The sequence below is a fragment of the Oncorhynchus keta genome, unplaced genomic scaffold (assembly GCF_023373465.1).
Source record: "Oncorhynchus keta strain PuntledgeMale-10-30-2019 unplaced genomic scaffold, Oket_V2 Un_contig_2019_pilon_pilon, whole genome shotgun sequence".
NCBI classification, from domain to species: Eukaryota; Metazoa; Chordata; class Actinopteri; order Salmoniformes; family Salmonidae; genus Oncorhynchus; species Oncorhynchus keta.
In genome coordinates, this window is record NW_026281867.1 from 39,212 (window position 1) to 111,300 (window position 72,089).

Consider the following 72,089-nt stretch of genomic DNA (forward strand, 5'->3'; position numbering starts at 1 on the left):
ACACAGTGGGTTAGTTATCCAGTTGTGATTCAGTGGGTTAGTCATCTACAGACTACAGTCCAGTGGGTTGTGATACAGATCTACAGATCAGTGGTTGGTGATACAGATCAGTGGGTTGGTGATAGATCCAGTGGGTTGTTTCTAGTGATACACTACAGATCAGTGGGTTAGTGATACAGATCAGTGGGTTGTTTCAGTGGGTTAGTGTCACAGTGGGTTGGTGATACAGATCAGTGGGTTGGTGATACAGATCCAGTCAGTGGGTTGGTGATACAGATCAGTGGGTTAGTGATACAGATCAGTGGATTAGATATACAGATCAGTGGGTTGTGATACAGATCAGTGGGTTGGTGATACAGATCAGTGGGTTAGTGATACAGATCAGTGGGTTAGTGATACAGATCAGTTAGTGATACAGATCAGTGGGTTAGTGATACAGACAGTGGGTTGGTGATACACTGGATTGGTGATACAGATCAGTGGGTTGTTATACAGATCAGTGGGTTGGTGATACAGATCAGTGGGTTGGTGATACAGATCAGTGGATTAGATATACAGATCAGTGGGTTGTGATTCAGTGGGTTGGTGATACAGATCAGTGGGTTAGTTATACAGATCAGTGGGTTGGTGATACAGATCAGTGGGTTGTGATTCAGTGGATTAGATATACAGATCTACACTAGTCCAGTTAGTGATACAGATCAGTGGGGTTGGTGATACAGATCAGTGATACAGACTAGTGATCAGATCAGTGGGTTAGTTTCTAGATACAGACTACATCTGGGTTCAGTGGGTGTATACAGATCAGTTTTTGTCTGTTATCAGATCAGTTAGTTACAGTGGGTTAGTTACAGATTATGCGATACAGATATGGGTTAGTGACAGATCAGTTTTGATACAGATCAGTGGGTTGGTGATACAGATCAGTGGATTAGATATACAGATCAGTGGGTTGGTTACAGATCAGCAGATCAGTGGGTTAGTGATACAGAATGAGTGATACAGATCAGTGGGTTAGTGATACAGATCAGTGGGTTTGATACAGATCAGTGGGTTGGTGATACAGATCAGTGGATTGGTGATACAGATCAGTGGGTTAATAGATCAGTGGGTTGGTGATACAGATCAGTGGATTAGATATACAGATCAGTGGGTTAGTGATACAGATCAGTGGGTTAGTGATACAGATCAGTGGGTTAGTGATACAGATCAGTGGGTTAGTGATACAGATCAGTGGGTTGTTATACAGATCAGTGGGTTGGTGATACAGATCAGTGGATTAGTGATACAGATCAGTGGGTTGGTGATACAGATCAGTGGGTTGGTGATACAGATCAGTGGGTTGGTGATACAGATCAGTGGGTTAGTGATACAGATCAGTGGGTTGGTGATACAGATCAGTGGGTTAGTGATACAGATCAGTGGGTTAGTGATACAGATCAGTGGGTTGGTGATACAGATCAGTGGGTTGGTGATACAGATCAGTGGGTTAGTGATACAGATCAGTGGGTTAGTGATACAGATCAGTGGGTTAGTGATACAGATCAGTGGGTTGGTGATACAGATCAGTGGGTTGGTGATACAGATCAGTGGGTTGGTGATACAGATCAGTGGGTTAGTGATACAGATCAGTGGGTTAGTGATACAGATCAGTGGGTTAGTGATACAGATCAGTGGGTTAGTGATACAGATCAGTGGGTTAGTGATACAGATCAGTGGGTTGGTGATACAGATCAGTGGGTTGGTGATACAGATCAGTGGGTTGGTGATACAGATCAGTGGGTTAGTGATACAGATCAGTGGGTTAGTGATACAGATCAGTGGGTTAGTGATACAGATCAGTGGGTGATACAGATCAGTGATACAGATCAGTGGGTTGGTGATACAGATCAGTGGGTTGGTGATACAGTCAGTGGGGTGATACAGATCAGTGGGTTGGTGATACAGATCAGTGGGTTGGGTGATACAGATCAGTGGGTTAGTGATACAGATCAGTGGGTTAGTGATACAGATCAGTGGGTTGGTGATACAGATCAGTGGGTTAGTGATACAGATCAGTGGGTTAGTTATACAGATCAGTGGGTTAGTGATACAGATCAGATCAGTGGGTTAGTGATACAGATCAGTGGGTTAGTGATACAGATCAGTGGGTTGGTGATACAGATCAGTGGGTTAGTGATACAGATCAGTGGGTTAGTGATACAGATCAGTGGGTTAGTTATACAGATCAGTGGGTTAGTGATACAGATCAGTGGGTTAGTGATACAGATCAGTGGGTTAGTGATACAGATCAGTGGGTTGGTGATACAGATCAGTGGGTTAGTGATACAGATCAGTGGGTTAGTGATACAGATCAGTGGGTTAGTGATACAGATCAGTGGGTTAGTGATACAGATCAGTGGGTTAGTTTGATATACAGATCAGTGGGTTAGTGATACAGATCAGTGGGTTAGTGATACAAATACAGATCAGTGGGTTGGTGATACAGATCAGTGGGTTAGTGATACAGATCAGTGGGTTAGTGATACGTGAGATCAGTGGTTAGTGATACAGATCAGTGGGTTTGTGAGACAAATCAGTGGGTTAGTGATACAGATCAGTGGGTTAGTATACAGATCACAGACAAATCAGTGGGTTAGTGATACAGATCAGTGGGTTAGTGATGATCAGTGGGTTACAGATCAGTGGGTTAGTGATACAGATCAGTGGGTTAGTGATACAGATCAGTGGGTTAGTGATACAGATCAGTGGGTTAGTGATACAGATCAGTGGGTTAGTGATACAGATCAGTGGGTGATACAGATCAGTGGGTTAGTGATACAGATCAGTGGGTTAGTGATACAGATCAGTGGGTTAGTGATACAGATCAGTAATAATAAACTTAAATAGAGGTATTTTGCGTTGTTTATTATGACATTAACAATGCTCTACATCAGACTTTATATAACTTATCAATGCTTATAAAACCACGAGTCCCAAATAATATTCCTTATGTAGTGCACTACTTTTGGCCCCGTGGTCAAAAAGTATCACACGATAAAGGGAGTAGGGTGCACTCTGGAACCAGTATAGTGCCTTTAGGTTGTTTTTGCTGCCAGTTGAAATCTAAATGTAATAAAACGGAGGCACTAAACCATGATATCCCATCCAACTACCTCATCTCATTACTGTTATTTTTTATTTTTTGCTCCTTTGCCACCCCAGTATCTCTACCTGCACATTAATCTTCTGCACATCTATCACTCCAGTGTTTAGCTGCTAAATTGTAATTATTTCGCCATTATGGCCTATTTATTGCCTTACATCCCTCATCTTACCTCATTTGCACACACGGTATATAGACTTTTCTGTTGTGTTATTGACTGTATGTTTGTTTACTCCATGTGTAACTCTGTGTCGTTGTTTGTGTCAAACTCCTTTGCTTTATCTTGGCCAGGTCGCAGTTGTAAAATGAGAACTTGTTCTCAAGTGGCCTACCCGGTTAAATAAAGGTGAAATAAAATAAATGTATAAAATATCATTCAGTCTTTGGCAGATGGTTGACTGGGAATGCATCCCAAAGGGCACCCTAATTCCCTAGTGCACTATATATATACAGAATAGGGTTCCATTTGGAACACAACCCAGGACAAACAAAAGTAAAAGAACAAAATGGCCGTTGTTGCATCATGCTTATCTGTAGCCTGTAGACCCTCGATGTCTGTGTTTCTGACGAGGAGATTAGATTAAATAGCACATGCTGCATGTTGGAAATGCTAAATTGATCAGGTTTGAAGAAGAAGAAAAAGTAATAGTTTTCTTATTGATGGAAAAGTAGACCTTACTGACCATTCCCATATAACGCTTATAACATATAACACATATTATTAAATATAACACATATTATTAAATATAACACATATTATTAAATATAACACATATCATTAAATATAACACACGTCATTAAATATAACACACGTCATTAAATATAACACACGTCATTAAATATAACACACGTCATTAAATATAACCCCTTGGACCATAAAGGAAAGAAGCCTTCAGGCATTATTGTGTTTTAATCCTCATTCTTTTATTTATTTATTTAAGGTATGTAAATGTTGACGTTAAAAATCCACGGACGAACATAACGATTCAATGAGTGATTAGTAGTAATTGACCAATGGAATGGCTCCAATCTGACCCAGAGAACCCATTTATATCACACTGTAAACCGGTTCTGTCATGTGATCAGTCAGCTGATCTCTGTACTGGCTCATAAAACAAGGCAGTCATCGGGCCATTCGTCTGTGTTTGTTTGTTGTTCAGCAGTTGTGGGGTGTTAGACCCGAAGGTTGCGCTCTCGATTCAGCAGCACTCGAGTTTGTCACTTATCGTTTCTATTTATTGCAGCGCTGTAGGCTTTTATAAAGAGGGAAACAAAGCTGTCATCACAGCGCTTCCTGTTTTTTTTTATTACATCGGTGTCGCAACCAAACAGAACACAACAGCTGCGAATGCAAACTTGGTTATTGCGTGATAGCTGACTAGTTAACTAAGCAACTAGAGTTTTTAGAAAAAAGCAATTTGGATGGTTTATTTTTGTAATTTATTTTTCAACTATTGGATTGAAACATTGTTTTGAATCCCTTTCGGCGAGCTGACTCCGCTGTTGAGCAGAACAATGCGCTTCGCACCTATCCCCTGCGCGGTGGGGTTGCTGTGTTGTGTTCTGGTGTTGTGCTCGGTACCGTTGGGGACCTCGTTCCCCGTGCAGGACGAGGGGAAACCGGGCATAACGTTTCTGGAAGAGGTCGGGCGTCTCCGGGTCGGGTTCAACTGGCGGAACCTGACCTGTCCGGTGTGCAAAGTCCTCTTCACCATCCTGGATGTCGCTCTGCTGGTAAGATGGAACCCTATTCCCTATATAGTGCACTACTTTAGACCAGAGCCCTATGGCACCCTATTCCCTATATAGTGCACTACTTTAGACCAGAGCCCTATGGCACCCTATTCCCTATATAGTGCACTACTTTAGACCAGAGCCCTATGGCACCCTATTCCCTATATAGTGCACTACTTTAGACCAGAGCCCTATGGCACCCTATTCCCTATATAGTACACTACTTTAGACCAGAGCCCTATGGCACCCTATTCCCTATATAGTGCACTACTTTAGACCAGAGCCCTATGGCACCCTATTCCCTATATAGTACACTACTTTAGACCAGAGCCCTATGGCACCCTATTCCCTATATAGTACACTACTTTAGACCAGAGCCCTATGGCACCCTATTCCCTATATGGCCCTTGCACCCTATTCTCTCAACGCAATCTTAGGGCTCTTGAACTAATAACCTGCGCTAACACGATTAGTACACTGTAAACGCCTGGAGCGATTGGTGCATGTAGGGCAGGGAGAATGACTGCATGTCGGTACTAACACGTGGGGCAGCTGATCACTTGACTTAGTGCAGCTGATCACTTGACTTAGTGCAGCGGATCACTTGACTTAGTGCAGCGGATCACTTGACTTAGTGCAGCGGATCACGTGACTTAGTAGCGGATCACTTGACTTAGTGCAGCGGATCACGTGACTTAGTGCAGCGGATCACTTGACTTAGGGCAGCTGATCACGTGACTTAGTGCAGCGGATCACGTGACTTAGTGCAGCTGATCACGTGACTTAGTGCAGCGGATCACGTGACTTAGTGCAGCGGATCACGTGACTTAGGGCAGCGGATCACGTGACTTAGTGCAGCGGATCACTTGACTTAGTGCAGCGGATCACTTGACTTAGTGCAGCGGATAACTTGACTTAGTGCAGCGGATCACTTGACTTAGTGCAGCGGATCACTTGACTTAGTGCAGCGGATCACGTGACTTAGTGCAGCGGATCACTTGACTTAGTGCAGCGGATCACTTGACTTAGTGCAGCGGATCACTTGACTTAGTGCAGCGGATCACTTGACTTAGTGCAGCGGATCACGTGACTTAGTGCAGCGGATCACGTGACTTAGTGCAGCGGATCACGTGACTTAGTGCAGCGGATCACGTGACTTAGTGCAGCGGATCACGTGACTTAGTGCAGCGGATCACGTGACTTAGTGCAGCGGATCACGTGACTTAGTGCAGCGGATCACGTGACTTAGTGCAGCGGATCACGTGACTTAGTGCAGCGGATCACGTGACTTAGTGCAGCGGATCACGTGACTTAGTGCAGCGGATCACGTGACTTAGTGCAGCGGATCACGTGACTTAGTGCAGCGGATCACGTGACTTAGTGCAGCGGATCACGTGACTTAGTGCAGCGGATCACGTGACTTAGTGCAGCACCTAGCCGTGACCCGGTTCTGTGAACTAAAACGGTTTATCTATGTGACCTTGAGTTGGCAGAGCTTTATCAAACTGGCAATGCCAATGGGCAAGCAATATTGGCCTACCAAGCAAAAAGACAGTAACTAACACATGTTTGACCAAATGAGCAATGTAATTTGTTTTTACTACATTTCAATATACCTAATCATGTGGGCAAGTATCCTGCCTCTATTGTGTTTAGGAGACAATGGGGTCATGTTAGCCAGTAACTGGATAAAGTTACTGTGAAACCAAGGTAAATTTAAAAGCAATTTTTCTCAGTTCCACTCTGAGCAGTTACTACCTTTTTGCTTGGTCGGGCAGAATAGATGGGTTGGTTGTTGAGCAACACAACTGATACAGGCGCGATGAGGTTAAACAGACAGGGTTGTTTAGCAACACAACTGATACGGGGCTAGATGAGGGTAAACAGACAGGGTTGGTGGTTTAGCAACAACTGATACAGGGGCTAGATGAGGTTAAACAGACAGGGTTGGTGGTTTAGCAACACAACTGATACGGGGGGCTAGATGAGGGTAAACAGACAGGGTTGGTGGTTTAGCAACACAACTGATACAGGGGCTAGATGAGGGTAAACAGACAGGGTTGGTGGTTTAGCAACACAACTGATACAGGGGCTAGATGAGGGTAAACAGACAGGGTGGTTTAGCAACACAACTGATAGGGGCTAGATGAGGTTAAACAGACAGGGTTGGTGGTTTAGCAACACAACTGATACGGGGGCTAGATGAGGGTAAACAGACAGGGTTGTTTAGCAACACAACTGATACAGGGGCTAGATGAGGGTAAACAGACAGGGTTGGTGGTTTAGCAACACAACTGATACAGGGGCTAGATGAGGTTAAACAGACAGGGTTGGTGGTTTAGCAACACAACTGATAGGGGGCTAGATGAGGTTAAACAGACAGGGTTGGTGGTTTAGCAACACAACTGATACGGGGCTAGATGAGGGTAAACAGACAGGGTTGTTTAGCAACAACTGATACAGGGGCTAGATGAGGGTAAACAGACAGGGTTGTTTAGCAAACAACTGATACAGGGGCTAGATGAGGTTAAACAGACAGGGTTGTTTAGCAACACAACTGATACAGGGGCTAGATGAGGGTAAACAGACAGGGTTGTTTAGCAACACAACTGATACAGGGGCTAGATGAGGCTAAACAGACAGGGTTGGTGGTTTAGCAACACAACTGATACAGGGGCTAGATGAGGGTAAACAGACAGGGTTGTTTAGCAACACAACTGATACGGGGGCTAGATGAGGGTAAACAGACAGGGTTGTTTAGCAACAACTGATACAGGGGCTAGATGAGGGTAAACAGACAGGGTTGTTTAGCAACACAACTGATACAGGGGCTAGATGAGGTTAAACAGACAGGGTTGTTTAGCAACACAACTGATACAGGGGCTAGATGAGGGTAAACAGACAGGGTTGTTTAGCAACACAACTGATACGGGGGCTAGATGAGGGTAAACAGACAGGGTTGTTTAGCAACACAACTGATACAGGGGCTAGATGAGGCTAAACAGACAGGGTTGGTGGTTTAGCAACACAACTGATACAGGGGCTAGATGAGGGTAAACAGACAGGGTTGGTGGTTTAGCAACAACTGATACAGGGGCTAGATGAGGGTAAACAGACAGGGTTGTTGAGCAACACAACTGATACGGGGGCTAGATGAGGGTAAACAGACAGGGTTGGTGGTTTAGCAACAACTGATACAGGGGCTAGATGAGGGTAAACAGACAGGGTTGTTGAGCAACACAACTGATACGAGGGCTAGATGAGGGTAAACAGACAGGGTTGGTTGTTGAGCAACACAACTGATACAGGGGCTAGATGAGGGTAAACAGACAGGGTTGGTGGTTTAGCAACACAACTGATACAGGGGCTAGATGAGGGTAAACAGACAGGGTTGGTGGTTTAGCAACACAACTGATACAGGGGCTAGATGAGGGTAAACAGACAGGGTTGGTTGTTGAGCAACACAACTGATACAGGGGCTAGATGAGGGTAAACAGACAGGGTTGTTTAGCAGCACAACTGATACAGGGGCTAGATGAGGGTAAACAGACAGGGTTGGTGGTTTAGCAACACAACTGATACGGGGGCTAGATGAGGTTAAACAGACAGGGTTGTTTAGCAACACAACTGATACAGGGGCTAGATGAGGGTAAACAGACGGTTGTTTAGCAAACACAACTGATACAGGGGCTAGATGAGGGTAAACAGACAGGGTTGGTGGTTGAGCAACACAACTGATACAGGGGCTAGATGAGGGTAAACAGACAGGGATGGTGGTTTAGCAACAACTGATACAGGGGCTAGATGAGGGTAGACAGACAGGGTTGGTGGTTTAGCAACACAACTGATACAGGGGCTAGATGAGGGTAAACAGACAGGGTTGTTGAGCAACACAACTGACACAGGGGCTAGATGAGGGTAAACAGACAGGGGTGGTTTAGCAACACAACTGATACAGGGGCTAGATGAGGGTAAACAGACAGGGTTGGTGGTTTAGCAAAACACAACTGATACAGGGGCTAGATGAGGGTAAACAGACAGGGTGGTTTAGCAACACAACTGATACGGGGCTAGACGAGGGTAAACGGACAGGGTTGGTTGTTGAGCAACACAACTGATAATGGGGCTAGATGAGGGTAAACAGACAGGGTTGTTTAGCAACACAACTGATACCGGGCTAGATGAGGGTAAACAGACAGGGTTGGTGGTTTAGCAACACAACTGATACAGGGGCTAGATGAGGTTAAACAGACAGGGTTGGTGGTTTAGCAACACAACTGATACAGGGGCTAGATGAGGGTAAACAGACAGGGTTGTTTAGCAGCACAACTGATACAGGGGCTAGATGAGGGTAAACAGACAGGGTTGTTGAGCAACACAACTGATACGGGGGCTAGATGAGGGTAAACAGACAGGGTTGGTGGTTTAGCAACAACTGATACAGGGGCTAGATGAGGGTAAACAGACAGGGTTGTTGAGCAACACAACTGATACGGGGGCTAGATGAGGGTAAACAGACAGGGTTGGTGGTTTAGCAACAACTGATACAGGGGCTAGATGAGGGTAAACAGACAGGGTTGGTTGTTGAGCAACACAACTGATACGGGGGCTAGATGAGGGTAAACAGACAGGGTGGTTTAGCAACACAACTGATAGGGGCTAGATGAGGTTAAACAGACAGGGTTGGTGGTTTAGCAACACAACTGATACAGGGGCTAGATGAGGGTAAACAGACAGGGTTGTTTAGCAACACAACTGATACAGGGGCTAGATGAGGGTAAACAGACAGGGTTGGTGGTTTAGCAACACAACTGATACAGGGGCTAGATGAGGGTAAACAGACAGGGTTGTTGAGCAACACAACTGATACAGGGGCTAGATGAGGGTAAACAGACAGGGTGGTTTAGCAACACAACTGATACAGGGGCTAGATGAGGGTAAACAGACAGGGTGGTTTAGCAACACAACTGATACAGGGGCTAGATGAGGGTAAACAGACAGGGTTGGTGGTTTAGCAACACAACTGATACAGGGGCTAGATGAGGGTAAACAGACAGGGTTGGTTGTTGAGCAACACAACTGATACAGGGGCTAGATGAGGGTAAACAGACAGGGTTGTTTAGCAACACAACTGATACAGGGGCTAGATGAGGGTAAACAGACAGGGTTGTTTAGCAACATAACTGATACAGGGGCTAGATGAGGGTAAACAGACAGGGTGGTTTAGCAACACAACTGATACAGGGGCTAGATGAGGGTAAACAGACAGGGTTGGTTGTTGAGCAACAACTGATACAGGGGCTAGATGAGGGTAAACAGACAGGGTGGTTTAGCAACACAACTGATACAGGGGCTAGATGAGGGTAAACAGACAGGGTTGGTGGTTTAGCAACACAACTGATACAGGGGCTAGATGAGGGTAAACAGACAGGGTTGGTGGTTTAGCAAACAACTGATACAGGGGCTAGATGAGGGTAGACAGACAGGGTTGGTGGTTTAGCAACACAACTGATATGGGGCTAGATGAGGGTAAACAGACAGGGTGGTTTAGCAACACAACTGATACAGGGGCCAGATGAGGGTAAACAGACAGGGTTGGTGGTTTAGCAACACAACTGATACAGGGCTAGATGAGGGTAAACAGACAGGGTTGGTTGTTGAGCAACACAACTGATACAGGGGCTAGATGAGGGTAAACAGACAGGGTTGTTTAGCAACACAACTGATACAGGGCTAGATGAGGGTAAACAGACAGGGTTGGTGGTTTTAGCAACACAATTGATACAGGGGCTAGATGAGGGTAAACAGACAGGGTTGGTTGTTGAGCAACACAACTGATACAGGGCTAGATGAGGGTAAACAGACAGGGTTGTTTAGCAACACAACTGATACAGGGGCTAGATGAGGGTAAACAGACAGGGTTGTTTAGCAACACAACTGATACAGGGGCTAGATGAGGGTAAACAGACAGCGTGGTTTAGCAACACAACTGATACAGGGGCTAGATGAGGGTAAACAGACAGGGTTGGTGGTTTAGCAACACAACTGATACAGGGGCTAGATGAGGGTAAACAGACAGGGTTGGTTGTTGAGCAACACATCTGATACAGGGCTTGATGAGGGTAAACAGACAGGGTTGGTGGTTTAGCAACACAACTGATACAGGGGCTAGATGAGGGTAAACAGACAGGGTTGGTGGTTTAGCAACACAACTGATACAGGGGCTAGATGAGGGTAAACGGACAGGGTTGGTGGTTTAGCAACACAACTGATACAGGGGCTAGATGAGGGTAAACAGACAGGGTTGTTGAGCAACACAACTGATACGGGGCTAGATGAGGGTAAACAGACAGGGTTGGATGTTCCATGATACTTCTTCTAGTAGCAAGCACTCCAGGCCTGTTCATCTGTCTGTCAACAAACTAAGGTAGCTGAAATGACGAGCAACCAAGATCACACTTTATTTTTATTTTTTTAAACTAGGGTGTAACGCGATCTGTTGTCTGAAGACAACTGAAAGTAAAACAGATTAGAGGCCTGACGAGAAGACTGCTCTGTGGTTTGGCCTGGTGGTGAGTGAACGTCACTGAGGCTAACGGTGTGCTTTTGGTTGACACTGCAGATAGTCAGATCTCAACGTCGTGCTTCATCCCCTAACAACCAAGAAGGGTTGTGATAGGGTAACGTTCCCGGTCTGCTTAGACACCAATGAGATGGCAGCGGGGTCTGGTCTGATTAGTTCATTGACTGTATAATATGAACCAGGTACCAGCTGGGTCTGGTCTGATTAGTTCATTGACTGTGTAATATGAACCAGGTACCAGCTGGGTCTGGTCTGATTAGTTCATTGACTGTGTAATAGGAACCAGGTACCAGCTGGGTCTGGTCTAATTAGTTCATTGACTGTATAATATGAACCAGGTACCAGCTGGGTCTGATTAGTTCACTTGCTGTGGATGAACCAGAAAGAAGCCAATGAAATCTCTTTGTCGTTTGTCAACCAATAGGGTTGAGAACCTGGTTAGTAGATTCACAAAATCAGGAGGGAATAAGCAGAGAATCTGGACTCATCCCATCAGGATTTTGATTATTATATAAATTGACTGTGTAATAAAAATATATCCAGGTATCTGAGGAAATTGGGTTCTCTCCTCTCCCATGTACAGTGATGTTAGGCCTGTATCAGTTTGACCCTCTCTCCTCTCCCATGTACAGTGAGGAACCAGTTTAACCTCTCTCCTCTCCCATGTACTGATGTGATCTGGTCAGTGATGTGATGAGGCCTGTTCATTAACCTCTCTCCTCTCCCATGTACAGTGATGATGAGGCCCAGTTTAACCATGTACAGTGATGTGAACCAGTCTAACTCTCTCCCTCTCCTGGTCAGTGATGTGATGAGGCCTGTATCATTGACTCCCATGTACAGTGATGGATGAGGCCCAGGTTTACCTTGTACTGATGGATGAGAGGCCTGGTCTAACCTCTCCTCTCCCATGTGATTGACTGTATCAGTCTAACCTCCTCTCCCATGTACAGTGATGTGAAGGCCCAGTCTAACCTCTCTCCTCTCCCATGCTGGGTCTGTATCAGTCTAACCTCTCTCCTTCATTGACTGATGTGATGAGGGAACCTAACCTCTCCTCCAGCAGTGGGTGATGAGGCCTGTATTTAACTCTTCTCTTGACTGATGTGATGAGGCCTGTACCAGGTACCTCTCTCCTCTCCCATGTACAGTGGGTGAGGCCTGTATCAGTTTAACCTCTCTCCTCTCCCATGTACAGTGATGATGAGGCCTGTATCAGTCTAACCTCTCTCCTCTCCCATGTACAGTGATGTGATGAGGCCTGTATCAGCTCTCCTCTCCCATGTACAGTGATGTGATGAGGCCTGTATCAGTCTAACCTCTCTCCTCTCCCATGTACAGTGATGTGATGAGGCCTGTATCAGTCTAACCTCTCTCCTCTCCCATGTACAGTGATGTGATGAGGCCTGTATCAGTCTAACCTCTCTCCTCTCCCATGTACAGTGATGTGATGAGGCCTGTATCAGTCTAACCTCTCTCCTCTCCCATGTACAGTGATGTGATGAGGCCTGTATCAGGTAACCTCTCTCCTCTCCCATGTACAGTGATGTGATGAGGCCTGTATCAGTTTAACTCTCTCTCTCCCATGTACAGTGATGTGATGAGAGGCCTGTATCAGTCTAACCTCTCTCCTCTCCCATGTACAGTGATGTGATGAGCCTGTATCATGAACCTCTCTCCTCTCCCATGTACAGTTGATGAGGCCTGTATCAGTCACCTCTCTCCTCTCCCATGTACAGTGATGTGATGAGAGGCCTGGTTAGTAACCTTCTCCTCTCCCATACAGTGATGTGATGAAGGCCTGTATCAGTCTAACTCTCTCCCATGTACAGTGATTTGAGGCCTGTATTATCTCTCCTCTCCCATGTGATGTGATGAGGCCTGTATCAGTCTAAGCCTCTCTCCTCTCCCATGTGATGTGATGAAAATCTAACCTCTCTCCTCTCCCATGTGTATGAGGCCTGTATCAGTCTAACCTCTCTCCTCTCCCATGTGATGTGATGAGGCCTGTAATCAGTCTCTCTCTCTCCCATGTACAGTGATGTGATGAGGCCTGTATCAGTTTAACCTCTCTCCTCTCCCATGTGATGTGATGTGATGAGGCCTGTATCAGTCTAACCTCTCGCCTCTCCCATGTCCAGTGATGAGCAGGCTGTGGGAGAGGCCTGTATATCAGTTTAACCTCTCTCCTCACTACTTCCTGTCCCATGTAGAGTGACGTTAATGAGGAACGTGTTGCGCGGGCTGTGGGTGAGGCCTGTATCCGTCTCCACCTGGCTGAAGAGCGGGTCTGTCGTCAAATCACAGAGCTGTTCAGAGATGACTTCATCAGGTAGGCTTGGGATTGGTCTTGATTATCTGATATCTGGTGTTCTAGAAGTTTGCTGCAGTGCATGGTGGGACAGTGAGTGAATACACCTAGCCTCTGAAGAGATGCTGTCCTCCGCATTTATTTAAAGAGGTGATGTGCTTCGCTGCACCTGGACCACATGCCTGTGTTTCCATGGAGACGGGCAGGTGTAAATAATGGTTATGTCCTTCCTCCTGTTTTTCAGGGCCTTGCAACAGTCTCTGTTGTGGCCGTCGGAGGCCTGTGCTCTGCTGGTTGGGAGGTCATGCGGACGCTTCGATATCTATGCTCCCTGGAACGTAACCCTACCCCGGATCCCCAAACCCCCAGTCACCCCGCCCCGCACCCCCAAGCCTGGAGCACCACAGAGCAGGGTCCTCTTCCTCACAGACATACACTGGGATCAGGTTAGTCAAAATGTGGTAGGGCAGTTTTCAGACCTCTCCTCGGAAGAGCGTTTCACTGTGGTTGTAGTCCTGAACTAGCTCATCTAATTCATTAATATGTTGACCAGTGCCTCTGGGAGTGCCTCTGGGAGTGCCTCTGGGAGTGCCTCTGGGAGTGCCTCTGGGAGTGCCTCTGGGAGTGCCACTCACCTTGATCATTCCTTTTGATAAAGCAGTAGCTATACAATGATGCATGTGCAGAAAAGACAGGAATGCCAATGGCGGAGGTGGCGCTCTGTTTCATAGCCACATTTCTGTGAAGCTCATGTTAAGTGTTGTGGTTACAAGTTCACCTGCCTCATATATATATATATTTTTTGGGGGCTGCTGAAGGCCACCAAGTGTTAACAGTCAGTATTTGGATAACGTGTGCAGTGCTTGATAGTGGATGATGATAGAGGTCTTTTTTTTTTTCCTGAACATTGACTGGTTAGTAAACTAGGTGTCCGAATTAAGAACTTCTAACGCGTGTAATATAACCCAGGTTTATCACTCACTCAACCAGCTAGATTGAGTATCAATTAGGTTTGGATTTGTGACATCGCTTGTATTGATTATATCTTCACTAATTCGCCAGAGCCTTTGCTCCAAGAAATATCCGTTCCCATTGGCTGTAGTGACCATAATTGTGGCAATGACGAGGCCAATGGTTTGAAGCCTAAAGAGATTCAAACAAGTCAGGCTGCTCAGCTGATTGGTTGACGTACTGTCCATTGAGATGTTACTAAACCCAACAAAAATAAATTATTTTACCAAGATGAATGACATAAAACCCAATGGGGGGAGAGGAATATCTTAAATGATTTCATGGGCAGAAAACCCAATGGGGGGAAATATCTTAAATGATTTCATGGGCAGAAAACCCAATGGGGGAATATCTTAAATGATTTCATGGGCAGAAACCCAGTGGGGGGAAATATCTTAAATGATTTCATGGGCAGAAAACCCAGTGGGGGGAAATATCTTAAATGATTTCATGGGCAGAAAACCCAATGGGGGAATATCTTAAATGATTTCATGGGCAGAAAACCCAATGGGGGGGTGGAATAGTTTAAATGATTTCATGGGCAGAAAACCCAATGGTGGGGGGAATATCTTAAATGATTTCATGGGCAGAAAACCCAATCTGTCGTTCATTGAAGTTGATGGGTCATTTTTAATAACAAACTTTCGACCTTGCCTTTAAGTAAACGTTGACAAACTCTGTGAAATGTCAGTGAGTACGGTTGAGTGGTATCCAGATTATCATCTCTCGTCCTAGGATTTAAAGTGACCGGTTTAGTACACAAGGGGCGCCAACACATTCCAAAAAGCCCATGGGGGGGGTTGTCTGTTACCAGAATACTGAAACGACCCTGGGTTTACAAGCACGGAAACCGACACTGCCGTTCGAACGTGTTTTGCGGCACTGTCGATAGCGCGCTGGACTTTGGGCTAGAAGGTCGAGGGTTCGAGTCCTGCTCCCTGCCTGTCATTACAATAGTAGCAAAATCAGCACAATTAATACTGGATTTCAATGGAGGCTGCTAACTAAATATGCTAACACACAAATAAACTAATTGCAAAGACGGGCAATCCAGCTCATAAAGTTGTGTGTGTGTGTAGGTGCTGCCAAATGCCATTGTTGGTGCGTTTGGACATTTTTACAAGCGAATGTGAATGCATGCTTGTCTAAAGGAGGGAATTATGCACTAATTTAGCAAGGTAAACTTCAGGCTTCGCCTAAGCATTATCTTGCTTATTGTAATTTCTGCTCGGTTATGTATCCTGGACCAAAAAAATATAAAGGGAACAATTTTAATGAGTGAATTCGTGTAAGGAAATCAGCTGACGTAAATAAATTAAATTAAAATAAATAAATTAATTAGGCCCTAATCTACGGATTTCACTTGACTAGGAATACATTAATTAGGCCTAATCTACGGATTTCACCTGACTAGGAATACATTCATTAGGCCTAATCTATGGATTTCACCTGACTAGGAATACATTCATTAGGCCTAATTTATGGATTTCACCTGACTAGGAATACATTCATTAGGCCCTAATCTCACAGATTTCACTTGACTAGGAATACATTAATTAGGCCTAATCTACGGATTTCACCTGACTAGGAATACATTCATTAGGCCTAATCTCTGATTTCACCTGACTAGGAATACATTCATTAGGCCCTAATCTCTGATTTCACCTGACTAGGAATACATTCATTAGGCCTAATCTACGGATTTCACATGACTGGGAATACATTCATTAGGCCCTAATCTATGGATTTCACATGACTGGGAATACATTCATTAGGCCCTAATCTATGGATTTCACATGACTGGGAATACATTCATTAGGCCTAATCTATGGATTTCACATGACTGGGAATACATTCATTAGGCCCTAATCTCACAGTTTCACATGACTGGGAATACATTCATTAGGCCCTAATCTATGGATTTCATGACTGGGAATACATTCATTAGGCCTAATCTATGGATTTCACATGACTGGGAATACATTCATTAGGCCTAATCTATGGATTTCACATGACTGGGAATACATTCATTAGGCCCTAATCTATGGATTTCACCTGACTAGGAATACATTCATTAGGCCCTAATCTACGGATTTCACATGACTGGGAATACATTCATTAGGCCTAATCTATGGATTTCACCTGACTAGGAATACATTCATTAGGCCCTAATCTCTACGGATTTCACCTGACTAGGAATACATTCATTAGGCCCTAATCTACGGATTTCACATGACTGGGAATACATTCATTAGGCCTAATCTATGGATTTCACCTGACTAGAATACATTCATTAGGCCTAATCTCACGGATTTCACATGACTGGGAATACATTCATTAGGCCCCTAATCTATGGATTTCACCTGACTAGGAATACATTCATTAGGCCCCTAATCTACGTTGATTTCACATGACTGGGAATACATTCATTAGGCCTAATCTATGGATTTCACCTGACTAGGAATACATTCATTAGGCCTAATCTACGGATTTCACCTGACTAGAATACATTCATTAGGCCCTAATCTACGGATTTCACATGACTGGGAATACATTCATTAGGCCCCTAATCTATGGATTTCACATGACTGGGAATACATTCATTAGGCCCTAATCTATGGATTTCACATGACTGGGAATACATTCATTAGGCCTAATCTATGGATTTCACATGACTGGGAATACATTCATTAGGCCCTAACTGGATTTCACATGACTGGGAATACATTCATTAGGCCCTAATCTATGGATTTCACATGACTGGGAATACATTCATTAGGCCCTAATCTATGGATTTCACATGACTGGGAATACATTCATTAGGCCCTAATCTATGGATTTCACCTGACTAGGAATACATTCATTAGGCCTAATCTACAGTTTCACCTGACTAGGAATACATTCATTAGGCCCTAATCTACGGATTTCACCTGACTAGGAATACATTCATTAGGCCCTAATCTATGATTTCACATGACTGGGAATACATTCATTAGGCCCTAATCTATGGATTTCACATGACTGGGAATACATTCATTAGGCCTAATCTATGGATTTCACATGACTGGGAATACATTCATTAGGCCCCTAATCTATGGATTTCACATGACTGGGAATACATTCATTAGGCCCTAATCTACGGATTTCACATGACTGGGAATACATTCATTAGGCCCTAATCTATGGATTTCACATGACTGGGAATACATTCATTAGGCCCCTAATCTATGGATTTCACATGACTGGGAATACATTCATTAGGCCCTAATCTATGGATTTCACCTGACTGGGAATACATTCATTAGGCCCTAATCTACGGATTTCACCTGACTGGGAATACATTCATTAGGCCCTAATCTACGGATTTCACCTGACTAGGAATACGTTCATTAGGCCCTAATCTACGGATTTCACCTGACTAGGAATACATTCATTAGGCCCTAATCTATGGATTTCACCTGACTAGGAATACATTCATTAGGCCCTAATCTATGGATTTCACATGACTGGGAATACATTCATTAGGCCCTAATCTATGGATTTCACCTGACTAGGAACACAGATATGTTGGTCGTTTGATTCGGCTGCCCTGCGCGCTGGGTAGTAGGCCAACTGTTCCCATTGTGAACCATTTCATGTGTCTGAAGGTACAAACTCTGGTATGGGGAATAATGCATTTTATTTTGTAAAGTGGTTTCTTGCATCAAACACATAATCAATCACCTTGTCTAAAGGACAAGAGGATTAACAGGTTGTCACACCCATAATTTTGTTACCCCCTCCCAAAACGTCTCCTGGAATGTAGGTCTACATTGAACACCACTCTTTGGCTGCTACTATAGGCTGAATGATAGAACAGCTGTTTCCATGGTAAAATGTTATGGGATGCATTTTCTCCATTGTTTGTGATGGTAGACCTCTCTGATAGACTTCTCTGATAGACCTTTTTGACCACCCATTACAGAAATACATTTAGCTTCGCCTTCAGCTAACGCAAAATCGCTTCACGCGTCATTCATTGTGGCCAAACATTATTCCTGTTCTATAATGTCTTGTTTTTATATGGACCCCAGGAAGAGTAGCTGCTGCTTTCGCAACATTAAAATACAACTGTAATGTCCATCCTGGTGTTATTTGTGAACAGGAGTATGCAGTGGGCAGCTCTGCTGACTGTAAGGACCCGCTGTGCTGTCGTAATGAGTCTGGATCTCCCAGCTGGAATCAGAGAGCGGCTGGGTTCTGGGGCTCCTACAGTAAATGTGACCTGCCCCTGAGAACTGTGGAGAACATGTTGGAGAACGCAGCGCGAACTGGACCGTGGGACTGGGTCTACTGGACAGGAGATATACCTGCTCATAACATCTGGTCTCAAACCAGGAAGCAGCAACTGTCTGAACTCACCGTAATCACCAGACTGATACACAGGTACACAATCTCTCGTGTGTGTGTGTGTGTGTGTGTGTGTGTGCACAAGTTGAATGGTAACTGACCACCTTATTTTACTCTCTGTAGTCACCTAGGTAACTTGAAGGTGTACCCGGCGATCGGTAACCATGAGAGCACCCCGGTCAACAGTTTCCCCCCGCCGTTCGTCCATGGCAACCGGTCGTCACACTGGCTCTATGACACCATGGCCGAGGAGTGGGCGCCTTGGTTACCAGAACAGGCCCTGAAGACTCTTAGGTCTGATAATGATTTAACTTGAGAATCTTCTAGTTCAACAGTTCTTAATTTTGAATTTAATTTTATTTAACTAGACAAAAACATCAAACTGATCCCAGATTTGTACTTATCGGAAACTGATCCCAGGTTGGTTGGTAGGATCCAGACAGTCCTCTGTAGTGGTGAGGTAGTTCTGAGGTAGTGGTTGTTAGGATCCAGACAGTCCTCTGTAGTTCTGAGGTAGTGGTTGGTAGGATCCAGACAGTCCTCTGTAGTTCTGAGGTAGTGGTTGGTAGGATCCAGACAGTCCTCTGTAGTTCTGAGGTAATGGTTGGTAGGATCCAGACAGTCCTCTGTAGTGGTGAGGTAGTGCTTGGTAGGATCCAGACAGTCCTCTGTAGTTCTGAGGTAGTGGTTGGTAGGATCCAGACAGTCCTCCTCTGAGGTAGTGGTTGGTAGATCCAGACAGTCCTCTGTAGTTCTGAGGTAGTGGTTGGTAGGATCCAGACAGTCCTCTGTAGTGGTGAGGTAGTTCTGAGGTAGTGGTTGGTAGGATCCAGACAGTCCTCTGTAGTGGTGAGGTAGTTCTGAGGTAGTGGTTGGTAGGATTCAGACAGTCCTCTGTAGTGGTGAGGTAGTGGTTGGTAGGATCCAGACAGTCCCTCTGTAGTGGTGAGGTAGTTCTGAGGTAGTGGTTGGTAGGATCCAGACAGTGCCTGTAGTGTCGTTCTGAGGTAGTGGTTGGTGGATCCAGACAGTCCTCTGTAGTGGTGAGGTAGTGGTTGGTAGGATCCAGACAGTCCTCTGTAGTGGTGTAGTTCTGAGGTAGTTGTTGGTAGGATCCAGACAGTCCTCTGTCGTTCTGAGGTAGTGGTTGGTAGGATCCAGACAGTCCTCTGTAGTTCTGAGGTAGTGGTTGGTAGGATCCAGACAGTCCTCTGTCGTTCTGAGGTAGTTGTTGGTAGGATCCAGACAGTCCTCTGTCAGTTCTGAGGTAGTGGTTGGTAGGATCCAGACAGTCCTCTGTCGTTCTGAGGTAGTGGTTGGTAGGATCCAGACAGTCCTCTGTCTGAGGTAGTTCTGAGGTAGTGGTTGGTAGGATCCAGACAGTCCTCTGTCGTTCTGGTAGTGGTTGGTAGGATCCAGACAGTCCTCTGTCGTTCTGAGGTAGTGGTTGGTAGGATCCAGACAGTTCTGTCGTTCTGGTAGTTGTTGGTAGGATCCAGACAGTCCTCTCTGAGGTAGTTGTTGGTAGGATCCAGACAGTCCTCTGTTTCTGAGGTAGTGGTTGGTAGGATCCAGACAGTCCTCTGTGAGGTAGTGGTTGGCGGTGAGTCCTGTAGTTCTGAGGTAGTGGTTGGTAGGATCCAGACAGTCCTCTGTCGTTCTGAGGTAGTGGTTGGTAGGATCCAGACAGTCCTCTGTAGTTCTGAGGTAGTGGTTGGTAGGATCCAGACAGTCCTCTGTCGTTCTGAGGTAGTGGTTGGTAGGATCCAGACAGTCCTCTGTCGTTCTGAGGTAGTGGTTGCAGGATCCAGACAGTCCTCTGTAGTTCTGAGGTAGTGGGTTGGTAGGATCAGACAGTCCTCTGGTTCTGAGTGTGCCCTCTGCAGGATCCAGACAGTCCTCTGTAGTTCTGAGGTAGTGGTTGGTAGGATCCAGACAGTCCTCTGTAGTTCTGAGGTAGTGGTTGGTAGGATCCAGACAGTCCTCTGTAGTTCTGAGGTAGTGGTTTGGTAGGATCCAGACAGTCCTCTGTCGTTCTGAGGTAGTGGTTGGTAGACCCAGACAGTCCTCTGTAGTTCTGAGGTAGTGGTTGGTAGGATCCAGACAGTCCTCTGTAGTTCTGAGGTGGTGGTTGGTAGGATCCAGACAGTCCTCTGTAGTTCTGAGGTGGTGGTTGGTAGTGGATCCAGACAGTCCTCTGTAGTTCTGAGGTAGTGGTTGGTAGGATCCAGACAGTCCTCTGTAGTTCTGAGGTAGTGGTTGGTAGGATCCAGACAGTCCTCTGTCGTTCTAGGATCCAGACAGTCCTCTGTAGTTCTGAGGTAGTGGTTGGTAGGATCCAGACAGTCCCTCTGTAGTTCTGAGGTAGTTCTGAGGTAGTTCTGAGGTAGTTCTGAGGTAGTGGTTGGTAGGATCCAGACAGTCCTCTGTCAGTTTGAGGTAGTGGTTGCTAGGATCCAGACAGTCCTCTGTGTTCTGAGGTAGTTCTGAGGTAAGGTGTGTAGTGGCTGGTAGGATCCAGATAGTCCTCTGTCTGTGAGGTAGTTCTGAGGTAGTGGTTGTAGGATCCAGACAGTCCTCTGTAGTGAGGTAGTGGTTGGTAGGATCCAGACAGTCCTCTGTCGTTCTGAGGTAGTGGTTGGTAAGGTCCAGACAGTCCTCTGTCGTTTTCTGAGGTAGTGGTTGGTATGATCCAGACAGTCCTCTGTAGTTCTGAGGTAATGGTTGGTATGATCCAGACAGTCCTCTGTCGTTCTGAGGTAGTGCTTGGTAGGATCCAGACAGTCCTCTGTGTTCTGAGGTAGTGCTTGGTAGGATCCAGACAGTCCTCTGTCGTTCTGAGGTAGTGGTTGGTAGGATCCAGACAGTCCTCTGTAGTGGTGAGGTAGTTCTGAGGTAGTGGTTGGTAGGATCCAGACAGTCCTCTGTAGTGGTGAGGTAGTTCTGAGGTAGTGGTTGGTAGGATCCAGACAGCCTCTGTAGTGGTGAGGTAGTTCTGAGGTAGTGGTTGGTAGGATCAGACAGTCCTCTGTAGTGGTGAGGTAGTTCTGAGGTAGTGGTTGGTAGGATTCAGACAGTCCTCTGTAGTGGTGAGGTAGTTCTGAGGTAGTGGTTGGTAGGATCCAGACAGTCCTCTGTCGTTCTGAGGTAGTTCTTGGTAGGATCCAGACAGTCCTCTGTCGTTCTGAGGTAGTGGTTTGTAGGATCCAGACAGTCCTCTGTCGTTCTGAGGTAGTGGTTGGTAAGGTCCAGACAGTCCTCTGTCGTTCTGAGAAGTAGTGGTTGGTATGATCCAGACAGTCCTCTGTAGTTCTGAGGTAATGGTTGGTATGATCCAGACAGTCCTCTGTCGTTCTGAGGTAGTGCTTGGTAGGATCCAGACAGTCTCTGTCGTTCTGAGGTAGTGCTTGGTAGGATCCAGACAGTCCTCTGTCGTTCTGAGGTAGTGGTTGGTAGGATCCAGACAGTCCTCTGTAGTGGTGAGGTAGTTCTGAGGTAGTGGTTGGTAGGATCCAGACAGTCCTCTGTAGTTCTGGGGTAGTGGTTGGTAAGGTCCAGACAGTCCTCTGTAGTTCTGAGGTAGTGGTTGGTAAGATCCAGACAGTCCTCTGTAGTGGTGAGTAGTGGTTGGTAAGATCCAGACAGTCCTCTGTAGTTCTGAGGTGGTGGTTGGTAAGATCCAGACAGTCCTCTGTAGTTCTGAGGTAGTGGTTGGTAGGATCCAGACAGTCCTCTGTAGTTCTGAGGTAGTGGTTGGTAGGATCCAGACAGTCCTCTGTAGTGGTGTAGTTCTGAGGTAGTGGTTGGTAGGATTCAGACAGTCCTCTGTAGTGGTGAGGTAGTTCTGAGGTAGTGGTTGGTAGGATTCAGACAGTCCTCTGTAGTGGTGAGGTAGTTCTGAGGTAGTGGTTGGTAGGATCCAGACAGTCCTCTGTAGTGGTGAGGTAGTTCTGAGGTAGTGGTTGGTAGGATCCAGACAGTCCTCTGTCGTTCTGAGGTAGTGGTTGGTAGGATCCAGACAGTCCTCTGTAGTTCTGGTAGTGGTTGGTAGGATCCAGACAGTCCTCTGTCGTTCTGAGGTAGTTGTTGGTAGGATCCAGACAGTCCTCTGTCGTTCTGAGGTAGTTGTTGGTAGGATCCAGACAGTCCTCTGTCGTTCTGAGGTAGTGGTTGGTAGGATCCAGACAGTCCTCTGTCGTTCTGAGGTAGTGTTGGTAGGATCCAGACAGTCCTCTGTCGTTCTGAGGTAGTGGTTGGTAGGATCCAGACAGTCCTCTGTCGTTCTGAGGTAGTGGTTGGTAGGATCCAGACAGTCCTCTGTAGTTCTGAGGTAGTGGTTGGTAGGATCCAGACAGTCCTCTGTAGTTCTGAGGTAGTGGTTGGTAGGATCCAGACAGTCCTCTGTAGTGGTGAGGTAGTTCTGAGATAGTGGTTGGTAGGATCCAGACAGTCCTCTGTAGTGGTGAGGTAGTTCTGAGGTAGTGGTTGGTAGGATTCAGACAGTCCTCTGTAGTGGTGAGGTAGTTCTGAGGTAGTGGTTGGTAGGATCCAGACAGTCCTCTGTAGTGGTGAGGTAGTTCTGAGGTAGTGGTTGGTAGGATCCAGACAGTCCTCTGTAGTTCTGAGGTAGTGGTTGGTAGGATCCAGACAGTCCTCTGTAGTTCTGAGGTAGTGGTTGGTAGGATCCAGACAGTCCTCTGTCGTTCTGAGGTAGTTCTTGGTAGGATCCAGACAGTCCTCTGTCGTTCTGAGGTAGTGGTTTGGTAGGATCCAGACAGTCCTCTGTCGTTCTGAGGTAGTGGTTGGTAGGATCCAGACAGTCCTCTGTAGTGGTGAGGTAGTGGTTGGTAGGATCCAGACAGTCCTCTGTAGTTCTGAGGTAGTGGTTGGTAAGGTCCAGACAGTCCTCTGTAGTTCTGAGGTAGTGGTTGGTAAGATCCAGACAGTCCTCTGTAGTGGTGAGGTAGTGGTTGGTAAGATCCAGACAGTCCTCTGTAGTTCTGAGGTGGTGGTTGGTAAGATCCAGACAGTCCTCTGTAGTTCTGAGGTAGTGGTTGGTAGGATCCAGACAGTCCTCTGTAGTTCTGAGGTAGTGGTTGGTAGGATCCAGACAGTCCTCTGTAGTTCTGAGGTAGTGGTTGGTAGGATCCAGACAGTCCTCTGTAGTTCTGAGGTAGTGGTTGGTAGGATCCAGACAGTCCTCTGTAGTTCTGAGGTAGTGGTTGGTAGGATCCAGACAGTCCTCTGTAGTTCTGAGGTAGTGGTTGGTAGGATCCAGACAGTCCTCTGTAGTGGTGAGGTAGTTCTGAGGTAGTGGTTGGTAGGATCCAGACAGTCCTCTGTAGTGGTGAGGTAGTTCTGAGGTAGTGGTTGGTAGGATCCAGACAGTCCTCTGTCGTTCTGAGGTAGTTGTTGGTAGGATCCAGACAGTCCTCTGTCGTTTCTGAGGTAGTGGTTGGTAGGATCCAGACAGTCCTCTGTCGTTCTGAGGTAGTGGTTGGTAGGATCCAGACAGTCCTCTGTCGTTCTGAGGTAGTGGTTGGTAGGATCCAGACAGTCCTCTGTAGTTCTGAGGTAGTGGTTGGTAGGATCCAGACAGTCCTCTGTAGTTCTGAGGTAGTGGTTGGTAGGATCCAGACAGTCCTCTGTAGTGGTGAGGTAGTTCTGAGGTAGTGGTTGGTAGGATCCAGACAGTCCTCTGTCGTTCTGAGGTAGTGGTTGGTAGGATCCAGACAGTCCTCTGTAGTTCTGAGGTAGTGGTTGGTAGGATCCAGACAGTCCTCTGTCGTTCTGAGGTAGTTCTTGGTAGGATCCAGACAGTCCTCTGTCGTTCTGAGGTAGTGGTTTGGTAGGATCCAGACAGTCCTCTGTCGTTCTGAGGTAGTGGTTGGTAGGATCCAGACAGTCCTCTGTAGTGGTGAGGTAGTGGTTGGTAGGATCCAGACAGTCCTCTGTAGTTCTGAGGTAGTGGTTGGTAAGGTCCAGACAGTCCTCTGTAGTTCTGAGGTAGTGGTTGGTAAGATCCAGACAGTCCTCTGTAGTGGTGAGGTAGTGGTTGGTAGGATCCAGACAGTCCTCTGTAGTTCTGAGGTAGTGGTTGGTAGGATCCAGACAGTCCTCTGTAGTTCTGAGGTAGTGGTTGGTAGGATCCAGACAGTCCTCTGTAGTGGTGAGGTAGTTCTGAGGTAGTGGTTGGTAGGATCCAGACAGTCCTCTGTAGTGGTGAGGTAGTTCTGAGGTAGTGGTTGGTAGGATCCAGACAGTCCTCTGTAGTGGTGAGGTAGTTCTGAGGTAGTGGTTGGTAGGATCCAGACAGTCCTCTGTCGTTCTGAGGTAGTGGTTGGTAGGATCCAGACAGTCCTCTGTAGTTCTGAGGTAGTGGTTGGTAGGATCCAGACAGTCCTCTGTCGTTCTGAGGTAGTTGTTGGTAGGATCCAGACAGTCCTCTGTCGTTCTGAGGTAGTGGTTGGTAGGATCCAGACAGTCCTCTGTCGTTCTGAGGTAGTGGTTGGTAGGATCCAGACAGTCCTCTGTCGTTCTGAGGTAGTGCTTGGTAGGATCCAGAACGTCCTCTGTCGTTCTGAGGTAGTGCTTGGTAGGATCCAGACAGTCCTCTGTAGTTCTGAGGTAGTGGTTGGTAGGATCCAGACAGTCCTCTGTAGTTCTGAGGTAGTGGTTGGTAGGATCCAGACAGTCCTCTGTAGTGGTGAGGTAGTTCTGAGGTAGTGGTTGGTAGGATCCAGACAGTCCTCTGTAGTGGTGAGATAGTTCTGAGGTAGTGGTTGGTAGGATCCAGACAGTCCTCTGTAGTTCTGAGGTAGTGGTTGGTAGGATCCAGACAGTCCTCTGTCGTTCTGAGGTAGTTGTTGGTAGGATCCAGACAGTCCTCTGTCGTTCTGAGGTAGTGGTTGGTAGGATCCAGACAGTCCTCTGTCGTTCTGAGGTAGTGGTTGGTAGGATCCAGACAGTCCTCTGTCGTTCTGAGGTAGTGCTTGGTAGGATCCAGAACGTCCTCTGTCGTTCTGAGGTAGTGCTTGGTAGGATCCAGACAGTCCTCTGTAGTTCTGAGGTAGTGGTTGGTAGGATCCAGACAGTCCTCTGTAGTTCTGAGGTAGTGGTTGGTAGGATCCAGACAGTCCTCTGTAGTTCTGAGGTAGTGGTTGGTAGGATCCAGACAGTCCTCTGTAGTGGTGAGGTAGTTCTGAGGTAGTGGTTGGTAGGATCCAGACAGTCCTCTGTAGTGGTGAGGTAGTTCTGAGGTAGTGGTTGGTAGGATCCAGACAGTCCTCTGTAGTGGTGAGGTAGTTCTGAGGTAGTGGTTGGTAGGATTCAGACAGTCCTCTGTCGTTCTGAGGTAGTGGTTGGTAGGATCCAGACAGTCCTCTGTAGTTCTGAGGTAGTGGTTGGTAGGATCCAGACAGTCCTCTGTCGTTCTGAGGTAGTTCTTGGTAGGATCCAGACAGTCCTCTGTCGTTCTGAGGTAGTTCTTGGTAGGATCCAGACAGTCCTCTGTCGTTCTGAGGTAGTGGTTGGTAGGATCCAGACAGTCCTCTGTAGTTCTGAGGTAGTGGTTGGTAAGGTCCAGACAGTCCTCTGTAGTTCTGAGGTAGTGGTTGGTAAGGTCCAGACAGTCCTCTGTAGTTCTGAGGTAGTGGTTGGTAAGATCCAGACAGTCCTCTGTAGTGGTGAGGTAGTGGTTGGTAAGATCCAGACAGTCCTCTGTAGTTCTGAGGTGGTGGTTGGTAAGATCCAGACAGTCCTCTGTAGTTCTGAGGTAGTGGTTGGTAGGATCCAGACAGTCCTCTGTAGTTCTGAGGTAGTGGTTGGTAGGATCCAGACAGTCCTCTGTAGTTCTGAGGTAGTGGTTGGTAGGATCCAGACAGTCCTCTGTAGTGGTGAGGTAGTGGTTGGTAGGATTCAGACAGTCCTTTGTAGTGGTGAGGTAGTTCTGAGGTAGTGGTTGGTAGGATCCAGACAGTCCTCTGTAGTTCTGAGGTAGTGGTTGGTAGGATCCAGACAGTCCTCTGTAGTGGTGAGGTAGTTCTGAGGTAGTGGTTGGTAGGATCCAGACAGTCCTCTGTCGTTCTGAGGTAGTGGTTGGTAGGATCCAGACAGTCCTCTGTAGTTCTGAGGTAGTGGTTGGTAGGATCCAGACAGTCCTCTGTCGTTCTGAGGTAGTTGTTGGTAGGATCCAGACAGTCCTCTGTCGTTCTGAGGTAGTGGTTGGTAGGATCCAGACAGTCCTCTGTCGTTCTGAGGTAGTGGTTGGTAGGATCCAGACAGTCCTCTGTCGTTCTGAGGTAGTGGTTGGTAGGATCCAGACAGTCCTCTGTCGTTCTGAGGTAGTGGTTGGTAGGATCCAGACAGTCCTCTGTAGTTCTGAGGTAGTTCTTGGTAGGATCCAGACAGTCCTCTGTCGTTCTGAGGTAGTTCTTGGTAGGATCCAGACAGTCCTCTGTCGTTCTGAGGTAGTGGTTGGTAGGATCCAGACAGTCCTCTGTAGTGGTGAGGTAGTGGTTGGTAGGATCCAGACAGTCCTCTGTAGTTCTGAGGTAGTGGTTGGTAAGATCCAGACAGTCCTCTGTAGTGGTGAGGTAGTGGTTGGTAAGATCCAGACAGTCCTCTGTAGTTCTGAGGTGGTGGTTGGTAAGATCCAGACAGTCCTCTGTAGTTCTGAGGTAGTGGTTGGTAGGATCCAGACAGTCCTCTGTAGTTCTGAGGTAGTGGTTGGTAGGATCCAGACAGTCCTCTGTCGTTCTGAGGTAGTGGTTGGTAGGATCCACAGTCCTCTGTCGTTCTGAGGTAGTGGTTGGTAGGATCCAGACAGTCCTCTGTAGTGGTGAGGTAGTTCTGAGGTAGTGGTTGGTAGGATCCAGACAGTCCTCTGTAGTTCTGAGTTAGTGGTTGGTAGGATCCAGACAGTCCTCTGTCGTTCTGAGGTAGTGGTTGGTAGGATCCACAGTCCTCTGTCGTTCTGAGGTAGTGGTTGGTAGGATCCACAGTCCTCTGTCGTTCTGAGGTAGTGGTTGGTAGGATCCAGACAGTCCTCTGTAGTTCTGAGGTAGTGGTTGGTAGGATCCAGACAGTCCTCTGTCGTTCTGAGGTAGTGGTTGGTAGGATCCAGACAGTCCTCTGTCGTTCTGAGGTAGTTCTGAGGTAGTTCTGAGGTAGTGGTTGGTAGGATCCAGACAGTCCTCTGTAGTGGTGAGGTAGTTCTGAGGTAGTGGTTGGTAGGATCCAGACAGTCCTCTGTAGTGGTGAGGTAGTGGTTGGTAGGATTCAGACAGTCCTCTGTAGTGGTGAGGTAGTTCTGAGGTAGTGGTTGGTAGGATCCAGACAGTCCTCTGTAGTGGTGAGGTAGTTCTGAGGTAGTGGTTGGTAGGATCCAGACAGTCCTCTGTAGCGGTGAGGTAGTTCTGAGGTAGTGGTTGGTAGGATCCAGACAGTCCTCTGTCGTTCTGAGGTAGTGGTTGGTAGGATCCAGACAGTCCTCTGTAGTTCTGAGGTAGTGGTTGGTAGGATCCAGACAGTCCTCTGTCGTTCTGAGGTAGTTCTTGGTAGGATCCAGACAGTCCTCTGTCGTTCTGAGGTAGTGGTTTGGTAGGATCCAGACAGTCCTCTGTCGTTCTGAGGTAGTGGTTTGGTAGGATCCAGACAGTCCTCTGTCGTTCTGAGGTAGTGGTTGGTAGGATCCAGACAGTCCTCTGTAGTGGTGAGGTAGTGGTTGGTAGGATCCAGACAGTCCTCTGTAGTTCTGAGGTAGTGGTTGGTAGGATCCAGACAGTCCTCTGTAGTTCTGAGGTAGTGGTTGGTAAGGTCCAGACAGTCCTCTGTAGTTCTGAGGTAGTGGTTGGTAAGATCCAGACAGTCCTCTGTAGTTCTGAGGTAGTGGTTGGTAAGATCCAGACAGTCCTCTGTAGTGGTGAGGTGGTGGTTGGTAAGATCCAGACAGTCCTCTGTAGTTCTGAGGTAGTGGTTGGTAGGATCCAGACAGTCCTCTGTAGTTCTGAGGTAGTGGTTGGTAGGATCCAGACAGTCCTCTGTAGTGGTGAGGTAGTTCTGAGGTAGTTCTGAGGTAGTGGTTGGTAGGATCCAGACAGTCCTCTGTAGTGGTGAGGTAGTTCTGAGGTAGTGGTTGGTAGGATCCAGACAGTCCTCTGTAGTTCTGAGGTAGTTCTGAGGTAGTGGTTGGTAGGATCCAGACAGTCCTCTGTAGTTCTGAGGTAGTTCTGAGGTAGTGGTTGGTAGGATCCAGACAGTCCTCTGTCGTTCTGAGGTAGTTCTGAGGTAGTGGTTGGTAGGATCCAGACAGTCCTCTGTAGTTCTGAGGTAGTGGTTGGTAGGATCCACAGTCCTCTGTCGTTCTGAGGTAGTGGTTGGTAGGATCCAGACAGTCCTCTGTAGTTCTGAGGTAGTGGTTGGTAGGATCCAGACAGTCCTCTGTAGTTCTGAGGTAGTTCTGAGGTAGTTCTGAGGTAGTGGTTGGTAGGATCCAGACAGTCCTCTAGTGGTGAGGTAGTTCTGAGGTAGTGGTTGGTAGGATCCAGACAGTCCTCTGTAGTTCTGAGGTAGTGGTTGGTAGGATCCAGACAGTCCTCGGTAGTTCTGAGGTAGTGGTTGGTAGGATCCAGACAGTCCTCTGTAGTTCTGAGGTAGTTCTGAGGTAGTTCTGAGGTAGTGGTTGGTAGGATCCAGACAGTCCTCTAGTGGTGAGGTAGTTCTGAGGTAGTGGTTGGTAGGATCCAGACAGTCCTCTGTAGTTCTGAGGTAGTGGTTGGTAGGATCCAGACAGTCCTCTGTAGTTCTGAGGTAGTTCTGAGGTAGTGGTTGGTAGGATCCAGACAGTCCTCTGTCGTTCTGAGGTAGTTCTGAGGTAGTGGTTGGTAGGATCCAGACAGTCCTCGGTAGTTCTGAGGTAGTGGTTGGTAGGATCCAGACAGTCCTCTGTAGTTCTGAGGTAGTTCTGAGGTAGTTCTGAGGTAGTGGTTGTATTCCCCTGCTCAGTCGTTGCATCGTCAACCAATGGTTGTGTGCTCTGTCAACGACTGCATTTGGGCACTAGATTGACGTAGTTTATGTTACACACCTATCCAGGTATCAGGTTGTTGTATCCTATGATGAGGTTAGCTGATCTGTGGGGAAAACTGTGGAAGACACATTTCAGTTGAATGCATATAGTTGTACAACAGACTAGGTATCTCCTTCCTCCTCCCGACTGCATTGCAGACCTCATTGCCAGATCTCACAATCCCTGGATCAGCTGAACGCATACATAGTGTTCAGACCTCTACTCTTCCACATTTTGTTACAGCCTTATTCTAAGATGAATTTCTCTCTCCTCTCTCCAGGCATGGTGGGTTCTACACGGTAGAGGTCAGCCAGGTCTTCGAGTGGTGTCTCTGAACATGAACTTCTGTGCCAGGGAAAATTACTGGCTGATGGTCAACTCTACTGACCCTGCTAACCAGCTCCAGTGGCTGATCCACATACTACAGGCCAGTGAAGAGAAGGGAGAGAGGGTGAGGAGAGAACCCACTCCACTGTCTGGTCCATATACTACAGGCCAGTGAGGAGAGAGTGATAACCCACTCCACTGTCTGGTCAATATACTGCAGACCAGTGAGGAGAGAGTGATAACCCACTCCACTGTCTGGTCAATATACTACAGGCCAGTGAGGAGAGTGATGACCCACTCCACTGTCTGGTCAATATACTGCAGACCAATGAGGAGAGAGTGATAACCCACTCTACTGTCTGGTCAATATACTGCAGACCAGTGAGGAGAGAGTGATAACCCACTCCACTGTCTGGTCAATATACTGCAGACCAGTGAGGAGAGAGTGATAACCCACTCCGCTGTCTGGTCAATATACTGCAGACCAGTGAGGAGAGTGTGATAACCCACTCCACTGTCTGGTCAATATACTACAGACCAGTGAGGAGAGGTGATAACCCACTCCACTGTCTGGTCAATATACTGCAGACCAGTGAGGAGAGTGTGATAACCCACTTCACTGTCTGGTCAATATACTACAGGCCAGTGAGGAGAGGGAGTGATAACCCACTCCACTGTCTGGTCAATATACTACAGACCAATGAGGAGAGGGTGATAACCCACTCTACTTTCTGGTCAATATACTGCAGGCTACAGACGGGAGGAGGATTTGGGAAGGAGGGAGTGAGGGTTGAGAATAGGGGTGTAACTAACCTATAACCATTGTATCTTTCTCTCTCATGGCTCTCACTGTCCCCCTTGTCTCTGTCTCACTGGGTCCCCCTTGTCTCGCTGGGTCCCCCTCCCCCTTGTCTCGCTGGGTCCCCCTCTCCCTTGTCTCGCTGGGTCCCCCTCTCCCTTGTCTCGCTGGGTCCCCCTCTCCCTTGTCTCGCTGGGTCCCCCTCTCCCTTGTCTCGCTGGGTCCCCCTCTCCCTTGTCTCGCTGGGTCCCCCTCTCCCTTGTCTCGCTGGGTCCCCCTCTCCCTTGTCTCTGTCTCAGGTCCACATCATCGGTCACATCCCCCCTGGTCTCTGTTTGAGCAGCTGGAGTTGGAACTACTACCACATCATCAACCGGTAGGAAGAGATGGTCAGGGATGCGAAATTCGCCATTTTGAATCCAATATAGGGGACCTAAGTGATTCGTGTAGATCCCGATGGGAAGTTTGGGGGGGGTTGAGTTACGGGAAGGAGGCTGGGGTCTTAGAATCACTATTGGCTGTCAGTGAATGAGTGATGTGCGTTTGGACCAATCCCGGCTGTTTCCAAGGCTCAGCCAGTCGTTCACATGACAACAGAACGCAGCGCCCGACTGAAAGAAGAGACTTGTCCCGTTACAGCAGTGCGTCTCCTGAACGGTAACTGAGGCAACGGTAGGTGAGAGACCGGGCGAGGCAGCGGTAGGTGAGAGAGACCGGGCGGGCAACGGTGCTTTTTTGTGCGAATGCGCTTGTTAAATCACCCGTTTGGCGAAGTAGGCTATGATTCGATGATAAATTAACAGGCACCGCATTGATTATTTGCAACACAGGACAAGCTAGTTAAACTAGTAATATCCTCAACCATGTGTAGTTAACTAGTGATTATGTTAAGATAAGTTAGCTAGCTAACAACTTAACTTGGCTCCTTGTTGCACTCACATAACAGGTGGTCAGCCTGCCACTCAGTCTCCTCGTGGAGTGCAATGGAATCGGAATCCAAAAATGCCCATTGTAATGAACTTAAAATCAGCCCTAATTAATCAGTCATGCCGATTAACATTGGCTTTCTTTACATTTTTTTTTTTTTTAGCTGCGAGTTAGGTTCACATTAACCACTTATTTGACACAGACTGATCATGTAGATTATAGTATTTTGTTTTACTTAGTTAAACCCTGTGTTTCCCCCTAGCAGGGATTTGTTTTGCGTGTTTGAAAAAGTATCACCATTTTGGACCCTCGCCAGTTGGCATCACTGTCTGCGTGTGTTCATGTAACAGTTCTCTTATCCTTGGTAGCCACTGCATGCAGAGGCACCGCCATGGGTGGGCCTGGGAGGGCATAGGCCCATCTACTTTGGAGCCAATCAGAATGAGGTTTTTTTCCCCCCACAAAAGGACTTTCTATTACATACAGAAATATTCCTCAGTTTCATCAACTGTCAGGGTGGCTGGTCTCAGACGATCCCACATGTGATGAAGCTGGACGTGGAGGTCCTAGGTTGGCGTGGTTGTGAGGCCGGTTGGATGTCCTACCCTTCTGTAGCACAGTTGGTAGAGCATGGCGCTTGTAACGTCAGGGTAGTGGTTTCGATTCGGGACCACCCATACGTAGAATGTATGCACACATGACTGTAAGTCGCTTTGGACAAAAGCGTCTGCTAAATGGCATATATTATTATTATATATTAAAATTCTCTAAAATGACCTATGTTCGAAATTCTGAAACAGCTCTGGTGGACATTCCTGCAGTCGGCATGCCTCAACTTGAGACATCTGTGGCATCGTGTTGTGTGACAAAAACATGTGTTTTTTTTTTTAATTGTTCAGTGTGTTCCAGCCTGGGGTTATATAATCTACTCGTGTTGAGAGTGAGAGATAATATATATGTATTAAAAATCCCAGACTGGTACCAATCTGTCAGTTAATTTATTTTATATAGTCATGTGGACTCCAGACCACATTCAGTTCTGTCACTGGTTCTCACACCTCTCCTCAGGGACCCGTTCCTGAGAACACCAACTAACCAGCAAGCCCTTGACTAGATTAACCCCGGTGAGCTAGTTCAGGGCTTCAACAAAATAGTCCAAGTCTTTTCCTGAGGGAGAGGTTTATGAACTAGTTCTTTCTGACTGTAGTTATGGATCAGATTTGTTCTGCTGTGGGTGGTTTTAATGTGTCCGTCTGTGTCTAGGTATGAGGGTACGATCACAGGTCAGTTCTTCGGCCACACACATGGATGAGTTTCAGATGTTTTATGATGAGGCGACGATGACTAGGGCTGTGGGCGTGGCCTTCATCGCTCCCTCCATCACCACCTATGTCAACCTCAACCCAGGTACATGCGCGCGCACGCACACCTCCAACCCGGGTCAGACTCTATAGCCACCGATTGCCAGACCCCTGCCCTAACATCCCCTCACCCCACACACCTCCAACCCGGGTCAGACTCTATAGCCACCGATTGCCAGACCCCTGCCCTAACATCCCCTCACCCACACACCTCCAACCCGGGTCAGACTCTATAGCCACCGATTGCCAGACCCCTGCCCTAACATCCCCTCACCCCACACACCTCCAACCCGGGTCAGACTCTATAGCCACCGATTGCCAGACCCCTGCCCTAACATCCCTCACCCACACACACCTCCAACCCGGGTCAGACTCTATAGCCACCGATTGCCAGACCCCTGCCCTAACATCCCCTCACCCCACACACACCTCCAACCCGGGTCAGACTCTATAGCCACCGATTGCCAGACCCCTGCCCTAACATCCCCTCACCCACACACACCTCCAACCCGGGTCAGACTCTATAGCCACCGATTGCCAGACCCCTGCCCTAACATCCCCTCACCCACACACACCTCCAACCCGGGTCAGACTCTATAGCCACCGATTGCCAGACCCCTGCCCTAACATCCCCTCACCCACACACACCTCCAACCCGGGTCAGACTCTATAGCCACCGATTGCCAGACCCCTGCCCTAACATCCCCTCACCCACACACACCTCCAACCCGGGTCAGACTCTATAGCCACCGATTGCCAGACCCCTGCCCTAACATCCCCTCACCCACTCACACCTCCAACCCGGGTCAGACTCTATAGCCACCGATTGCCAGACCCCTGCCCTAACATCCCCTCACCCACACACCTCCAACCCAGGTCAGACTCTATAGCCACCGATTGCCAGACCCCTGCCCTAACATCCCCTCACCCACACACCTCCAACCCGGGGCAGACTCTATAGCCACCGATTGCCAGACCCCTGCCCTAACATCCCCTCACCCCACACACCTCCAACCCGGGTCAGACTCTATAGCCACCGATTGCCAGACCCCTGCCCTAACATCCCCTCACCCACACACACCTCCAACCCGGGTCAGACTCTATAGCCACCGATTGCCAGACCCCTGCCCTAACATCCCCTCACCCACACACACCTCCAACCCGGGTCAGACTCTATAGCCACCGATTGCCAGACCCCTGCCCTAACATCCCCTCACCCACACACCTCCAACCCGGGTCAGACTCTATAGCCACCGTGCCAGACCCCTGCCCTAACATCCCCTCACCCACACACACCTCCAACCCGGGTCAGACTCTATAGCCACCGATTGCCAGACCCCTGCCCTAACATCCCCTCACCCACTCACACCTCCAACCCGGGTCAGACTCTATAGCCACCGATTGCCAGACCCCTGCCCTAACATCCCTCACCCACGCACACCTCCAACCCAGGTCAGACTCTATAGCCACCGATTGCCAGACCCCTGCCCTAACATCCCCTCACCCACTCACACCTCCAACCCGGGTCAGACTCTATAGCCACCGATTGCCAGACCCCTGCCCTAACATCCCCTCACACACACACACCTCCAACCCGGGTCAGACTCTATAGCCACCGATTGCCAGACCCCTGCCCTAACATCCCCTCACACACACACACACCTCCAACCCGGGTCAGACTCTATAGCCACCGATTGCCAGACCCCTGCCCTAACATCCCCTCACCCACGCACACCTCCAACCCGGGTCAGACTCTATAGCCACCGATTGCCAGACCCCTGCCCTAACATCCCCTCACCCACGCACACCTCCAACCCGGGTCAGACTCTATAGCCACCGATTGCCAGACCCCTGCCCTAACATCCCCTCACCCACACTGGAATTTGTTGCCTCTCAATCAGAATGTATGGTCTCTTCTACTCTGTCACGAAGACAAGATCTCAAACTGTTGTATAGTCATGTACTAGAGACAGAAAACAAATCATAGAGCTTCTCTAAATGTTTCCGGTTGCCAGGTTACCGGGTCTACCTGGTCGACGGTAACTACAAGGGCAGTTCCCGGTTTGTTCTGGACCATGAGACGTATATCTTAAACCTTACAGAGGCTAACCGACAGCCTGAAGGGGGGTTCTCCTCCCTGCTCCCCACCACCTCACAACACGCCATCTTCCACCCTGACCCAAACCCCAAATGGACCCTCCTCTACCGTGCTTCTGAAGCCTACGGCGTCTCATCCCTGTTCCCGTCGGACTGGGACGGGCTAATCAGGACCTTCCTCCAGGACGACCGTGTGTTTCAGCGGTTCTGGTACTTCAGACATAAAGGCCATGTGTCAGAGCCCTGTATAGACGCCTGTAAGACAACCGTTATCTGTTTCCTACGTTCAGGCAGATATGACGAGCTGGAGCAGTGTGACCTGTTGGAGTTCGGGGGAGATATGGTTTCAGCTGTTAGGAAGACACTGTGTTGAACAGAGATATGGGGGGGGGTTGGTAACTTTGAATGTCTGTCATGTTGTCACCAACTGTTCAAGACATTGAATGTGATTCTGGGTAAGTGAAATGTCATGGAACACTGGTTGAACCAAAAGAACCAGACCATCAACCAGTCTGTCCAATCAGTATCTGCGTTGTCAGAGGACATTTACTGCTAGTGAATGTCAAAAATAATGGGAGAGGGGGAAACGATGTTTTCAAGTTGTTTTTACAAAGACAGAACGTTGAATCTCTTCACTGAGGAGTTGAGTCCTGAAGTGTTCCTAGTGAAGTCTCCAAAGGGTTTCATTGATAGTTACTGCATTCATTTAGCCTAATAGATTTCATCACGTTGCGACAGAGTTGAAGGTGTCTGCTTGCTCAGCCCGGGGGCGTTTTCGGAATGACTGAAGGGGAAGAAGAGCAGCAGCTGGAGAAATTAAGTCAGTATTTTGGTGTGATGTTTTCCCCAGAATGAGATTCGACTTCGGTTGTTGCCTGTCGCATCCACTAGTTGCTTAGCAACCAGTTTACATTGATGAACTGGTTACTTAGATTAAGGCCAGGATTCAATCCATTGTTAGCTATGTGCCATTTAAAAAAAATAAAAAAAGGTAATTTTCTGATTTTTGAGCTGAGAAATAGAGTTTTCTGGTCAATGCTGTCTCTCTCTCAACATGGGAACACTGCCGTTTTCTCAGAAGGCGCATAACTGACAGTATGATCAGAATCTCGGGTCTTAATTTTCTGGTTTTGTGAAAGCTGTTTTAAGAACTGGTGTCCAAATTTTATTCTTGAACCATTTTCAGCTCTATTGGTCTTCAGTGAGTTGTTTTGCACATGTTGTGAAATGATACTGGTGATTTTCAGAGTCTACTACACCAACTTCCACTCTCATTCAGCACTTTAATTTCTGGATTGTCCTGTGTGTGTGTGTGTGTGTAACATGTCTGTAATTATTAAAAAGATGAACATTTTTGTGAATAAAGATGCATTTTGAGATTTACTTTAATTCGTTGCCTTTTCTGGCCCAGTGAGTGGAAAGAAGTGGAGGGTGCTGAATCGAGATCGTGATTATCATTGAAAGGGTGCAAAGCTCACCATTGTTTTTATTGATACAACTATATTATGGTTGAAATTTCAGCCTTAATCAGAACTTGAGTCAAAAAGTGGCTAGTTCATATCGGTCTCGACGCTGAGAGATGTCTAAAGGCCGGGACCGGAGAGAAACCTCTGTCCTGTGGAGTTCACAAAGCATATTGCATGGTCAAGCAAGGTAATGTTTAAGACTACCAGAAAATAACAAGGTAGCAAAGAGAACAGGAGCTGCCTCCACTATTCCAACTTCATTAGACTGACTAAAACACACAACAATTAAGTCCACTCAACATGAGCTAAATATCGTATTGTTTTGTGTAAAAAAAATAATAATAATTGTCTCAAGCCAATGCCATGGTGACACTCATAGTACAAGCTTTTTATGTTGTCCTAGGCTACCTGGCTAAAATGCTCGCTAGCCTAACTTTAATGGGCAAAAATACGCCAGGCCGGCTAGTTAACATTTAGCCTTCTACATATTGACCTTCCATCCTCTCAGGAGCACAACAATGTATGAATTAATGGCTGGATCAGAATCGCCTTTAATAATCATTGGCCAGTACGGAGAATTAAGGAAAACCACAAGTCCAAATCCCTATCTCCATCCATGGCTAATTTAGGAAAGGGATGATTTTTAGCTAGCTAACAAGATGAAACAATTATTTTTTCAATCAGTAATGATGTTTGGTTTCTGAGGCGATTTGTCTGAAGTCAAATCTAAACTGGCTTCCTTTTCTTTTTTTGTGAGTGCCAGGACCATCCACAGCTGAGTTCACTCAGCTTTACTCTTTTTTAAATGTTAACAGCTTGCTTGAGGCCAGATGCTTGCTTATCTTGCATTCAATGCTATGGGGGACGGCATCAGATACACAGACTGAGGTGCTGTTGTGTTCTCTACAGACTGAGACAGAGGTGCTGTTGTGTTCTCTACAGACTGAGACAGAGGTGCTGTTGTGTTCTCTACAGCCTGAGACAGAGGTGCTGTTGTGTTCTCTACAGCCTGAGACAGAGGTGCTGTTGTGTTCTCTACAGCCTGAGACAGAGGTGCTGTTGTGTTCTCTACAGCCTGAGACAGAGGTGCTGTTGTGTTCTCTACAGCCTGAGACAGAGGTGCTGTTGTGTTCTCTACAGCCTGAGACAGAGGTGCTGTTGTGTTCTCTACAGCCTGAGACAGAGGTGCTGTTGTGTTCTCTACAGCCTGAGACAGAGGTGCTGTTGTGTTCTCTACAGCCTGAGACAGAGGTGCTGTTGTGTTCTCTACAGCCTGAGACAGAGGTGCTGTTGTGTTCTCTACAGCCTGAGACAGAGGTGCTGTTGTGTTCTCTACAGCCTGAGACAGAGGTGCTGTTGTGTTCTCTACAGCCTGAGACAGAGGTGCTGTTGTGTTATCTACAGACTGAGAGGTGCTGTTGTGTTCTCTACAGACTGAGGTGCTGTTGTGTTCTCTACAGACAGAGAGGTGCTGTTGTGTTCTCTACACAGACTGAGAGGTGCTGTTGTGTTCTCTACATAGATGGTTGGTCCTACGGTAGCACGTCCGGTGAACAGGTCAGGATTCCAAAGCCGCAGGCAGAACAGTTGAAACTGGAGCAGCAGCACGGCCAGGTGGACTGGGGACAGCAAGGAGTCATCATGCCAGGTAGTCCTGAGGCATGGTCCTACGGCTCAGGTCCTCTGAGAGAGGGTATACTTAAATTCACACAGGACACCGGATAAGACCGGAGAAGTACTCCAGATAACAAACTGACCCTAGCCCCCTGACAAACTACTGCAGCATAAATACTGGGGACTGAGACGGGAGGGGTCAGGAGACACTGTGGCCCCATCCGATGATACCCCCGGACAGGACCAAACAGATATAACCCCACCCACTTTGCCAAAGCACAGCCTCCACACCACTAGAGGGATATCTTCAACCACCAACTTACCATCCTGAGACAAGGCCGAGTATAGCCCACAAAGATCTCCGCCACGGCACAACCCAAAGGGGGTGCCAACCCAGACAGGAAGATCACATCAGTGACTACCCACTCAAGTGACGCACCCCTCCAAGGGACGGCATGAAAGAGCCCCAGTAAGCCAGTGACTCAGCCCCTGTAATAGGGTTAGAGGCAGAGAATCCCAGTGGAAAGAGGGGAACTGGCCAGGCAGAGACGGCAAGGGCGGTTCATTGCTCCAGAGCCTTTCCGTTCACCTTCCCACTCCTGGGCCAGACTACACTCAATCATATGACCCACTGAAGAGATGAGTCTTCAGTAAAGACTTAAAGGTTGAGACCGAGTTTGCGTCTCTGACATGGGTAGGCAGACCGTTCCATAAAAATGCAGCTCTATAGGAGAAAGCCCTGCCTCCAGCTGTTTGCTTAGAAATTCTATGGACAATTAGGAGGCCTCCGTCTTGTGACTGTAGCGTACGTGTAGGTATGTACGGCAGGACCAAATCAGAGAGATACATGGGCTTGCTCCTACCTAATGCTTTGTAGGTTAGCAGTAAAACCTTGAAATCAGTCCTTGCCTTGACAGGAAGTCAGTGTAGGGAGGCTACCACTGGAGTAATACGATAAATTGTTTTGGGTTCTTGTCAGGATTCTAGCAGCTATATTTAGCACTAACTGAAGTGTATTTAGTGCTTTATCCGGGTAGCCGGAAAGTAGAGCATTGCAGTAGTCTAATCTAGAAGTGACAAAAGCATGGATTAATTTTTATGCATCATTTTTGGACAGAAAGTTTCTGATTTTTGCAATGTTACGTAGATGGATTTTTGTTTTCTTCCTTGAAACAGTGTTGATATGTTCGTCAAAAGAGAGATCAGGGTCCAGAGTAACGCCGAGGTCCTTCACAATTTTATTTGAGACGACTGTACAACCATTAAGAGTAATTGTCAGATTCAACAGAAGATCTCTTTGTTTCTTGGGACTAGAACAAGCATCTCTGTTTTGTCTGAGTTTAAAAGTAGAAAGTTTGCAGCCATCCACTTCCTTATGTCTGAAACACAGGCTTCCAGCGAGGGCAATTTTGGGGCTTCACCATGTTTCATTGAAATGTACAGCTGTGTGTCATCCGCAAAGCAGTGAAAGTTAACATTATGTTTTCGAATGACATCCCCAAGAGGTCAAATATAGTGAAAACAATAGTGGTCCTAAAACGGAACCTTGAGGAACACCAACATTTACAGTTGATTTGTCAAAGGACAAACCATTCACAGAGACAAACTGATATCGTTCCGACAGATAAGATACAGACCAGAATTTGTCTGTGGAGGCCAATTTGGGTTTCCAATCTCTCCAAAAGAATCTGGTGAACGATGGTATCAAAAGCAGCACTAAGGTTTAGGAGCGCGAGGACAGATGCAGAGATCCGGTCTGACGGCATTAAAAGGACATTTACCACCTTCACAAGTGCAGTTTCAGTGCTATGATGGGGTCTAAAACCAGACTGAAGCATTTCGTATACATTGTTTGTCAGAGGAATGGAAGATTCGATAAGGGCCGATTCGTTTTTTAAAATATTTTCTGGTCAAGGTTTGGCTTTTTCAAGAGAGGCTTTATTACTGCCACTTTTAGTGAGTTTGGTACACATCCGGTGGATAGAGAGCCGTTTATTATGTTGAACATAGGAGGGCCAAGCACAGGAAGTAGCTCTTTCAGTAGTTTAGTTGGAATAGGGTCTGGTATGCAGCTTGACGGTTTAGAGGCCATGATTATTTTCATCATTGTGTCAAGAGATATAGTACTAACACACTTGGGTGTCTCTCTTGATCCTCGGTCCTGGCAGAGTTGTGCAGACTCAGGACAACTGAGCTTTGAAGGAATACGCAGATTTAAAGAGGAGTCCGTAATTTGCTTTCTAATAATCATTTCCTCAAAGAAGTTCATGAATGTATTACTGCTGAAGTGAAAGCCATCCTCTCTTGGGGAATGCTGGTTACATTTGCGACAGTATCAAAAATCAATTTGGCTCGTCACTTTACTCCTACCTACAGTATACTGCTGTTACTGTCTATCTATCCTTTACCCCTACCTACAGTATACTGCTGTTACTGTCTATTATCTATCCTTTTCCCCTACCTACAGTATACTACTGTTACTGTCTCATCTATCCTTTTCCCCTACCTACAGTATACTGCTGTTACTGTCTATTATCTATCCTTTTCCCTACCTACAGTATACTGCTGTTACTGTCTATTATCTATCCTTTTCCCCTACCTACAGTATACTGCTGTTACTGTCTATCTATCCTTTACCCCTACCTACAGTATACTGCTGTTACTGTCTATTATCTATCCTTTTCCCCTACCTACAGTATACTGCTGTTACTGTCTATTATCTATCCTTTACCCCTACCTACAGTATACTGCTGTTACTGTCTATTATCTATCCTTTACCCCTACCTACAGTATAGTGCTGTTACTGTCTATTATCTATCCTTTACCCCTACCTACAGTATACTGCTGTTACTGTCTATTATCTATCCTTTACCCCTACCTACAGTATACTGCTGTTACTGTCTATTATCTATCATTTACCCCTACCTACAGTATACTGCTGTTACTGTCTATCTATAATTTACCCCTACCTACAGTATACTGCTGTTACTGTCTATTATCTATCATTTACCCCTACCTACAGTATACTGCTGTTACTGTCTATCTATAATTTACCCCTACCTACAGTATACTACTGTTACTGTCTTATCTATCCTTTACCCCTACCTACAGTATACTGCTGTTACTGTCTACTATCTATCCTTTACCCCTACCTACAGTATACTGCTGTTACTGTCTACTATCTATCCTTTACCCCTACCTACAGTATACTGCTGTTACTGTCTACTATCTATCCTTTACCCCTACCTACAGTATACTGCTGTTACTGTCTACTATCTATCCTGTTGTCTAGTGACTTTATCGCTACCTATATGTGCACATCGACTCAGTACTGGTACTCCCTGTATATAGCCATGTTATTACCTGGTACTCCCTGTATATAACCATGTTATTACCTGGTACTTCCTGTATATAACCATGTTATTACCTGGTACTCCCTGTATATAACCATGTTATTACCTGGTACTTCCTGTATATAACCATGTTATTACCTGGTACTCCCTGTATATAGCCATGTTATTACCTGGTACTCCCTGTATATAACCATGTTATTACCTGGTACTCCCTGTATATAGCCATGTTATTACCTGGTACTCCCTGTATATAACCATGTTATTACCTGGTACTTCCTGTATATATCCATGCTATTACCTGGTACTCCCTGTATATAGCCATGTTATTACCTGGTACTCCCTGTATATAACCATGTTATTACCTGGTACTCCTGTATATAGCCATGTTATTACCTCCCTGTATATAGCCATGTTATTACCTGGTACTCCCTGTATATAGCCATGTTATTACCTGGTACTCCCTGTATATAGCCATGTTATTACCTGGTACTCCCTGTATATAACCATGTTATTACCTGGTACTCCCTGTATATAACCATGTTATTACCTGGTACTCCCTGTATGTAACCATGTTATTACCTGGTACTCCCTGTATATAACCATGTTATTACCTGGTACTCCCTGTATATGGCCATGTTATTACCTGGTACTCCCTGTATATAACCATGTTATTACCTGGTACTCCCTGTATATAACCATGTTATTACCTGGTACTCCCTGTATGTAACCATGTTATTACCTGGTACTCCCTGTATGTAACCATGTTATTACCTGGTACTCCCTGTATATAACCATGTTATTACCTGGTACTCCCTGTATATAGCCATGTTATTACCTGGTACTCCCTGTATATAGCCATGTTATTACCTCCCTGTATATAACCATGTTATTACCTGGTACTCCCTGTATATAGCCATGTTATTACCTGGTACTCCCTGTATATAACCATGTTATTACCTGGTACTTCCTGTATATAACCATGTTATTACCTGGTACTCCCTGTATATAGCCATGTTATTACCTGGTACTCCCTGTATATAGCCATGTTATTACCTGGTACTCCCTGTATATAGCCATGTTATTACCTGGTACTCCCTGTATATAGCCATGTTATTACCTGGTACTCCCTGTATATAGCCATGTTATTACCTGGTACTCCCTGTATATAACCATGTTATTACCTGGTACTCCCTGTATATAACCATGTTATTACCTGGTACTCCCTGTATATAACCATGTTATTACCTGGTACTCCCTGTATATAACCATGTTATTACCTGGTACTCCCTGTATATAGCCATGTTATTACCTGGTACTCCCTGTATATAGCCATGTTATTACCTGGTACTCCCTGTATATGGCCATGTTATTACCTGGTACTCCCTGTATGTAACCATGTTATTACCTGGTACTCCCTGTATGTAACCATGTTATTACCTGGTACTCCCTGTATGTAACCATGTTATTACCTGGTACTCCCTGTATGTAACCATGTTATTACCTGGTACTCCCTGTATGTAACCATGTTATTACCTGGTACTCCTGTATATAACCATGTTATTACCTGGTACTCCTGTATATAACCATGTTATTACCTGGTACTCCCTGTATATAACCATGTTATTACCTGGTACTCCCTGTATATAACCATGTTATTACCTCCCTGTATATAACCATGTTATTACCTGGTACTCCCTGTATATAGCCATGTTATTACTTGGTACTTCCTGTATATAACCATGTTATTACCTGGTACTCCCTGTATATGGCCATGTTATTACCTGTACCCTGTATATAACCGTGTTATTACCTGGTACTCCCTGTATATAACCATGGTATTACCTGGTACCCCGTGTAAATAACCATGGTATTACCTGGTACCCCGTGTAAATAACCATGGTATTACCTGGTACCCCTGCACATAGATTCAGTACTGGTACCCCGTGTATATAACCATGGTATTACCTGGTACCCCTGCACATTGACTCAGTACTGGTACCCCGTGTATATAGATTCAGTACTGGTACGTGTATATCATGGTATTACCTGGTACTCCCTGTATATAACCATGTTATTACCTGGTACCCCGTGTATATAACCATGGTATTACCTGGTAACCCTGCACATAGATTCAGTACTGGTACCCCGTGTATATAACCATGGTATTAACCCCTGCACATAGATTCAGTACTGGTCCACCATTTCTTGACATCATTTGAGTCAATTGGAGGTGTGAAAAAGCATGTGCGAGCAAGGAGGCCTACAAACCTGACTCAGTTCCACCAGCTCTGTCAGGAGGCCTACAAACCTGACTCAGTTCCACCAGCTCTGTCAGGAGGCCTACAAACCTGACTCAGTTACACCAGCTCTGTCAGGAGGCCTACAAACCAGACTGTTACACCAGCTCTGTCAGGAGGCCTACAAACCTGACTCAGTTACACCAGCTCTGTCAGGAGGCCTACAAACCTGACTCAGTTACACCAGCTCTGTCAGGAGGAATGGGTCAATATTCACCCAACTTATTGTGGGAAGCTTGTGGAAGGCTACCTGATACGTTTGACCCAAGTTAAACAGTTTAAAGGCAATGCTACCAAATACTAATTGAGTGTATGTAAACTTCTGACCCACTGGGAATGTGATGAAATAAATAAAAGCTGAAATAAATCATTCTCTCTACTATTATTCTGACATTTTATATTCTTTAAAAATAGAGTGGTAATCCTAACTGACCTACGACAGGGAATCTTTACCCAGATTAAATGTCAGGAATTGTGAAACTAAGTGTAAATATATTTGGCTAAGGTGTATGTAAACTTCTCACAACTGTATCTACTGTATTCTGGTCATGGTTCATCCTATATAACTACCGTTGTCCACTTTTCTGTCCATATATTTATAATCTGGATTTATATAACTGTCCACTTTTCTGTCCATATATTTATAATCTGTATTTATATAACTGTCCACTTTTCTGTCCATATATTTATAATCTGGATTTATATAACTGTCCACTTTTCTGTCCATATATTTATAATCTGGATTTATATAACTGTCCACTTTTCTGTCCATATATTTATAATCTGGACTTATATAACTGTCCACTTTTCTGTCCATATATTTATAATCTGGACTTATATAACTGTCCACTTTTCTGTCCATATATTTATATATATATTGAAGCAACACCTCAAGACATCAGTCAGGAAGTCAAAGCTTGTTCACAAATGGGTCTTCCAAATGGACAATGACACCAAGCATACTTCCAAAGCTGTGGCAAAATGGCTTAATGACAACAAAGTCAAGGTATTGGAGTGGCCATCACAAAGACCTGGCCTCAATCCTATAGAACATTTGTGGGCAGAACTGAAAAAGCGTGTGTGAGCAAGGAGGCCTACAAACCTGACTCAGTTACACCAGCTCTGTCAGGAGGAATGGGCCAACATTCACCCAACTTATTGGGGAAGCTTGTGGAAGGCTACCCGAAACCTTTGACCCAAGTTAAACAATTTAAAGGAAATACTACCAAATACTAATTGAGTGTATGTAAACTTCTGACCCACTGGGAATGTGATGAAATAAATAAAAGCTGAAATAAATCACTCTACTATTATTTCACATTCTTAAAATAAAGTGGTGATCCTAACTGACATAAGACAGGGACTTTTTACTCTGATTAAATGTCAGGAATTGTGGAAAAACTGAATAAATGTATTTGGCTTCCGACTTCAACTGTACACAGACACACAGACACACAGACAGACAGACAGACTCCGCTAGGGGTTGTTAACAGTGACGTCAGGTACGTCAGAAGCTTGTAGAGCTTTAGCTTTAGTCTTTGTAAACAAAGAGAGTAATGATATGATCTATGTGACTTTAAAGAGGCCCAGGATAGGATGTCATTTGACCAGGGCCCTGTGGAAACTACGAAGGGAACAGGAGGCCATTTTGTGAAGTGCACTGTCAGGCTCACTGAACCTCACTGAGGTTGTTCAGCAGGACACAACATTTTGAAATATTCAGACAGAAATCTGCTAACAAACACGACTCTGACCTGTAGAATCAGACACAACACGTCTCTCTGACCTGTAGAATCAGACACAACACGTCTCTGACCTGTAGAATCAGACACAACACGTCTCTGACCTGTAGAATCAGACACAACACGTCTCTCTGACCTGTAGAATCAGACACAACACGTCTCTGACCTGTAGAATCAGACACAACACGTCTCTCTGACCTGTAGAATCAGACACAACACGTCTCTCTGACCTGTAGAATCAGACACAACACGTCTCTGACCTGTAGAATCAGACACAACACGTCTCTCTGACCTGTAGAATCAGACACAACACGTCTCTGACCTGTAGAATCAGACACAACACGTCTCTCTGACCTGTAGAATCAGACACAACACGTCTCTGACCTGTAGAATCAGACACAACACGTCTCTGACCTGTAGAATCAGACACAACACGTCTCTGACCTGTAGAATCAGACACAACACGTCTCTCTCTCTGACCTGTAGAATCAGACACAACACGTCTCTGACCTGTAGAATCAGACACAACACGTCTCTGACCTGTAGAATCAGACACAACACGTCTCTCTGACCTGTAGAATCAGACACAACACGTCTCTCTGACCTGTAGAATCAGACACAACACGTCTCTGACCTGTAGAATCAGACACAACACGTCTCTGACCTGTAGAATCAGACACAACACGTCTCTCTGACCTGTAGAATCAGACACAACACGTCTCTCTGACCTGTAGAATCAGACACAACACGTCTCTGACCTGTAGAATCAGACACAACACGTCTCTCTCTGACCTGTAGAATCAGACACAACACGTCTCTCTGACCTGTAGAATCAGAATCAGAATCAGACACAACACGTCTCTCTGACCTGTAGAATCAGACACAACACGTCTCTGACCTGTAGAATCAGACACAACACGTCTCTGACCTGTAGAATCAGACACAACACGTCTCTGACCTGTAGAATCAGACACAACACGTCTCTCTGACCTGTAGAATCAGACACAACACGTCTCTGACCTGTAGAATCAGACACAACACGTCTCTCTGACCTGTAGAATCAGACACAACACGTCTCTCTGACCTGTAGAATCAGACACAACACGTCTCTGACCTGTAGAATCAGACACAACACGTCTCTCTGACCTGTAGAATCAGACACAACACGTCTCTCTGACCTGTAGAATCAGACACAACACGTCTCTGACCTGTAGAATCAGACACAACACGTCTCTCTGACCTGTAGAATCAGACACAACACGTCTCTGACCTGTAGAATCAGACACAACACGTCTCTCTGACCTGTAGAATCAGACACAACACGTCTCTGACCTGTAGAATCAGACACAACACGTCTCTCTGACCTGTAGAATCAGACACAACACGACACAACACTCTCTGACCTGTAGAATCAGACACAACACGTCTCTGACCTGTAGAATCAGACACAACACGTCTCTCTGACCTGTAGAATCAGACACAACACGTCTCTGACCTGTAGAATCAGACACAACACGTCTCTGACCTGTAGAATCAGACACAACACGTCTCTCTGACCTGTAGAATCAGACACAACACGTCTCTGACCTGTAGAATCAGACACAACACGTCTCTCTGACCTGTAGAATCAGACACAACACGTCTCTCTGACCTGTAGAATCAGACACAACACGTCTCTGACCTGTAGAATCAGACACAACACGCTCTCTGACCTGTAGAATCAGACACAACACGCTCTCTGACCTGTAGAATCAGACACAACACGTCTCTCTGACCTGTAGAATCAGACACAACACGTCTCTCTGACCTGTAGAATCAGACACAACACGACCTCTCTGACCTGTAGATTCAGACACAACACGTCTCTGACCTGTAGAATCAGACACAACACGTCTCTGACCTGTAGAATCAGACACAACACGTCTCTCTGACCTGTAGAATCAGACACAACACGTCTCTCTGACCTGTAGAATCAGACACAACACGTCTCTCTGACCTGTAGAATCAGACACAACACGTCTCTCTGACCTGTAGAATCAGACACAACACGTCTCTCTGACCTGTAGAATCAGACACAACACGTCTCTGACCTGTAGAATCAGACACAACACGTCTCTCTGACCTGTAGAATCAGACACAACACGTCTCTCTGACCTGTAGAATCAGACACAACACGTCTCTGACCTGTAGAATCAGACACAACACGTCTCAGTCTCTGACCTGACCTGTAGAATCAGACACAACACGTCTCTCTGACCTGTAGAATCAGACACAACACGTCTCTCTGACCTGTAGAATCAGACACAACACGTCTCTCGGACCTGGAGAATCAGACACAACACGTCTCTCGGACCTGGAGAATCAGACACAACACGTCTCTGACCTGTAGAATCAGACACAACACGTCTCTCTGACCTGTAGAATCAGACACAACACGTCTCTCTGACCTGTAGAATCAGACACAACACGTCTCTCTGACCTGTAGAATCAGACACAACACGTCTCTGACCTGTAGAATCAGACACAACACGTCTCTGACCTGTAGAATCAGACACAACACGTCTCTGACCTGTAGAATCAGACACAACACGTCTCTCTGACCTGTAGAATCAGACACAACACGTCTCTCTGACCTGTAGAATCAGACACAACACGTCTCTGACCTGTAGAATCAGACACAACACGCTCTCTGACCTGTAGAATCAGACACAACACGTCTCTCTCTGACCTGTAGAATCAGACACAACACGTCTCTCTGACCTGTAGAATCAGACACAACACGTCTCTCTGACCTGTAGAATCAGACACAACACGTCTCTGACCTGTAGAATCAGACACAACACGTCTCTCTGACCTGTAGAATCAGACACAACACGTCTCTGACCTGTAGAATCAGACACAACACGTCTCTCTGACCTGTAGAATCAGACACAACACGTCTCTGACCTGTAGAATCAGACACAACACGTCTCTCTGACCTGTAGAATCAGACACAACACGTCTCTCTGACCTGTAGAATCAGACACAACACGTCTCTCTGACCTGTAGAATCAGACACAACACGTCTCTCGGACCTGTAGAATCAGACACAACACGTCTCTGACCTGTAGAATCAGACACAACACGTCTCTCTGACCTGTAGAATCAGACACAACACGTCTCTCTGACCTGTAGAATCAGACACAACACGTCTCTCTGACCTGTAGAATCAGACACAACACGTCTCTCTGACCTGTAGAATCAGACACAACACGTCTCTCTGACCTGTAGAATCAGACACAACACGTCTCTGACCTGTAGAATCAGACACACACGTCTCTCTGACCTGTAGAATCAGACACAACACGTCTCTCTGACCTGTAGAATCAGACACCTCTCTGACCTGTAGAATCAGACACAACACGTCTCTGACCTGTAGAATCAGACACAACACGTCTCTCTGACCTGTAGAATCAGACACAACACGTCTCTCTGACCTGTAGAATCAGACACAACACGTCTCTCTGACCTGTAGAATCAGACACAACACGTCTCTCTGACCTGTAGAATCAGACACAACAGTCTCTCTGACCTGTAGAACAACAACACGTCTCTCTGACCTGTAGAATCAGACACAACACGTCTCTCTGACCTGTAGAATCAGACACAACACGTCTCTCTGACCTGTAGAATCAGACACAACACTGACCTGTAGAATCAGACACAACACGTCTCTCTGACCTGTAGAATCAGACACAACACGCTTCTCTGACCTGTAGAATCAGACACAACACGTCTCTGACCTGTAGAATCAGACACAACACGTCTCTCTGACCTGTAGAATCAGACACAACACCCTGACCTGTAGAATCAGACACAACACCTCTGACCTGTAGAATCTGACCTGTAGAATCAGACACGCCTCTCTGACCTGTAGAATCAGACACAACACGTCTCTGACCTGTAGAATCAGACACAACACGTCTCTGACCTGTAGAATCAGACACAACACGTCTCTCTGACCTGTAGAATCAGACACAACACGTCTCTGACCTGTAGAATCAGACAACACGTCTCTGACACGTCTCTGACCTGTAGAATCAGACACAACACGTCTCTGACCTGTAGAATCAGACACAACTGACCTGTAGAATCAGACAACACGTCTCTGACCTGTAGAATCAGACACAACACGTCTCTGACCTAGAATCTCTGACCTGACCTGTCTGACCTGTAGAATCAGAACAACACGTCTCTCTGACAGAACAGACACAACACTCTGACCTGTAGAATCAGACACAACACGTCTCTCTGACCTGAGAATCAGAAACAGTCTCTGACCTGTAGAATCAGACAACACGTCTCTCTGACCTGTAGAATCAAGACACAACACGTCTCTCTGACCTGACAATCAGACACAACACGTCTCTGACCTTAGAATCAGTTGTAACATCTGTGTTTTGAAATGTAGAATCAGACACAACAGTCTAGACTGTAGAATTTGACCTGGTAGACATGTCAGACACAACACTGTCTTTGACCTGTAGAATCAGACACAACACGTCTTTGTTAAACCTTACACAGTCAATCTGACCTGTTTTGGAATCAGACACAACAGTCATCTGACCTGTTTCAGTTAAACACGTTTCCACCTCATTAGAATCAGACACACAAGACTGTTTTCTGAAATGTAGAATCAGACTGTCAACACGTCATCTGACCTGTTCAGGTTAAATGGGTTTCCACTGTAGATTACAGTCATACTAGACTGTTTTGACCTTAAATGGGTTTCCACCTGTAGATTCAGTCATACTAGACTGTTTTGGTTAAATGGGTTTCACTGTCTTACAGTCATACTAGACTGTTTTGGTTAAATGGGTTTCCACGTCATTACAGTCATACTAGACTGTTTTGACCTAAATCAGGTTTCCTGAAGAACACATTACAGTCATACTGACCTGTTTCAGTTAAATGGTTTCACTGTCAGACACAGTCATACTAGAACTGTTTTGAAATGGGTTTCCACTGTCATTACAGTCATACTAGACTGTTTTGACCTGTAAATGGGTTTCCACTCATTACAGTCATACTGTTATTGGTTAACAACAGACTGTTTTGGTTGTGGGTTTCAGTCACAACAGTCATACTCTGACTGTTTTGGTTAAATGGTTTCACCTAGATATTTCTAGACATTACAGTCATACTGACCTGTTTTGGTTAAATGGGTTTCCACCAGTCATTACAGTCATACTAGACCTGTTTTTGTTAAATGGGTTTCCACGTCATTACAGTCATACTAGACTGTTTTGGTTAAATGGGTTTCCACTGTCATTACAGTCATACTAGACTGTTTTGGTTAAATGGGTTTCCACTGTCATTACAGTCATACTAGACTGTTTTGGTTAAATGGGTTTCAGTCATTACAGTCATACTAGACTGTTTTGGTTAAATGGGTTTCTGACCATTACAGTCATACTAGACTGTTTTGGTTAAATGGGTTTCCACTGTCATTACAGTCATACTAGACTGTTTTGGTTAAATGGGTTTCCACTGTCATTACAGTCATACTAGACTGTTTTGACCTAAATGGTTTCACTCATTACAGTCATACTCAGACAGACTGTTTTGGTTAAATGGGTTTCCACTGTAGTCATTACAGTCATACACAGACTGTTTTGTTAAATGGGTTTCCACAGACATTACAGTCATACTAGACTGTTTTGTTAAATGGTTTTCCACTCATTACAGTCACACTAGACTGTTTTGCTAAATGGTTTCCACTCATTACAGTCATACTAGACTGTTTTGTTAAATGGGGTTTCAACACGTCATTACAGTCATACAGACTGTTTTGTTAAATGGGTTTCCACTGTCATTACAGTCATACAGACTGTTTTGGTTAAATCAGTTTCCACTGTCATTACAGTCATCTAGACTGTTTTGACAAATGGGTTTCTGACCTGTAGACAGTCATACAAGACTGTTTTGACCTAAATGGGTTTCCAGTCATTACAGTCATACTAGACTGTTTTGGTTAAATGGTTTCAGTCATTACAGTCATACTAGACTGTTTTCTGACCTTAAATGGGTTTCACTGTCATTACAGTCATACTAGACTGTTTTGGTTAAATGGGTTTCAGTTCTGTCATTACAGTCATACTAGACCTTTTTGTTAAATGGGTTTTCCACTCATTACAGTCATACTAGACTGTTTTGGTTAAATGGGTTTCCACTGTCATTACAGTCATACTAGACTGTTTTGGTTAAATGGGTTTCCACTGTCATTACAGTCATACTAGACTGTTTTGTTAAATGGGTTTCACTCATTACAGTCATACTAGACTGTTTTGGTTAAATGGTTTCCACTGTCATTACAGTCATTACTAGACTGTTTTGCTAAATGGGTTTCCACTGTCATTACAGTCATACTAGACTGTTTTGGTTAAAATGGGTTTCCACTGTCATTACAGTCATACTAGACTGTTTTGGTTAAATGGGTTTCCACTGTCATTACAGTCATACTAGACTGTTTTGGTTAAATGGGTTTCCACTGTCATTACAGTCATACTAGACTGTTTTGGTTAAATGGTTTCACTCATTACAGTCATACTAGACTGTTTTGGTTAAATGGGTTTCCACTGTCATTACAGTCATACTAGACTGTTTTGTTAAATGGGTTTCCACTGACAGTCATACTAGACTGTTTTGGTTAAATGGTTTCCCATAGTCATTACAGTCAACTAGACTGTTTTGGTTAAATGGTTTCCACATTACAGTCATACTAGACTGTTTTGTTAAATGGGTTTCCACTGTCATTACAGTCATACTAGACTGTTTTGGTTAAATGGGTTTCAGTCATTACAGTCATACTAGACTGTTTTGTTAAATGGTTTCCACTGTCATTACAGTCATACTAGACTGTTTTGCTAAATGGGTTTCCACTCATTACAGTCATACTAGACTGTTTTGGTTAAATGGGTTTCACTCATTACAGTCATACTAGACTGTTTTGGTTAAATGGGTTTCCACTCATTACAGTCATACTAGACTGTTTTGGTTAAATGGGTTTCCACTGTCATTACAGTCATACTAGACTGTTTTGGTTAAATGGGTTTCCACTGTCATTACAGTCATACTAGACTGTTTTGGTTAAATGGTTTCCACTCATTACAGTCATACTAGACTGTTTTGGTTAAATGGGTTTCCACTGTCATTACAGTCATACTAGACTGTTTTGGTTAAATGGTTTCCACTCATTACAGTCATACTAGACTGTTTTGGTTAAATGGTTTCCACTCATTACAGTCATACTAGACTGTTTTGGTTAAATGGGTTTCCACTGTCATTACAGTCATACTAGACTGTTTTGGTTAAATGGGTTTCCACTGTCATTACAGTCATACTAGACTGTTTTGGTTAAATGGGTTTCCACTCATTACAGTCATACTAGACTGTTTTGGTTAAATGGGTTTCCACTGTCATTACAGTCATACCAGACTGTTTTGGTTAAATGGGTTTCCACTGTCATTACAGTCATACTAGACTGTTTTGGTTAAATGGGTTTCCACTGTCATTACAGTCATACTAGACTGTTTTGGTTAAATGGGTTTCCACTCATTACAGTCATACTAGACTGTTTTGTTAAATGGGTTTCCACTCATTACAGTCATACTAGACTGTTTTGGTTAAATGGGTTTCCACTGTCATTACAGTCATACTAGACTGTTTTGGTTAAATGGGTTTTTACAGTCATACTAGACTGTTTTGGTTAAATGGTTTCCACTCATTACAGTCATACTAGACTGTTTTGGTTAAATGGGTTTCCACTGTCATTACAGTCATACTAGACTGTTTTGGTTAAATGGGTTTCCACTGTCATTACAGTCATACTAGACTGTTTTGGTTAAATGGTTTCCACTCATTACAGTCATACTAGACTGTTTTGGTTAAATGGGTTTCCACTCATTACAGTCATACTAGACTGTTTTGGTTAAATGGTTTCCACTCATTACAGTCATACTAGACTGTTTTGGTTAAATGGGTTTCCACTGTCATTACAGTCATACTAGACTGTTTTGGTTAAATGGTTTCCACTGTCATTACAGTCATACTAGACTGTTTTGGTTAAATGGGTTTCCACTGTCATTACAGTCATACTAGACTGTTTTGGTTAAATGGGTTTCCACTGTCATTACAGTCATACTAGACTGTTTTGGTTAAATGGTTTCCACTGTCATTACAGTCATACTAGACTGTTTTGGTTAAATGGGTTTCCACTGTCATTACAGTCATACTAGACTGTTTTGGTTAAATGGTTTCCACTCATTACAGTCATACTAGACTGTTTTGGTTAAATGGGTTTCCACTGTCATTACAGTCATACTAGACTGTTTTGGTTAAATGGGTTTCCACTGTCATTACAGTCATACTAGACTGTTTTGGTTAAATGGGTTTCCACTGTCATTACAGTCATACTAGACTGTTTTGGTTAAATGGGTTTCCACTGTCATTACAGTCATACTAGACTGTTTTGGTTAAATGGTTTCCACTCATTACAGTCATACTAGACTGTTTTGGTTAAATGGGTTTCCACTCATTACAGTCATACTAGACTGTTTTGGTTAAATGGTTTCCACTCATTACAGTCATACTAGACTGTTTTGGTTAAATGGGTTTCCACTCATTACAGTCATACTAGACTGTTTTGGTTAAATGGGTTTCCACTGTCATTACAGTCATACTAGACTGTTTTGGTTAAATGGGTTTCCACTCATTACAGTCATACTAGACTGTTTTGGTTAAATGGGTTTCCACTGTCATTACAGTCATACTAGACTGTTTTGGTTAAATGGGTTTCCACTGTCATTACAGTCATACTAGACTGTTTTGGTTAAATGGGTTTCCACTCATTACAGTCATACTAGACTGTTTTGGTTAAATGGGTTTCCACTCATTACAGTCATACTAGACTGTTTTGGTTAAATGGTTTCCACTGTCATTACAGTCATACTAGACTGTTTTGGTTAAATGGTTTCCACTCATTACAGTCATACTAGACTGTTTTGGTTAAATGGGTTTCCACTCATTACAGTCATACTAGACTGTTTTGGTTAAATGGGTTTCCACTCATTACAGTCATACTAGACTGTTTTGGTTAAATGGGTTTCCACTGTCATTACAGTCATACTAGACTGTTTTGGTTAAATGGGTTTCCACTCAATACAGTCATACTAGACTGTTTTGGTTAAATGGGTTTCCACTGTCATTACAGTCATACTAGACTGTTTTGGTTAAATGGGTTTCCACTCATTACAGTCATACTAGACTGTTTTGGTTAAATGGTTTCCACTGTCATTACAGTCATACTAGACTGTTTTGGTTAAATGGGTTTCCACTCATTACAGTCATACTAGACTGTTTTGGTTAAATGGTTTCCACTGTCATTACAGTCATACTAGACTGTTTTGGTTAAATGGGTTTCCACTGTCATTACAGTCATACTAGACTGTTTTGGTTAAATGGTTTCCACTCATTACAGTCATACTAGACTGTTTTGGTTAAATGGGTTTCCACTCATTACAGTCATACTAGACTGTTTTGGTTAAATGGTTTCCACTCATTACAGTCATACTAGACTGTTTTGGTTAAATGGGTTTCCACTGTCATTACAGTCATACTAGACTGTTTTGGTTAAATGGGTTTCCACTGTCATTACAGTCATACTAGACTGTTTTGGTTAAATGGGTTTCCACTCATTACAGTCATACTAGACTGTTTTGGTTAAATGGGTTTCCACTCATTACAGTCATACTAGACTGTTTTGGTTAAATGGGTTTCCACTGTCATTACAGTCATACTAGACTGTTTTGGTTAAATGGGTTTCCACTGTCATTACAGTCATACTAGACTGTTTTGGTTAAATGGTTTCACTCATTACAGTCATACTAGACTGTTTTGGTTAAATGGGTTTCCACTCATTACAGTCATACTAGACTGTTTTGGTTAAATGGGTTTCCACTGTCATTACAGTCATACTAGACTGTTTTGGTTAAATGGGTTTCCACTGTCATTACAGTCATACTAGACTGTTTTGGTTAAATGGTTTCCACTCATTACAGTCATACTAGACTGTTTTGGTTAAATGGGTTTCCACTGTCATTACAGTCATACTAGACTGTTTTGGTTAAATGGGTTTCCACTGTCATTACAGTCATACTAGACTGTTTTGGTTAAATGGGTTTCCACTGTCATTACAGTCATACTAGACTGTTTTGGTTAAATGGTTTCCACTCATTACAGTCATACTAGACTGTTTTGGTTAAATGGGTTTCCACTGTCATTACAGTCATACTAGACTGTTTTGGTTAAATGGGTTTCCACTCATTACAGTCATACTAGACTGTTTTGGTTAAATGGTTTCCACTGTCATTACAGTCATACTAGACTGTTTTGGTTAAATGGTTTCCACTGTCATTACAGTCATACTAGACTGTTTTGGTTAAATGGGTTTCCACTCATTACAGTCATACTAGACTGTTTTGGTTAAATGGTTTCCACTGTCATTACAGTCATACTAGACTGTTTTGGTTAAATGGTTTCCACTCATTACAGTCATACTAGACTGTTTTGGTTAAATGGTTTCCACTCATTACAGTCATACTAGACTGTTTTGGTTAAATGGGTTTCCACTGTCATTACAGTCATACTAGACTGTTTTGGTTAAATGGGTTTCCACTCATTACAGTCATACTAGACTGTTTTGGTTAAATGGGTTTCCACTGTCAATACAGTCATACTAGACTGTTTTGGTTAAATGGGTTTCCACTGTCATTACAGTCATACTAGACTGTTTTGGTTAAATGGGTTTCCACTGTCATTACAGTCATACTAGACTGTTTTGGTTAAATGGTTTCCACTGTCATTACAGTCATACTAGACTGTTTTGGTTAAATGGGTTTCCACTGTCATTACAGTCATACTAGACTGTTTTGGTTAAATGGGTTTCCACTGTCATTACAGTCATACTAGACTGTTTTGGTTAAATGGGTTTCCACTGTCATTACAGTCATACTAGACTGTTTTGGTTAAATGGGTTTCTGTCATTACAGTCATGGGTTACAGTCATTCATACTAGACTGTTTTGGTTAAATGGGTTTCCACTCATTACAGTCATACTAGACTGTTTTGGTTAAATGGGTTTCCACTGTCATTACAGTCATACTAGACTGTTTTGGTTAAATGGGTTTCACTCATTACAGTCATACTAGACTGTTTTGTTAAATGGGTTTCCACTGTCATTACAGTCATACTAGACTGTTTTGGTTAAATGGGTTTCCACTGTCATTACAGTCATACTAGACTGTTTTGGTTAAATGGTTTCCACTCATTACAGTCATACTAGACTGTTTTGGTTAAATGGGTTTCCGCTGTCATTACAGTCATACTAGACTGTTTTGGTTAAATGGGTTTCCACTGTCATTACAGTCATACTAGACTGTTTTGGTTAAATGGGTTTCCACTGTCATTACAGTCATACTAGACTGTTTTGGTTAAATGGGTTTCCACTGTCATTACAGTCATACTAGACTGTTTTGTTAAATGGTTTCCACTGTCATTACAGTCATACTAGACTGTTTTGGTTAAATGGGTTACAGTCATACTAGACTGTCACTGTCGTCATTACAGTCATACTAGACTGTTTTGGTTAAATGGGTTTCCACTGTCATTACAGTCATACTAGACTGTTTTGGTTAAATGGGTTTCCACTGTCATTACAGTCATACTAGACTGTTTTGTTAAATGGGTTTTGTCATTACAGTCATAGACTGTTTTGGTTAAATGGGTTTCCACTCATTACAGTCATACTAGACTGTTTTGGTTAAATGGGTTTCCACTGTCATTACAGTCATACTAGACTGTTTTGGTTAAATGGGTTTCCACTGTCATTACAGTCATACTAGACTGTTTTGGTTAAATGGGTTTCCACTGTCATTACAGTCATACTAGACTGTTTTGGTTAAATGGGTTTCCACTGTCATTACAGTCATACTAGACTGTTTTGGTTAAATGGGTTTCCACTGTCATTACAGTCATACTAGACTGTTTTGGTTAAATGGGTTTCCACTGTCATTACAGTCATACTAGACTGTTTGTTAAATGGGTTTCACTCATTACAGTCATACTAGACTGTTTTGGTTAAATGGGTTTCCACTGTCATTACAGTCATACTAGACTGTTTTGGTTAAATGGGTTTCCACTGTCATTACAGTCATACTAGACTGTTTTGGTTAAATGGGTTTCCACTGTCATTACAGTCATACTAGACTGTTTTGGTTAAATGGGTTTCCACTGTCATTACAGTCATACTAGACTGTTTTGGTTAAATGGGTTTCCACTGTCATTACAGTCATACTAGACTGTTTTGGTTAAATGGGTTTCCACTGTCATTACAGTCATACTAGACTGTTTTGGTTAAATGGTTTCCACTGTCATTACAGTCATACTAGACTGTTTTGGTTAAATGGGTTTCCACTGTCATTACAGTCATACTAGACTGTTTTGGTTAAATGGGTTTCCACTGTCATTACAGTCATACTAGACTGTTTTGGTTAAATGGGTTTCCACTGTCATTACAGTCATACTAGACTGTTTTGGTTAAATGGGTTTCCACTGTCATTACAGTCATACTAGACTGTTTTGGTTAAATGGGTTTCCACTGTCATTACAGTCATACTAGACTGTTTTGGTTAAATGGTTTCCACTGTCATTACAGTCATACTAGACTGTTTTTGGTTAAATGGGTTTCCACTGTCATACAGTCATACTAGACTGTTTTGGTTAAATGGGTTTCCACTGTCATTACAGTCATACTAGACTGTTTTGGTTAAATGGGTTTCCACTGTCATTACAGTCATACTAGACTGTTTTGGTTAAATGGGTTTCCACTGTCATTACAGTCATACTAGACTGTTTTGGTTAAATGGGTTTCCACTCATTACAGTCATACTAGACTGTTTTGGTTAAATGGTTTCCACTCATTACAGTCATACTAGACTGTTTTGGTTAAATGGTTTCCACTGTCATTACAGTCATACTAGACTGTTTTGGTTAAATGGGTTTCCACTGTCATTACAGTCATACTAGACTGTTTTGGTTAAATGGGTTTCCACTGTCATTACAGTCATACTAGACTGTTTTGGTTAAATGGGTTTCCACTGTCATTACAGTCATACTAGACTGTTTTGGTTAAATGGGTTTCCACTGTCATTACAGTCATACTAGACTGTTTTGGTTAAATGGTTTCCACTGTCATTACAGTCATACTAGACTGTTTTGGTTAAATGGTTTCCACTCATTAGTCATACTAGACTGTTTTGGTTAAATGGGTTTCCACTGTCATTACAGACATACTAGACTGTTTTGGTTAAATGGGTTTCCACTGTCATTACAGTCATACTAGACTGTTTTGGTTAAATGGGTTTCCACTGTCATGACAGTCATACTAGACTGTTTTGGTTAAATGGTTTCCACTGTCATTACAGTCATACTAGACTGTTTTGGTTAAATGGTTTCCACTGTCATTACAGTCATACTAGACTGTTTTGGTTAAATGGTTTCCACTGTCATTACAGTCATACTAGACTGTTTTGGTTAAATGGTTTCCACTCATTACAGTCATACTAGACTGTTTTGGTTTGGTTTCCTCATTACAGTCAAAGACTGTTTTGGTTAAATGGTTTCCACTGTCATTACAGTCATACTAGACTGTTTTTGGTTAAATGGGTTTCCACTGTCATTACAGTCATACTAGACTGTTTTGGTTAAATGGGTTTCCACTGTCATTACAGTCATACTAGACTGTTTTGGTTAAATGGGTTTCCACTGTCATTACAGTCATACTAGACTGTTTTGGTTAAATGGGTTTCCACTGTCATTACAGTCATACTAGACTGTTTTGGTTAAATGGGTTTCCACTTCATTACAGTCATACTAGACTGTTTTGGTTAAATGGTTTCCACTCATTACAGTCATACTAGACTGTTTTGGTTAAATGGTTTCCACTGTCATTACAGTCATACTAGACTGTTTTGGTTAAATGGGTTTCCACTGTCATTACAGTCATACTAGACTGTTTTGGTTAAATGGGTTTCCACTGTCATTACAGTCATACTAGACAGTAAATGGGTTTCCACTGTCAGACTGTTTTAGGTTAAATGGTTTCCACTGTCATTACAGTCATACTAGACTGTTTTGGTTAAATGGTTTCCACTGTCATTACAGTCATACTAGACTGTTTTGGTTAAATGGGTTTCCACTCAATACAGTCATACTAGACTGTTTTGGTTAAATGGGTTTCCACTCATTACAGTCATACTAGACTGTTTTGGTTAAATGGGTTTCCACTGTCATTACAGTCATACTAGACTGTTTTGGTTAAATGGGTTTCATTACAGTCATACTAGACTGTTTTGGTTAAATGGGTTTCACTCATTACAGTCATACTAGACTGTTTTGGTTAAATGGGTTTCCACTGTCATTACAGTCATACTAGACTGTTTTGGTTAAATGGGTTTCCACTGTCATTACAGACATACTAGACTGTTTTGGTTAAATGGGTTTCCACTCATTACAGTCATACTAGACTGTTTTGGTTAAATGGGTTTCCACTGTCATTACAGTCATAGACTGTTTTGGTTAAATGGTTTCCACTCATTACAGTCATACTAGACTGTTTTGGTTAAATGGGTTTCCACTGTCATTACAGTCATACTAGACTGTTTTGGTTAAATGGGTTTCCACTGTCATTACAGTCATACTAGACTGTTTTGGTTAAATGGGTTTCCACTGTCATTACAGTCATACTAGACTGTTTTGGTTAAATGGTTTTCATTACAGTCATACTAGACTGTTTTGGTTAAATGGGTTTCCACTGTCATTACAGTCATACTAGACTGTTTTGGTTAAATGGGTTTCCACTGTCATTACAGTCATACTAGACTGTTTTGGTTAAATGGTTTCCACTGTCATTACAGTCATACTAGACTGTTTTGGTTAAATGGGTTTCCACTGTCATTACAGTCATACTAGACTGTTTTGGTTAAATGGTTTCCACTGTCATTACAGTCATACTAGACTGTTTTGGTTAAATGGGTTTCCACTCATTACAGTCATACTAGACTGTTTTGGTTAAATGGTTTCCACTCATTACAGTCATACTAGACTGTTTTGGTTAAATGGGTTTCCACTGTCATTAGTCATACTAGACTGTTTTGGTTAAATGGGTTTCCACTCATTACAGTCATACTAGACTGTTTTGGTTAAATGGGTTTCCACTGTCATTACAGTCATACTAGACTGTTTTGGTTAAATGGGTTTCCACTCATTACAGTCCACTAGACTGTTTTGGTTAAATGGTTTCCACTCATTACAGTCATACTAGACTGTTTTGGTTAAATGGGTTTCCACTGTCATTACAGTCATACTAGACTGTTTTGGTTAAATGGGTTTCCACTCATTACAGTCATACTAGACTGTTTTGGTTAAATGGGTTTCCACTGTCATTACAGTCATACTAGACTGTTTTGGTTAAATGGGTTTCCACTGTCATTACAGTCATACTAGACTGTTTTGGTTAAATGGTTTCCACTGTCATGACAGTCATACACTGTTTTGGTTAAATGGGTTTCCACTCATTACAGTCATACTAGACTGTTTTTTGGTTAAATGGGTTTCACTGTCATTACAGTCATACTAGACTGTTTTGGTTAAATGGGTTTCCACTCATTACAGTCATACTAGACTGTTTTGGTTAAATGGTTTCCACTCATTACAGTCATACTAGACTGTTTTGGTTAAATGGTTTCCACTCATTACAGTCATACTAGACTGTTTTGGTTAAATGGGTTTCCACTGTCATGACAGTCATACTAGACTGTTTTGGTTAAATGGGTTTCCACTGTCATTACAGTCATACTAGACTGTTTTGGTTAAATGGGTTTCCACTGTCATTACAGTCATACTAGACTGTTTTGGTTAAATGGTTTCCACTCATTACAGTCATACTAGACTGTTTTGGTTAAATGGGTTTCCACTGTCATTACAGTCATACTAGACTGTTTTGGTTAAATGGGTTTCCACTGTCATTACAGTCATACTAGACTGTTTTGGTTAAATGGGTTTCCACTCATTACAGTCATACTAGACTGTTTTGGTTAAATGGGTTTCCACTCATTACAGTCATACTAGACTGTTTTGGTTAAATGGTTTCCACTCATTACAGTCATACTAGACTGTTTTGGTTAAATGGGTTTCCACTGTCATTACAGTCATACTAGACTGTTTTGGTTAAATGGGTTTCCACTGTCATTACAGTCATACTAGACTGTTTTGGTTAAATGGTTTCCACTCATTACAGTCATACTAGACTGTTTTGGTTAAATGGGTTTCCACATTGTCATTACTGTTTTGGTTAAAGTCATACTAGACTGTTTTGGTTAAATGGGTTTCATACTAGACTGTTTTGGTTAAATGGTCATTACAGTCATACTAGACTGTTTTGGTTAAATGGGTTTCCACTCATTACAGTCATACTAGACTGTTTTGGTTAAATGGGTTTCCACTGTCATTACAGTCATACTAGACTGTTTTGGTTAAATGGTTTCCACTGTCATTACAGTCATACTAGACTGTTTTGGTTAAATGGGTTTCCACTGTCATTACAGTCATACTAGACTGTTTTGGTTAAATGGTTTCCACTGTCATTACAGTCATACTAGACTGTTTTGGTTAAATGGTTTCCACTCATTAGTCATACTAGACTGTTTTGGTTAAATGGGTTTCCACTGTCATTACAGACATACTAGACTGTTTTGGTTAAATGGGTTTCCACTGTCATTACAGTCATACTAGACTGTTTTGGTTAAATGGGGTTTACAGTCCCAGACTGTTTTGGTTAAATGGTCATTACAGTCATACTAGACTGTTTTGGTTAAATGGTTTCCACTGTCATTACAGTCATACTAGACTGTTTTGGTTAAATGGTTTCCACTGTCATTACAGTCATACTAGACTGTTTTGGTTAAATGGGTTTCCACTGTCATTACAGTCATACTAGACTGTTTTGGTTAAATGGGTTTCCACTGTCATTACAGTCATACTAGACTGTTTTGGTTAAATGGTTTCCACTGTCATTACAGTCATACTAGACTGTTTTGGTTAAATGGTTTCCACTGTCATTACAGTCATACTAGACTGTTTTGGTTAAATGGGTTTCCACTCATTACAGTCATCTAGACTGTTTTGGTTAAATGGGTTTCCACTGTCATTACAGACTAGACTGTTTTGGTTAAATGGGTTTCCACTGTCATTACAGTCATACTAGACTGTTTTGGTTAAATGGGTTTCCACTGTCATTACAGTCATACTAGACTGTTTTGGTTAAATGGTTTCCCTGTCATTACAGTCATACTAGACTGTTTTGGTTAAATGGGTTTCCACTGTCATTACAGTCATACTAGACTGTTTTGGTTAAATGGGTTTCCACTGTCATTACAGTCATACTAGACTGTTTTGGTTAAATGGTTTCACTGTCATTACAGTCATACTAGACTGTTTTGGTTAAATGGGTTTCCATACTAGACTGTTTTTTGGTTAAATGGTTTCCACTCATTACAGTCATACTAGACTGTTTTGGTTAAATGGGTTTCCACTCATTACAGTCATACTAGACTGTTTTGGTTAAATGGTTTCCACTCATTACAGTCATACTAGACTGTTTTGGTTAAATGGTTTCCACTCATTACAGTCATACTAGACTGTTTTGGTTAAATGGTTTCCACTCATTACAGTCATACTAGACTGTTTTGGTTAAATGGGTTTCCACTGTCATTACAGTCATACTAGACTGTTTTGGTTAAATGGGTTTCCACTGTCATTACAGTCATACTAGACTGTTTTGGTTAAATGGGTTTCCACTGTCATTACAGTCATACTAGACTGTTTTGGTTAAATGGTTTCTCATTACAGTCATACTAGACTGTTTTGGTTAAACAGTCATACTAGACTGTTTTGGTTAAATGGTTTCCACAGTCATCTAGACTGTTTTGGTTAAACAGTCATACTAGACTGTTTTGGTTAAATGGGTTTCCACTGTCATTACAGTCATACTAGACTGTTTTGGTTAAATGGGTTTCCACTGTCATTACAGTCATACTAGACTGTTTTGGTTAAATGGGTTTCCACTGTCATTACAGTCATACCAGACTGTTTTGGTTAAATGGGTTTCCACTGTCATTACAGTCATACTAGACTGTTTTGGTTAAATGGGTTTCCACTCATTACAGTCATACTAGACTGTTTTGGTTAAATGGGTTTCCACTGTCATTACAGTCATACTAGACTGTTTTGGTTAAATGGGTTTCCACTGTCATTACAGTCATACTAGACTGTTTTGGTTAAATGGGTTTCCACTGTCATTACAGTCATACTAGACTGTTTTGGTTAAATGGTTTCCACTGTCATTACAGTCATACTAGACTGTTTTGGTTAAATGGGTTTCCACTGTCATTACAGTCATACTAGACTGTTTTGGTTAAATGGGTTTCCACTGTCATTACAGTCATACTAGACTGTTTTGGTTAAATGGGTTTCCACTGTCATTACAGTCATACTAGACTGTTTTGGTTAAATGGGTTTCCACTCATTACAGTCATACTAGACTGTTTTGGTTAAATGGGTTTCCACTCATTACAGTCATACTAGACTGTTTTGGTTAAATGGGTTTCACTCATTACAGTCATACTAGACTGTTTTGGTTAAATGGTTTCCACTCATTACAGTCATACTAGACTGTTTTGGTTAAATGGGTTTCCACTGTCATTACAGTCATACTAGACTGTTTTGGTTAAATGGGTTTCCACTGTCATTACAGTCATACTAGACTGTTTTGGTTAAATGGGTTTCAGTCACTGTTTTTGGTTAAATGGGTTTCCACTGTCATTACAGTCATACTAGACTGTTTTGGTTAAATGGGTTTCCACTGTCATTACAGTCATACTAGACTGTTTTGGTTAAATGGGTTTCCACTGTCATTACAGTCATACTAGACTGTTTTGGTTAAATGGGTTTCCACTCATTACAGTCATACTAGACTGTTTTGGTTAAATGGTTTCCACTGTCATTACAGTCATACTAGACTGTTTTGGTTAAATGGGTTTCCACTGTCATTACAGTCATACTAGACTGTTTTGGTTAAATGGTTTCCACTGTCATTACAGTCATACTAGACTGTTTTGGTTAAATGGTTTCCACTCATTAGTCATACTAGACTGTTTTGGTTAAATGGGTTTCCACTGTCATTACAGTCATACTAGACTGTTTTGGTTAAATGGGTTTCCACTGTCATTACAGTCATACTAGACTGTTTTGGTTAAATGGGTTTCCACTGTCATTACAGTCATACTAGACTGTTTTGGTTAAATGGGTTTCCACTGTCATTACAGTCATACTAGACTGTTTTGGTTAAATGGGTTTCCACTCATTACAGTCATACTAGACTGTTTTGGTTAAATGGGTTTCCACTGTCATTAGTCATACTAGACTGTTTTGGTTAAATGGGTTTCCACTGTCATTACAGTCATACTAGACTGTTTTGGTTAAATGGGTTTCCACTATCATTACAGTCATACTAGACTGTTTTGGTTAAATGGTTTCCACTGTCATTACAGTCATACTAGACTGTTTTGGTTAAATGGGTTTCCACTGTCATTACAGTCATACTAGACTGTTTTGGTTAAATGGGTTTCCACTGTCATTACAGTCATACTAGACTGTTTTGGTTAAATGGGTTTCCACTGTCATTACAGTCATACTAGACTGTTTTGGTTAAATGGGTTTCCACTCATTACAGTCATACTAGACTGTTTTGGTTAAATGGTTTCCACTGTCATTACAGTCATACTAGACTGTTTTGGTTAAATGGGTTTCCACTGTCAATACAGTCATACTAGACTGTTTTGGTTAAATGGGTTTCCACTGTCATTACAGTCATACTAGACTGTTTTGGTTAAATGGGTTTCCACTGTCATTACAGTCATACTAGACTGTTTTGGTTAAATGGGTTTCCACTGTCATTACAGTCATACTAGACTGTTTTGGTTAAATGGGTTTCCACTCATTACAGTCATACCAGACTGTTTTGGTTAAATGGTTTCCACTCATTACAGTCATACTAGACTGTTTTGGTTAAATGGTTTCCACTGTCATTACAGTCATACTAGACTGTTTTGGTTAAATGGGTTTCCACTGTCAATACAGTCATACTAGACTGTTTTGGTTAAATGGGTTTCCACTGTCATTACAGTCATACTAGACTGTTTAGGTTAAATGGGTTTCCACTGTCATGACAGTCATACTAGACTGTTTTGGTTAAATGGTTTCCACTGTCATTACAGTCATACTAGACTGTTTTGGTTAAATGGGTTTCCACTGTCATTACAGTCATACTAGACTGTTTTGGTTAAATGGGTTTCCACTCATTACAGTCATACTAGACTGTTTTGGTTAAATGGGTTTCCTGTCATTACAGTCATACTAGACTGTTTTGGTTAAATGGGTTTCCACTGTCATTACAGTCATACTAGACTGTTTTGGTTAAATGGGTTTCCACTATCATTACAGTCATACTAGACTGTTTTGGTTAAATGGTTTCCACTGTCATTACAGTCATACTAGACTGTTTTGGTTAAATGGGTTTCCACTGTCATTACAGTCATACTAGACTGTTTTGGTTAAATGGGTTTCCACTGTCATTACAGTCATACTAGACTGTTTTGGTTAAATGGGTTTCCACTGTCATTACAGTCATACTAGACTGTTTTGGTTAAATGGGTTTCCACTCATTACAGTCATACTAGACTGTTTTGGTTAAATGGTTTCCACTGTCATTACAGTCATACTAGACTGTTTTGGTTAAATGGGTTTCCACTGTCAATACAGTCATACTAGACTGTTTTGGTTAAATGGTTTCCACTGTCATTACAGTCATACTAGACTGTTTTGGTTAAATGGGTTTCCACTGTCATTACAGTCATACTAGACTGTTTTGGTTAAATGGGTTTCCACTGTCATTACAGTCATACTAGACTGTTTTGGTTAAATGGGTTTCACTCATTACAGTCATACTAGACTGTTTTTTTGGTTAAATGGTCATTACAGTCATACTAGACTGTTTTGGTTAAATGGTTTCACTGTCATTACAGTCATACTAGACTGTTTTGGTTAAATGGGTTTCCACTGTCATTACAGTCATACTAGACTGTTTTGGTTAAATGGGTTTCCACTGTCATGACAGTCATACTAGACTGTTTTGGTTAAATGGTTTCCACTGTCATTACAGTCATACTAGACTGTTTTGGTTAAATGGTTTCCACTGTCATTACAGTCATACTAGACTGTTTTGGTTAAATGGTTTCCACTGTCATTACAGTCATACTAGACTGTTTTGGTTAAATGGGTTTCCACTCATTACAGTCATACTAGACTGTTTTGGTTAAATGGGTTTCCACTGTCATTACAGTCATACTAGACTGTTTTGGTTAAATGGGTTTCCACTGTCATTACAGTCATACTAGACTGTTTTGGTTAAATGGTTTCCACTCATTACAGTCATACTAGACTGTTTTGGTTAAATGGGTTTCCACTCATTACAGTCATACTAGACTGTTTTGGTTAAATGGGTTTCCACTGTCATTACAGTCATACTAGACTGTTTTGGTTAAATGGGTTTCCACTGTCATTACAGTCATACTAGACTGTTTTGGTTAAATGGTTTCCACTCATTACAGTCATACTAGACTGTTTTGGTTAAATGGGTTTCCACTCATTACAGTCATACTAGACTGTTTTGGTTAAATGGGTTTCCACTGTCATTACAGTCATACTAGACTGTTTTGGTTAAATGGGTTTCCACTGTCATTACAGTCATACTAGACTGTTTTGGTTAAATGGTCATTACAGTCATACTAGACTGTTTTGGTTAAATGGGTTTCCACTCATTACAGTCATACTAGACTGTTTTGGTTAAATGGGTTTCCACTGTCATTACAGTCATACTAGACTGTTTTGGTTAAATGGGTTTCCACTCATTCAGTTACTAGACTGTTTTGGTTAAATGGTCATTACAGTCATACTGACTGTTTTGGTTAAATGGGTTTCCACTCATTACAGTCATACTAGACTGTTTTGGTTAAATGGGTTTCCACTGTCATTACAGTCATACTAGACTGTTTTGGTTAAATGGGTTTCCACTGTCATTACAGTCATACTAGACTTTTTTGGTTAAATGGGTTTCCACTCATTACAGTCATACTAGACTGTTTTGGTTAAATGGGTTTCCACTGTCATTACAGTCATACTAGACTGTTTTGGTTAAATGGTTTCCACTCACAGTCATACTAGACAGTCATCACTAGACTGTTTTGGTTAAATGGGTTTCCTGTCATTACAGTCATACTAGACTGTTTTGGTTAAATGGTTTCCACTCATTACAGTCATACTAGACTGTTTTGGTTAAATGGGTTTCCACTGTCATTACAGTCATACTAGACTGTTTTGGTTAAATGGGTTTCCACTGTCATTACAGTCATACTAGACTGTTTTGGTTAAATGGGTTTCCACTGTCATTACAGTCATACTAGACTGTTTTGGTTAAATGGTTTCCACTCATTACAGTCATACTAGACTGTTTTTGGTTAAATGGGTTTCCACTGTCATTACAGTCATCAGACTGTTTTGGTTAAATGGGTTTCCACTCATTACAGTCATACTAGACTGTTTTGGTTAAATGGGTTTCACTGTCATTACAGTCATACTAGACTGTTTTGGTTAAATGGGTTTCCACTGTCATTACAGTCATACTAGACTGTTTTGGTTAAATGGGTTTCCACTGTCATTACAGTCATACTAGACTGTTTTGGTTAAATGGGTTTCCCACTGTCATTACAGTCATACTAGACTGTTTTGGTTAAATGGGTTTCCACTGTCATTACAGTCATACTAGACTGTTTTGGTTAAATGGGTTTCCACTGTCATTACAGTCATACTAGACTGTTTTGGTTAAATGGGTTTCCACTGTCATTACAGTCATACTAGACTGTTTTTGGTTAAATGGGTTTCCACTGTCATTACAGTCATACTAGACTGTTTTGGTTAAATGGGTTTCCACTCATTACAGTCATACTAGACTGTTTTGGTTAAATGGTTTCATTACCATACACTGTTTTGGTTAAATGGTTTCCACTGTCATTACAGTCATACTAGACTGTTTTGGTTAAATGGGTTTCCACTGTCAATACAGTCATACTAGACTGTTTTGGTTAAATGGGTTTCCACTGTCATTACAGTCATACTAGACTGTTTTGGTTAAATGGGTTTCCACTCATTACAGTCATACTAGACTGTTTTTGGTTAAATGGGTTTCCACTGTCATTACAGTCATACTAGACTGTTTTTGGTTAAATGGGTTTCCACTCATTACAGTCATACTAGACTGTTTTGGTTAAATGGTTTCCACTCATTACAGTCATACTAGACTGTTTTGGTTAAAAATGGTTTCCACTGTCATTACAGTCATACTAGACTGTTTTGGTTAAATGGTTTCCCACTGTTTACCACTGTTTCACTCATTACAGTCATACTAGACTGTTTTGGTTAAATGGGTTTCCCTGTCATTACAGTCATACTAGACTGTTTTGGTTAAATAGGTTTCCACTGTCATTACAGTCATACTAGAGACTGTTTTGGTTAAATGGTTTCCTGTCATTACAGTCATACTAGACTGTTTTGGTTAAATGGTTTCCTATCATTACAGTCATACTAGACTGTTTTGGTTAAATGGGTTTCCACTGTCATTACAGTCATACTAGACTGTTTTGGTTAAATGGGTTTCCCACTCATTACAGTCATACTAGACTGTTTTGGTTAAATGGTTTCCACTGTCATTACAGTCATACTAGACTGTTTTGGTTAAATGGGTTTCCACTCATTAGTCATACTAGACTGTTTTGGTTAAATGGTTTCCACTCATTACAGTCATACTAGACTTTTTGGTTAAATGGTTTCCACTGTCATTACAGTTTCCACTCATTACAGTCATACTAGACTGTTTGGTTAAATGGTTTCCACTCATTACAGTCATACTAGACTGTTTTGGTTAAATGGTTTCCACTCATTACAGTCATACTAGACTGTTTTTGGTTAAATGGGTTTCCACTGTCATTACAGTCATACTAGACTGTTTTGGTTAAATGGTTTCCACTCATTACAGTCATACTAGACTGTTTTGGTTAAAATGGGTTTCCACTCATTACAGTCATACTAGACTGTTTTGGTTAAATGGTTTCCACTCATTACAGTCATACTAGACTGTTTTTTTGGTTAAATAGGTTTCCACTGTCATTACAGTCATACTAGACTGTTTTGGTTAAATGGGTTTCCACTGTCATTACAGTCATACTAGACTGTTTTTGGTTAAATGGTTTCCACTGTCATTACAGTCATACTAGACTGTTTTGGTTAAATGGGTTTCCACTCATTACAGTCATACTAGACTGTTTTGGTTAAATGGTTTCCACTCATTACAGTCATACTAGACTGTTTTGGTTAAATGGGTTTCCACTGTCATTACAGTCATACTAGACTGTTTTGGTTAAATGGTTTCCACTCATTACAGTCATTACAGTCACTCATTACTATACTGACTGTTTTGGTTAAATGGGTTTCCACTCATTACAGTCATACTAGACTGTTTTGGTTAAATGGTTTCCACTCATTACAGTCATACTAGACTGTTTTTGGTTAAATGGTTTCCACTCATTACAGTCATACTAGACTGTTTTGGTTAAATGGTTTCCACTGTCATTACAGTCATACTAGACTGTTTTGGTTAAATGGTTTCCACTGTCATTACAGTCATACTAGACTGTTTTGGTTAAATGGGTTTCCACTGTCTCATTACAGTCATACTAGACTGTTTTGGTTAAATGGTTTCCACTGTCATTACAGTCATACTAGACTGTTTTGGTTAAATGGGTTTCCACTGTCATTACAGTCATACTAGACTGTTTTGGTTAAATGGTTTCCACTGTCATTACAGTCATACTAGACTGTTTTGGTTAAATGGTTTCCACTGTCATTACAGTCATACTAGACTGTTTTGGTTAAATGGGTTTCACTGTCATTACAGTCATACTAGACTGTTTTGGTTAAATGGGTTTCCACTCATTACAGTCATACTAGACTGTTTTGGTTAAATGGGTTTCCACTGTCATTACAGTCATACTAGACTGTTTTGGTTAAATGGGTTTCCACTGTCATTAGTCATACTAGACTGTTTTGGTTAAATGGGTTTCCACTCCAATGCAGTCATACTAGACTGTTTTGGTTAAATGGGTTTCCACTCATTACAGTCATGCCCCTAGACTGTTTTGGTTAAATGGTTTCCACTCATTACAGTCATACTAGACTGTTTTGGTTAAATGGGTTTCCACTGTCATTACAGTCATACTAGACTGTTTTTGGTTAAATGGTTTCACTCATTACAGTCATACTAGACTGTTTTGGTTAAATGGTTTCACTCATTACAGTCATACTAGACTGTTTTGCTAAATGGGTTTCACTGTCATTACAGTCATACTAGACTGTTTTGGTTAAATGGTTTCCACTCATTACAGTCATACTAGACTGTTTTGGTTAAATGGGTTTCCACTCATTACAGTCATACTAGACTGTTTTGGTTAAATGGGTTTCCACTGTCATTACAGTCATACTAGACTGTTTTGGTTAAATGGTTTCCACTCATTACAGTCATACTAGACTGTTTTGGTTTAATG

The 72,089-nt window shown here is 43.4% G+C and overlaps 1 protein-coding gene and 1 long non-coding RNA gene across 16 annotated transcripts; one reads left to right on the forward strand and one right to left on the reverse strand.

The window, feature by feature from the left end:
• The first annotated feature begins 4,233 nt into the window (after positions 1-4,233).
• LOC127920654 (sphingomyelin phosphodiesterase-like) lies at positions 4,234-37,141 on the forward strand. Its single transcript, XM_052504660.1, is given in 11 exon segments — positions 4,234-4,879; positions 13,676-13,794; positions 14,018-14,219; positions 18,929-19,209; positions 19,297-19,467; positions 30,522-30,547; positions 30,550-30,692; positions 31,667-31,743; positions 33,558-33,599; positions 33,601-33,701; positions 35,671-37,141. Coding segments are annotated over 11 exon segments (1,836 nt in total). The 5' UTR covers positions 4,234-4,660; the 3' UTR covers positions 36,126-37,141.
• Positions 33,577-35,664, reverse strand: LOC127920655 (uncharacterized). 15 transcript variants are annotated; one of them, XR_008106808.1, is made up of 5 exons: positions 35,464-35,664; positions 35,168-35,242; positions 34,664-34,880; positions 34,083-34,376; positions 33,789-33,866 (listed from the first exon to the last, which is right to left on the reverse strand). It is a non-coding gene; the product is annotated as an uncharacterized LOC127920655 (long non-coding RNA). The 15 variants fall into 15 exon arrangements; XR_008106807.1 differs by having other exon boundaries at positions 35,391-35,664; XR_008106801.1 differs by having other exon boundaries at positions 35,318-35,664.
• Positions 37,142-72,089: the final 34,948 nt, after the last annotated feature.